Source organism: Gobius niger, assembly GCF_951799975.1.
Source record: "Gobius niger genome assembly, chromosome: 4".
NCBI classification, from domain to species: domain Eukaryota; kingdom Metazoa; phylum Chordata; class Actinopteri; order Gobiiformes; family Gobiidae; genus Gobius; species Gobius niger.
The window spans coordinates 9,123,753-9,195,841 of NC_136855.1; the positions used below are offsets into that span (position 1 = coordinate 9,123,753).

A 72,089-nucleotide genomic window follows, 5' to 3' on the forward strand; every position below is an offset into this window, starting at 1 on the left:
TTTAGGGAATTATTCAGAGATGCCAAGGCAAATACTAGAAGAGGAAAGCAGCAGCTAAAAGACTTGTACCTGGTCTGTCTGGATTGGTCAGCTCCGGTTTGCATCTGTACTCTGTCCTCTTTCACAAACACTATATTGAATCGGATTGATTTTGATCTACCCATATATATAGATATAACAAAATAACAGTGTGGTATTGTTAAAAAATACCAAATCTAGTATCGGTATCAGTCTCAGAACAACTCCTTTGCTAACCACGGCTGAGGAAAGTTGCAAAGTTCCCCCTGAATGATTAGGATTTTGAGAGCCTTCCGCATTTGAGTAGACACATTACAAATTTGCATCTGATTGGAGTGATGGAAAAACATAAAAGTAGCTGACTGGTCCGGCTACGGTAAAACAGGTCATAACATCACCAAAGAATTCCTGAACTATTGGCTCGATGGTGTCCAATGAAGGCGATTGATCTCTTTCTGACAGCCTTACAAATGTCACCAACGTACACCAGAGTGTCCATCGCAACCTCCTTTCTAAACCTCGGCTACTCGGACAAAAGCAAAGTGGGTGAAGAGTCGCTCAGATTTCGTATTGAAACGGATTTGTATGATTTTCCTTTCCTCTCATTCTTCTGAGCGGCCGCACTGTAACCAGGAAGTGAAACTGAGCTGAGGTTGGTTGTTACGGAAACACGCTCGCCGAGGTCAATGAACTTGAACGACTGTCAGAAAAAGCGTACTCAACATTGAAAACTCATAAAGAGGCCATTCTCCCTTTTATGCAGCAGCAACATTGACATATATCTGACAAGCTCGCACTGCGGTAGTTTTCGCCTCACAGGGAAACCACACTGTGCAACGATTGTGTTGTTCTATTCACATGAATTGAATTTTATTCATCTATATCTGCTGGTGGTTAAAGGTTGACTACTTTATACAGCAGCATGCCCAAACACGCTTTCCCATTCTGACAGGACAATGACCAGTGTAGGCTTCAAAACAAAACGGAAATTGTCGTTGGTAAGTTAGTTAGACTTTGTCAGACATTTTTCATCTTGTTTTGGCTTTTTTTTTCACCTGCTGTTGGCTCCAAACATAATCAGTCAAAGATAGATTTTAGCATTTGAGCAATATTTTCACATATATGAACTATCATTTCTTATTGATTTTTGGCTTGTATGCTTTGTTAGACTTTTTTTATTAGGCAAAAAAGGGGTTAAGAGCAAGGAAAGGCATTTGGCTAATTATTAAATGTATTTTTAGCAATCCTTCAATTGAATAGATTTCCTTCTCAAAAGGCCCAAACACTCACCTCTATGTGTGGGAGTCTCACGATTCGATACAATACATGCCTTACGATTATCTCACGATACGCCGATACTGCGATAATCGATATATTGCACAAAAATGACCAACGATACATCACGATAAAAAAACAACTTACAACTTTTAACCTTAATTTTAACATACCACATATTATTCATAATTTATATTTCTTTTCATGTGCTTCGTACCCCTTTTTTCTGTCTATAAATGATCCCTGACTTACACACAGAAAATGGGTGTATGGATCTGTCAGTGACTTCATTTACATCTAAATAAACAAGAAACCACAGTCCTATTTAAAAAGGAATAAATCAACCCCAAATTAATCTTATAAATATAAAAACTATCATTAAAAGTAATTTATTTGTGTGACAGTGTTTGGTCCAAGTCGTTAAAACTGTAGTGCTGCCCCCTACTGTCCTGTCTGAATTCTTGATTATTGTTGGCCTCTATTGAATGTGAAATCAGATCATTTTGGTGCTTCAACTGCTTACACAAAGTCATTTCTTGCTCATCGCTGATTGCTTTTGTGTTTAACTTGATCTTCTGGGTGAAAGTCCTTAACCGACCAAAATCATGCCAATTCTGGACATCATTTTGAGGGGAAAAGCGTCAAAGAAAGTTCAGGTAAAGAAAAAGACCTTCAATCCTTCCCCCAATCCTACATTTCCATCAGTGTCCCTTCGCTTGTACGCAATGTTAGTTTTGATCTCCTGTTGTTTATTGAGTAAAGTTCAGCCCAGCTCTCGGTGACATTTACTGCAGCCGCATCGGGAACGAGTCCGACACAATAATAAATGTCAAACAAATACCACGGGCCTGACGCACAAACGTTTATGGACACTCCAACTCCCCGAAATCAAACTCGTTCCTGCGCATCTGATAATTTGCGGTGCATTGCGCAACCATTTGAGACGGCAGACAAGTCCGACGCCAACACCCCTTTGACTTCTTCTCTGCACCTTTGTGGCCCAATCGACTGGTGTGTTAACGTGACAGCATTATTATGGGCCTGCAGCCTGTATTGGAGACGGTTCATAGTTTTCAGGTGACATCATGCCGGGCCGCTCACTGGAGGCAATGCGTTATCTCATGCTCGTGTTTACTTGAGCTGGGAAATTTGGGGGGAAATCTGTGTAATTGCAAGAAAACTGAATTATGAACTGCTGTGCATTTCATAATATGTTAGTAATTTGAGTTAGCTGGTTTAGTAAATGAGACCGGACATGCATGAACCGACTGCAATTTTAGACTTTATTCATTTCAACAAGAAATATAATTTACGTTTTAGTATCTATTCAAGAGCATTAAAGATTAGTGTTTTTGATCTGGTTTGCTCATAATTTAGCCCAATTTGGGGCTCGGTTATACCCTTTTAAGGCCTGGTTTGGTCCTGATTTGATCTTGATCTACACTTTGCGGTCAAATAAGGGATGGTCGGGTCAGTCACAATCAAACCGTTTTGTGTTTGTGCAAGTAACTTTCATTGGTCTCTCTTGTACTAAATTTTCGCAACTTGACCAACATTGTCAAGATTTGTGGATTTTTGTATACCATCACGAAAACCATAAAATCATAATTGAGTAAGGATTGAATTTATTTATTTATCTATTTGATGGGGACAAGTGCGAACAATCAACATGTACCACACACTACATTTATAGCCAAGGCTAATTCTGAATGTTTGTCAGTGCTTTTCAAACAAACAATTTTCATTTATGGTAAAGGTATTTTTTTTTTGACCCGGGTGTGAAAAGTTTGAAAAGCACCAGAACAGCCAATGGAGACTGGATATTGTTATTTATGGAGTAGGACATAACCTCAATATTTGCAGCAAGGCTCTGGTTTTAGAAAAATCCTAAAAATGCAGGTGACACATCAGACACAATTTTTGCTAAAACATTTAACACAATTATATTTAAGATTGTGTTAAAGATTGTGACCAGATTTCTTTAGTTTGGCCATTTTTGTGATGTTTATAGTTCCTCTTCCTTATTGGACATCGACAGGAAGTGACATAGATCAAGGCGTTTTAAACTGTTGCCGTGCCAACCATGTTAAGTCAATGGGAACTGAGCGAGTAAAAAACTGCAATGGAACTTTACCTCTATATATACAGACGGCATCTCTGGAATCACCCATATAATGTCAAAAAAATATATTGTCATGTTTGAAAACAGTTAAGGGGGAAAACAATTGAGAAAAATCTAAACTTTCTCTAATTATAAAAAAAAAAAACACCAACAAATGCTGAATTATGAACATAGTTTTCTACTAAATAAAGATACAAAGACATGGGGAGGAGCAAACAGCCCATAAATACATAAACAACATATGCTAATGCTAACGGCTAGCTAGCACTTGCTACGACTGCCTTTTTTTTTCCACTTCTACTGAACAATCTGCTGTGGAAAAATATCCATATGGGCCCCATTCACACTTGACTTTATTTATGTGTGATAAATAAGTTCACATTCCACCAGAAAATGGCTAAAAAGAGTGGAAAAGTTGTGTTTCCCAAAAGATTCTATTTTCCCCCTCGGCGAAGCCACGCCCCCTTCTATGATGCAATGCCGTCTGTATCTATGTTACTTCTTGTCTATAGCTTCAAAAAATAACTATATTTTTATTTAATGTTTGAAGCTACAGGCATTTCTTCATTAAAACTGCTGCTTCAAGCAAATAAAAAATATGATTATGCAACTGATGAACTTGCAACTGATAAAAAAACCTGTCATGAACTTTCACAGCATGTGTTTTCCCTGAAAAGTACAGGAAGTACAATTAGATTTGCGAATCATGTTTGAAATCAAGATTCAGTTTGAACTGCTATAAGTTTGTAACAAAACCTTGTACTTATTTTCCATCTAATTGCAACCACTGGCACTGCAATTACTTTTGGATCAATCTTGCAGGCTGCATGCTCAGACTAAGATGCTTTGTAACTGTCAGTGAAAGCCAACATGGTGCAACCTGAAATCTAAGCACTGCCTATTGTCTTGCCATAGGACAAATGGCTGTACATTGTCTGTACGAATTTCCTGAATGCATGACACTTAGATCGGGCACTTCCCTGTTCCTTCAGTGTGACAGAGGTCAGCTGACACCCACGAGTCCGGACACAGAGCGGCCACTGTCCACACGCCACAAAGCATCATGGGAAATACTTTACTATGCTCCAAAACAACTGGAAACGATGGTCAAACAGACGGAGCAAGACTGAGCCACTCAGTAGAAACTCTGATTAGTAACTCGTTGCAGGTCCAAGTGATGACAGCAATGATCGCTGACATGGGACGTTTTTCAGAGTTTGGGGAATATTTGGGAACCAAATATGGGTTTAACATCCTACTTATTTGATGATGGTTAACTAACATTTCTGAAATAAGGTCTTGTTTAGATACAATGTATAGAACAATGAGACATGGTTCATTGACCATCGTGATGTTATAACAAAAAACAACAACAAAAAGTGCATCCTAGGACCAAATACTCTTAATTTCTTTATTTGTGTTACTGGAGAACACTCAGACCCCATGATTAAAGAATATTACAACACTAGTATTTTGTACAAAACAATCGGAGTTTTAACCACCGTGGAGAAGCTCAGTCCCCCATCTTTTGACTGGGAAATGATACACTGCAAATCTTACTACACATTGCTTAAATTCAATCAACACTAGAGCTGTCCAATTTAATATGTTGTATTCTTATTGTATCTATTGTATCTGATAGGGAGCGGCAAATTCATGTCATACATTGCACATGAACCGGTCAAATAAACGTATTAAAGAAAAACTAAAGGCCCTTTGGAATCTTGAAATCCCGGACGATGATTCTGGCTAAAGCTCTCGGGGTGGCTGAAATGCAGATGATAAAACTACAGGGCCAAAAAAAAGATGTCTACAAATGCAAAAAAAAACCTTACATGCATGATTCTTTTTTATTTTTCTGTACACTGAACAATTGCTTTCTATCTGGAAGTAAATTATGCCTATAATGGAATTATTTTTTATGTCTTTCTTTGCAAATCAACTTGTGACTTGATACTTCTGATAGAGCAGACATTATTGCGGTAAAGCAGGTGAGACTGGAGTGTTTCCTGTCAGAGACTCTTCCTCAGGAAACAGGAAGTGGCTTTATGCTCTGCTGTCACTGATGAGACATACGTCAGGAGGACTTCGACTCTAGTTGGTTTTGCATATGACTTATAAGTTCATCTGGGAAGTAAAAGCCAGTGAACGTAATATAATGTGTCAGAGTAATACAATTAGCATCCGTAGGCTCATTGGTTCGGACGCATCTATTTTTCTTTTATTACTGAGATGAAAAATGATAATCTGTCAGATGGATTTGCGCTCCAGTGCTTTTTTATCACAATATGCCAAAATAGAAAATGTAGTCTGCTTTTAAATTGTGTATTAAGGCAGTGTTTCCAAAACCAGGGCAACGGAAACCCCTATAGAAAACACATTTAAGGGTGAAAGCAAAAAAGGTGCAAGATGGTGGGGGAAATGCGTAATACTTGACTATATGTAGGCTATTTGGAGCATGCATGATATTGCTGGCAACAGTATAATCCAAAATGTCCTGTACCTGTAGACTAAAACTTATTTTTAACATTTAGCATTCTTCAAATTAGAAAGTATTGCAATGATACATAACTGTCTGTCACGGTATTAAATATATTTTTTAGGTTGGCTACTTTCTAGACAAAAATGGTTTTGGGGGAAGTCGAGACAAAGGAGGATGGGAACAACTTTTAAAAGCACCCTCGTCACCTCTAATTTTGGACAGCCCGGTCTGGAGAAACGCTCTCCAATTACCCCCGTCCAGACCTGGCTCTTCAAAACGCCGCACTGTGACTTTAATAAACACCTTACTTATTTCTTATTAATGCCTGTGTCCACTTCATCTGTGTGTCTAAGCGCAAAACATTCACTCTTTTACCACTACTTCATTTGTAAAGACAGAAGTTGGTTGAACACCCGGAGTGGGGGAGTCTTTCGCCATCACTTTTTTTTTTTTATGGCCGATTCCTTTTTTAAACATTTTATATTTCTGGTAAAAAAATATATGTTCCCTCCCTCTAACACATTCCTAAATTCAGCCCCACTATGCAACCTTTACAAGATTTGAGTGTCTCTCCTTAAAAGGCTGTATGCACCATAGAGATTACAGAGTATTTGATTTACACTCACATTACCCAGACTGAACCAGGTCTCATCTAGGACTAAATCAGGTCTGACCCAGGACATAAACAGGCTACACAGGCCTTCAGAAGAGCTAAACAGGGGCTGACTTACGGAACCAAGACTTTAGGAAAACTGCACGGGATTTGGACTTTTGATGTCCAGCATAAGGACTAAACCAGGACTAAAGAGAGATTTGACCAGGCACAACCGAAGACAAAACCAAAACACATCATGACAAGGGATGCCATATGTTTCACCTTACCTAAATGGTTATTAACGGTGAACTACCGACTCATTGTACATTATATTCTATATAAATAAGAGCCTTTTTCCAGAAATAGTAATAAACCAAATTCAAATTCAAAACAAATGGCGGGTATGCACATTTTAAATCTACATTGACATGCCACAGAATGTGCATGTCAGGCTCCCTTTCTAAGGATAACACTGCAGACTTGCCACTCAATTTGCTGCTGTTCTGTGGTGGAATGCTGACTGCTTTGTTGTTGTGACATCACATGCATAACCTCTACTTACAGACTTGCAACATATTTATTTATTTCCCCCCTAATTCAATTGGATCTCAGATGATACTTTTATTCTCTTTCTTCCATACAGTTTAACGATTCATTTTTAATCTTTTAATCGCTTTCGCTGATGACGGCGATTAATCGATTGACCGGTTAATCACGAACACCACCCCTTCTCATGACAAAACCAAACCAGGGCTAAATCTGGCTTTAACCAAGTCAAGCCCAAGACAAACCCAGACCAAAACAGGTCAAAAGCAGGACTAAACTCAAACATAGTGAAAGTTTGAAGTCTTTTCTCACCGATAGTGGAGATGAAGGTTGTGTTGAAGGCGTCCTCGCTGAATCGGAACAGCAGGCACGTTTTGCCGACGCCGCTGTCTCCGATCAGCAGCAGCTTGAACAGATAGTCGTAGGTTTTGGCCATGGCTCTGTTTGCGGCTCCGCGGCCTCTGGGACACTCCTCTCCCCGTGCGACACGCTCTGTGCCCGGTCAGTCCCCGCCGCTGTCGCCCCTTCTTCAGTCCGTGGCGGTGGAGGGAGGGAGGGTGCACACACTGGGATCACGGGTGCAGGGTTACACCTCTCTGGGTTTTCCCGAAACAGGACCGACCGACGGAGGCGAGCAGGAAACGCATCAACGTGAAGCCACAATCAGGCAACGGCGATAAACGTCCGCTACTAAATTTACAAAATAAAATGTGGATAAAGAACAAGAAACGGCACCACATCGGGCTTGGCTAAATCGTAGAAGTAACGTTTTTTATTTAGGAGAGATTAGCAATCATTTTCTTCAGTGGCAGATCGTTGCCATAGAAATCCACCATTTACGCCGGAGGAAAATGTCCTCGTGGGTAGTTTGCACTCTATATGACTGGAATAAGCGGAAAAACAATTAAAATTATAAGTAGATCTGGTTTAAACACATAAATTGTACCGATTTTTTTTTTTTTTTATTAGGCAATGTATAGTACAGTAGTACAGTAGTGTAAAAAACATTGAAACAATAATAATACACAACATTTTACAGTAGTTGCACATGGAAATCATCTTTAGAGATTAAAACAATGCTTTGCTGGACCAGTGCAGGATCATAAAAAACAAACAGTAAGAAGAAAGAGAGGACAGGAAAGCAAAGGGAAAAAAAGGGAAATAAATAAATAATGATGAAAAAAATTCTAACGCTAGGGGGTTTCAGTATTTAAATGAAGACATTCAAAGCTGTACAGCACTCAACAGTCTTAATTGCCTTCTGTTTTTCAGAAAAATTAATTGAGAGAATGTATTGTTTGAAGCCGTTATAAAAGGCAGAGAAACATGGCCTTTTCCCGGAAAATTTACAAGAGTGAATATGATGCTTTGACATCAATAATAAGAGATTAATTAAGTAAATAGAGTTACTGTTTTGTAAACTAGATTCAAACAGACCAAACAATACACTCTTCCAATGTAGAACAAAATGCTTTTCAATGTTTTCATGAATGAAGGCACAGAATTTTTGCCAAAATAATACAACACTTGGACAGTACCAGAAAAGATGCACAATGGTTTCAGGATATACTTTACAAAAGCTACAATCAATATCAATTTCTTTCTTAAATCTGTTTTTAATGTAACATTTAGAAGGATAAAATCTGTGAATAAGTTTAAAGGATACTTCCTTTACTTTGTTTGTAACTAAATATCTATTGGACAAAAGCCAGACCTTCTTCCATGGTATATCATCCACAAACACATTCCAGTGAGAAATGGCACTGGGTATTGTTGTTATTTCTCTTTGGAACATGGTTCTTATAGCACGATTGTTATTGGTAGGGTTATTAGCTAGGCAAACCCTTCCTGCAAGTGTATCCTTAGGTAATAGAAGAGATAGTTTTTGAGAGTCAATCCTGTACTGACTCTTAAATAGCATGCATACACCGGTAGGGATGGCTCCAAAAACCTTTGCATAATCACCTGGGGATACAGGGATAGTGTATTTTCTAAGAAATTCATCATATGTAAGCAATAACCCCTCCTCATTAAAAAGTTGATCAACCCAGTTGATGTTGTTTTGAAACCAGTATTCCAAAAAGAGAGATTTACGTTTGTATAAAATGTCTTTGTTGTTCCATATTAAGTAGTTGTGAGGAGAAAAATTGTGTTTGTAGATGAGAGACCATGAAAGAAAAGCCTGACGATGGAAAGCCGACATCTTCACAGGAATTTTATCAATATCGAAATTACAAGTAAGAAAAAAGTTAATGCCACCTAGTTTGGATAATAAATGGTAGGGAATAATATTCCATACTGAAGTTGGGTTTTTAAAGATTTGTTTTATCCAATTAATTTTAAATGTGTTATTTAGAGTTTGAAAATCCAAGAAGTTCAGCCCGCCACTTTCATAAGGATTCATAACAACTGCTTTTCTCATATAGTGGGTTTTACCTTTCCATACAAAGTCAAATAGAATTTTATCAATTTCCTTGAGGGTCTTGTCACTAAGATGAAGAGCTAAGGCTGCATATGTTAGACGCGAGATTCCCTCTGCCTTAGTGAGGAGGACTCTCCCTCTTAACGACAAATCCCTCAAGAGCCACTGATTCAATTTTCTCTGTGTTTTTTGTATGATTGGGTTAAAATTAGAAGTGCTTCTTTTGCTTTGGTCCTTACTGATTAAAATACCCAAATACTGTACTTCACGTTTAACTGGGATGTTAAAGATTTCAGATTTTTTGCATTCTTTAATTGCCATAATTTCACATTTTTTTAAATTCAGGCACAAACCGGACGCCTCTGAAAACTCCTGAATTACATTGATGGCTACAGAAATTTGACTCTCGTTTTTCAAGAATAATGTAGTGTCATCTGCTAATTGTGTTATGAGTATTTCTTTACCTATGAGAGAGATTCCCTCTACAGCCTTGGCTCGGATGTGATATGCCAAAAGCTGTGCCACAATTAAGAAGAGGTAAGGGCTCGTTGGGCACCCTTGTCTTATACCACGAGCTATATTGAATCTTGGGGATGTGCCACCAGAGAGTTTGATGGAACTGTTGCCATTCGTGTACAGGGTTTTTATGGCAGATACAAAATAATTACCAAAACCAAATTTGCCCATCGCTTGTAAAATAAACTGATGCTCCACTGTGTCGAACGCCTTGTAGAAGTCAAGGAACAAAATAAAACCATTGTCATCCAACATTTCAGAATAATCAAGAAAATCCATAACCAGCCTAATATTATTTGTTATATGTCTTTTTGTCATAAATCCTGACTGAGTTTCTTCAATGATTGAGTTTAATACCTTCTTCAGCCTTTTAGCAACAATTGAGGCAAAAATCTTGTAATCATTATTAAGTAAGGATATTGGGCGCCAATTATCGATCAGAGTGGTGTCTTTGTTAGATTTTGGGATCAAAGTTGTCAAACCTTGAGTCATAGTAGTTGGGAGTTGTTCCTTATAGAGACTTTCTACAAAGACTTCATATAAGAATGGAGCAAGATCAGTGGAGAATAACTTGTAAAATTCTGAGCTCAGACCATCTGTACCAGGTGACTTGTTAGTTTTTAGTGAATTGATGGCATCTTTAACCTCTTCGATTCTAACAGCACAATCACACGTCAACATTTCATCTTCAGTAATGGTTTTAACCACTAAGGAGTTCAAAAATGTCTCAGCTGATGCTTGACAAAAACCTGAACTGTACAGTTTAGTATAAAAATGACTACAGTAGTTAGATATTAAGGAAAAATCATCTGTAAGTACCCCATCAATATTCAATTTACTGATATCATTAACAGAAGAGTGATATTTTTCAAGATTAAAAAAGTAGTGAGAGTTTTGCTCCCCTTCTTCAAGCCATCGGGCTCGAGATCTGATAAAGGCACCTTTGGCTTTGTGATTATATATGTCATCTAATTCAATTTGCAGTTTAATCAGCTCTAATTTCTCCTCTTCTGATAACATATCAGGGGTTTTCGAGGATAGATGGGTTATATTTGACACAATGTTTAATTCTTTGACTTTTTTTGACTTGGCCAAGTCACTACTAAATTTTCTAAAAAATTTCCCAAGCTCAAACTTTAGAAGTTCCCAATTGATGCAGAATTGTGTTTCTTCTTTGGCTTTAGACCAAAAATGAGCTATCAGATCTGTAACCTTATTCTTAACTGCTTCATTTGATAGCAGAGAGCTATTAAGCTTCCAGTATACAGACCGAGGAAGATTTGTTTGAGAGGTTGCTAAATTAATCTTTATATTAATAGCCTTGTGATCAGTAAGGGGGGTGGGGCATATGTCGACATCAATATTACCTACGTTAAAACTCTTAGACACCAACCAAAAATCAATTCTAGATTGGCAAGACCCTGTCTTATTGCTCCAGGTAAAAGACCTGCTTTTAGGGTTTTTAAGTCGCCACACATCTTGAAGACTAAATTTATTCATAAATGTTGTAAAATTGCTATTTGTTCTGTTTGTTATGCCAGGAGGCCATCTATCCATAGCACTATCGATAGCTATGTTGAAATCACCTCCCAGTAGTAATGTTGCATTGGGAAATTTTGTTAACCAGGTAATAAAAATATTCTCAATAGACATTATAAGATCATCATTCTCCTGTTTTGCGTTGTATCCATAAATGTTGCATGTTAAGAATATCCTATCAACAATTTTAATTACTTGAAATACATAGTGACCATCCGGATCACATTTGGTAGATAACACTTCTCCGTTGAATTTGGCTTTTAATGTAGCAACTCCAGCTGAATGTTCAGTACCATGTGACAACCATATAGTGTTGCCCCACTGACACTTCCAAAAATTGTTGTCATTAGCAACAGAGTGAGATTCTTGAACAAAAACAAAGTCTAATTTAAATTGTTTGGCAAAAAGAAATATAGCTTTGCGCTTAATGTTGTTGCGCAAACCCCTAGCATTAATAGATAAGAAAGATAGAGAAGACAGATTCAACAAAAGTAAAATAAAATAAAATAACAAACAATTGCAAACGACAATAAACCTCTAAGAAAACCTTAGACTAGATAAACCACATGCTGTCAAGATCAGCAACAATATGTAAATTTGTTTTACTTGAACAAAAACAGATTTTTTTTTATTTTTTTTTTCCTTGTCTTTTAAATGCGTAAACACAAGTTAGTGCAACAAAAAGACATTCATTGACACTATTAGAGCTTAAGAACTTGCAAACTGAGCACCAACTACGCTTCCATAGCCAAAGAGCTTATTCTGCTTATGGAAATAGTTCAACTCCATTGGCGAATCCTCTTCCACCCACGAAATAGGCCGTCTTGCCCTCCTCTCGCGCCTTCTTGATTTTGGGCCACAGTTTCCCGCGGTTTTCCTTGTCCTCCTTTGAAAGATCCAGACTGAAGCGCAGGCCATTTGCTTGGAGAAAAGCGCAGGTCTTGGCAGCCTTCCACAGATCCTCCTTGTGATGTCTCCATACGAACTTTATGATGATACTGCGAGGCCTCTGGTCATCGGCGCCTTTTTTCCCCACTCGATGAGCAACATCAATTATCTCGTGCATCTTGTCCTTCATGGTTGGAAGCACTTCTTGACACACAGCAATGACCTTCTCACGAACATTTTCATCCCTGGTTTCAGTTACCCCGTGCAGCCTCAGGTTCCACCGTCTCCCGTAACTCTCCACCTCAGCTGCTCGGGCCCAGCTTTTCTGAGTAGCATCCTCACATTTGCCAACACGGGTGTCAATGGCGGCGATCTTTACATTCACTACTTTCATCTCAGTGCGAATGGCGCCAATCATTTCTTCAAGCGCATCACTTCTTGAATTGATCAAATCGGCAAGCATGCGGGCGGTCGTGTTAGAAAGGCTATCATTAGCATCATGGAATCTGGTGAGAGTAGGCTTCTTGGCAAGAGGAGGCTTAGTCGGTGTAACGGGCAGTGGGGGGAATTCCAACTCATTTGCCATTGCTGGTACCGAGCACTCCATCCCGCAGGCGCCGTTGTTGTAGTCGTGTTCGTTAGCGGAGGAGCTAGCACCGTCCTCGCCCGGGAAACGTCTTCTTTCCGTCTTGTTGGGCATCTTCAGCGTTGTAAAGTTACAAACCTTGTCCAAGTGTGCTTAGGAAAATGGTATCTGGTGTAAGCTTCAAAATTTACTTTGTCATGAACGGTAAAACTAGTATTTTTAAATGTTGTGCTGAGAGCTTGACAAAAGTCCGCCTTAAAGCACCGCCATCTTGGCCGACCCCTCTCATAAAAATATAACAGAAGTACTAAATATATTGTGCTGAGTTAAAACAAACTTCTTTCAAAACAGTACTTTTGATTTTTATTAAAATGATGTTATATAAAGCATTATGTCTGTGTCAAGACTCCAACATATTAATCACTGTCTTCTAACAGTCGTAAACATAAATTGGCCATGCGAAGCTTGCAAGTTTATAGAGTTCGGGAATGTCCACAGTTACCATGGAAATCCGCCATCTTTGCAGCTGTTAGCATACATTTCCATAGACTAACATTAGCTAAAAACAGTATAAAAAGTGGAGAAAAAAAGCTGTGTAACGACTCCGTTAGCTGCTGAGTAACTGGTAAATACATCTAACTCACTGTGGTCTCTAAGTGTTTTAATGTGAACAATAACTCCAGTATTTTAACTTTTAAAATCTCCATTAGTTTACATTCCCGAACTTTATTGTTGACGACTGATCCGCGAAAATGTTTGTTTATTATTTATATTATTATTATTATTTATATTATTTATTGTATTGTGAACAAAAAAAAATGCTATAGTAGCCTCTGCTTTTCAGATACCTCTATGTTGAGGCCAGTTCCAGTATTTTACATTTTAAAATCTTAGCCACTCCATCGAACCCAGTCAGTCATAACTTTATTTTGAAGGCGCATGTCCCGTCTCAAAGGTTGCGTTTTGTGCTACTTGACGCTGGAGAGGCGTAACATCAGACCAGTGCTTGGGGAGAGAGGGCGAGGGGCACGTCCTTTCACTAGGTTGCCAGGTTTGGACAAAATACAGCCTGTATGTAGTCTTTGTGGCCTATAACAACCCGCACATCTGGATAACTTTTTATTCAATTTGGTTTATTTCACAAAAGGTTTAGCCTCAAGCACTCATTATGTAATCGGGCGTAGCTTGTGAAAACAATCTGGAAATTGCAGGTAGCTACTAGATAATTATAGTTATTAAATCTTTATAGCTTTATATAATTTAAAGGCTTTGACGTGCTTACTCACAGATCAACCCTAAATGAAGGCTAACGCGTAATTAAATTTGACGGAATAGCAGTAGCAGATGTAGGATTGCAAGTTCAAGTAATCCAGTGTAGTAGTAAAACAGTACTACAGAAAGCTACAGTAGTATACGCAAAGTAATGAATACACAACCTGGCCGTAATGTTTTTTTTGTTTTTTCCTGATGGCACAGGCATTTTCCAAGATGACAATGCAACAATTCATGAGGCTCCAGACCTTAACACCATGCAGAATCTTTCTTATGTGCAACTGACAACACAAGATCTCAAATGATTAAGCTGAGATAAATACCAGATTTATTTTGCATTCTCTTTCACCAAACATTAAAATCCTGTTTACTGCAGTCACAGTGACATTTGCTCAGGAGTGTGTACAGTCAGTGGTGGCACTTGCAGGCCAAGCGGAACAGTGAAAACATAAGAGATACAACATAGTTTGCCTTGCTTAATTCACCTTTCATTCTGTGTATTTGTAGAAAGCAGCATGTGACAGTAACATGGAGTAGAAACAATAAATAAGACGGTTACAGCAGTTTACCGTTAAAAAAAAAATAGTGAGCTTTTTACGGAAAAAAAACAGACAAAAAAAAAACATGCAAAAAAAGGGCGATATGAAAAATTATTTTTGGTTAAGATTGAAATGATCTCAGTTGCATTTGGTCGTGTGGTGGGAAATTGTGCGTATGCGTATTTAAGTGAATGTTTCAATCTCACAAGCTGCAATCGACAACGCAAAGCTGCCATGGAGACAGGCAGCAATGGTACAAGTTGAAGTGAAGAGACGAGCCCAAGTCCCAAGGGTTGGTTAAGCGCATTGAAAACCGTCAGAGACACAGAACAACATTAGAGCTGCACGATAAACAGTCCGATCTGACAGATAAAAAAAAAAACGTGTGAACACAGCCTATAAGAGACGCAAAAGTTTAGATTTATTCACAATTTTCCTAATTCAGCTCAATTTTTTGCCGTATTTTAGTCATGGTTTAATATCAATTTATCATTTTCATTCCCAATTTTATAGTATTGTTGAAATGGTTTAGTAAAATATTGCAATATCAATTTCTCTCATGCTGCCCGAGTAGAGATGCTGTCACGTTGATACTTTGTCAGCATTAAAAGACTTTCAAACCATCTGTCACCATTGTCTAACGAACGCTGCCTCAAAAATACCCGCAAACCTGTGATTTTTATGCTCCACATTCTCTCAAGACAATGTAAGGCAATGAATAAGTTGCTCGGGTTGATGTTGTGAAAATGAGGTATGTGACAAAAGTTGGCAAGTTGTTTTCAAAGGCAGCTCGGTGTCCAGGCATCAGAAATCCTCAAGTCTTTTAAATCAATGTAAACTGTAAATATGAAATGCCACTGAAAATATGAAAACATGTGTGAATGTGAAATCACTGTAGGAGCGCGCTTCCCCAAACAATGACGGGGACTTGGGCTCTTGATAACGGACAAATGTTGCAGAAAAACAATCCAGTTCATGGCAGCACTGATCTCTCTAAAGTCGACCCTCATTTCCCCTCTGCTCTTCAGAGGAGTAAACATTTAAGGGTCGGGTTCCGAGAGAAGTGGAGTTGCAGCTCCTCTTGCAGGTGAAACGAGCGAGCTGCGTCAGTCTGTGTGAGAGATTCACTCCATGTCCTGAACTCTGCGGCAGATTTCCCCTGTAAACTCCGAGCACTTCGACTTCCCTCCCAGATCACCGGTCAAAACCTGGACAAGGAATGAACAAAAGTATTAGTGTAGATCTGATATTGAACTGGCATTTTGCAACTTCCTCACAAAGTATAAAAGGATATAACTATAATTAGAAGAGAAACAGAACTTGAAGCCACAGTGCAGAACATTCCTGTTTGTAAGTGCGCAAGAGTGATTAAATTATGTTTAAACTGAAGACCTAAACATGCTAGCAATAACAAACATACTCCTCACAAGCAGCACACCAACAATGACAATTCAGGACAGGTTTATCAAAAAGTAAATCATTTGTATGGGGACCAATATAATATATGTATGTATACCTCAGAGCCTTCGCTGTAGCTGGCCTTAAGTTGTGGAATTCTCTCCCTTTACATATTAGAACTGCAACATCTTTGGAGAGTTTCAAGTGCTCGCTGAAGACTCACTTTTTTTGCACTGGCCTTCGACACGAGCTGAGCTGAGCATTTTCTCGTGTTGATTTTATTTTCTATTTGTATTAAATGTTGATTGTTTTATTTTATGAATCTGTACAGCACTTTGGGGCAGTGCCTGCTGTTTGTAAATGTGCTCTATAAATAAATTTGACCTTGACCTCAGTTGGTCAATCCAAAGCAGCATTATCATATATATATATATATATTAAGTCGCACGGATGTGTCACAACATACAGATACAGACGGCAAAGCATCATACAAGGGGGCGTGACCTAGCCGAGGGGGAAGAAAGCCTCGCAGGGAAATCCCAATTTATTTCTTTTTTCCTTCTGGTGGAATATAAACTTATCTATCGCACAAAAATAAAGTCAAGCCAAAGTCAGGTCCACATGAACTGTTTATCACAGCCAATTGTTCAGTAGAAGCAAACAACGGCACTTGTTACTAACATTAGCATATGCATATGCAGCATGAAGCTAATATTAGCTTCCTGGCTAGCACTGTCAATTTTTTAAGCGTTTATGGGTACTTATAAACCACTTTGCTCAACTCCACTTCTCTGTATCTTTAATTAGAAGTAAAATATATTCATAATTCAGCATTTGTGTACGTAATGGTGGATACAGTTCTTTTTTCCCCCTCTAGCTTTGAACATAATCATAGATTGGCAAGTCCAAAAATGCCGCCTGTATCTATTTTTTTTAAATTGAGTTGGTGTAGCCAAGTATTCCATTGTGGCAACTATGGTAACTGTTGAAATGCTGAATTTTCAAGTTCGAAAATGGTTAATCACTATCTCTACAATGGCTGGACCCATCTACATGAATCATAAAATCTAACGTCTTCTCTCTCGGTGCATATGAACTTTTGATGCCTGACCTTCTTGTCCTTGATGGTGTCGAAGCAGGCGGTCTGGATCTTGTCGGCGTAGGGGTGGAGGCCCATGTGCCGCAGCATCATGACGGCGCTGAGCAGCAGAGCCGTGGGGTTCGCCATGTCCAGGCCCGCGATGTCCGGGGCTGTGCCGTGGACCTAAACACACAGACTCACTATTATACATAGCACAGTATATTAGTGGTTTGAATGGCACAGGGTAAACAGGCAAAAGCAACTCAACTTTAACCTCTTTTCTCCAGTTCAGCTTTACCCAAATCTAAAAGCTAAACTGGAGTTTACAGACTATAGGCCAGCATAACGTCTCATTTAAAAGGTAAGACCTACAAAACTCATGTAAGATTTTTCCCCGTGTTGTTGACGTGTTTTCACTTTTTTTTGTTGCATTTGTGTCACATTTTTGTCATGGTTTTGTTGCGCTTTCATCCTTGTTTATGTCTCGTTTTTGGCGCAAATCTTTTAGACATGGCTAACACCGAATGGGAGAAAATGTGCTCGGTGCAAGTGGGGGTTAAGAGGTTAATGCTTAAAATGCCCGATACGATATTTTAATGCCACAAACGCAGAAAAGAAGATCTGCAAACATTCGATTTTGGCCAAATTCATATTAAAATTGAATTGGTGCTTGCAATACACACAAGACCAATTTCAACAGTTGTTTAGCATCTGAACAATATAGTAAGCCAAACAAAGATACACGGTATGTAATGTATTTTTGTTGACTTGCTCCCTATAAAATGACAAAGGATTACAAACCGATTCAAAGATGGCGACTCCGTTTGCTCCGATGTTTCCGCTGGGCGTGACTCCAAGTCCTCCGATCAGACCAGCACACAGGTCACTATGAAAGCACAACTGTATTTTAGACATTTACACGCTCACTGTGAGTCAAATGTTGGATTTGCTGAGGTCTGACCTGAGGATGTCTCCGTACAGGTTGGGCATGACCAGCACATCGAACTGAGTGGGGTCCTGCACCATCTACACAGACAGACAGAGGGTTTTAAAGAATGCACTAAGGCGTTAAGAGGGGACAGTTCAGAACAATCGACTGACATTGAGGCACACTGTGTCCAGGTACATCTCTGTGAATTTGACGTCTTTGTAGTTTTCCGCCACTTCACGACACTTCCTGAGAAACAGACCGTCTGACATTCGCCTGGACGGGAAAAGGAAAGCAGGTTAAGATGATGTTCACAAATAGAACATTATAAACAACATAATATCACAAAACACAAAACAACACATCGCCAAAGTGTTGTTGGAACAAAATGTGATGCAATATCCACATCAGTTCCAAAATGTAGCCTCGTTTTGGTCTTTTTTTTGACACAATTTTTTGACTGAATTCACACCTCTAGTTAAAATGTGTAGAAATGTAGGTATTTAAGGAAATTACAATGACACAAAACCTCCAGAACTCGCCTAACAAAAGTAAGTGATCCAATACTGTCTCATACTCACATGATGTTTGCTTTGTGAACCGCCGTGACGCTGGTTCTTTGGTTGTTTCGTGCGTATTCGAAGGCGTACTCCGCAATGCGTCTGCTGGCGTCTTCTGTGATCAGTTTGATGCTTTGAACCACACCGTCCACAATCTGAAAACAACAAACAGGCTCAGACAGAGACGATTCAAAGCAAGTCGTCTTTATGTCTTGACAGATTCCAACAGCACATCTGCACAAGATCAGCAACGTCAGTAATTCACAATTTTTTACTGACTTTTTCCAGGAAATGACAGACGGATCATACACTCAATGATGACAACAATCCTGTACTTCTACTTTTGATGAGGTTTGTTTGTGCTTTGCTTTAGCGACAAAAGCCGTTTCTTATCGCGCGCTACGTCGTACGACACCAACGTCACAGGTCTGAAACAGCAGTGCCTTAGTCTTTTAATCCATTCACTCTGATGCAGCCTTGTGCTTCCAAACTTTGCACCAAATGCATCCAAACCTTCCCCAGTGCCTCTGTGTTGCTTCGTTTGTCTAACATTGCCACTATAATAAGGTCAGGTTTCCTCTTTTATAATTCTTAAATGGAAAAAAACATCAGGTCTGAGTGATTTTATTGGGTAACATTATTAATTAATTAATAAATAAATACTCCTTCAGCCTCGGACATGTCGATTTGTACAGGGCTAGAATTACCCAAGGTAAAAGTTGGGGGGATTTTTGCCTTTCAAACTGATGATGACGACAGTCATGTTTACTTTTTACCTTAGGTCCCTGGGTCATTCTAATCCTGTGCGAATAGTGCTTTTTTAGCTGTAGTTATTATCAAACTATTATTAAGAACTATTTATTTTCCAATAAAAATATGCCTCAAACACATTAATATGGCCTACAAGTGCTGGTGAATACTCTTTCTTTCAGACCAATCTTGGTGATGTTTGGCTGAGAAAGATTACTGGTCACATGGGATGCACGATGATATCGGCCGCCGATAATTATCTGCAATACTCGGCCTTTTTGGCGTCATCAAAATAATTAGGCCTGATAATTACAGACTCTAACTGCATTGAATCTGCAGCTCCAGCTCGATGCTGCCGCCCCGCTCCTACTGCTGCAGATTCATGACCGCAAAGTTACACCAGCAGATACATGCGACTTCTGCTCTGTTTCAGCTGAAAAATACAAAGAGTATTCCAGCGAAACAACGTTTTGCAGGCACTCTCCGTGAAGGAAGAGCTTTTTAACTTTTCACATCAAGTCACTTCAACATTTTCACTGTAACAAAAAGGGAAAAAAAAAACGAGGAAATGCGAAACCAGCAAGTTTAACACTCGAACAGAGCGGGTCTTGAACTGATGTGTTATCTTTGTATTTCTGAGAAAATAAAGATGGATATCCCCGCGGTCAAATCGCTGTGAACGAGAGAAGTTTTACACTGATGAAATGAGCCACGCATCTCTTCAATCTGTCACAGGCACAGATTTGGCATAATTTCTCTCTCATGTCAGCACAGGGTACAACAGTGGGGGAGAAAAAAAGACATTCCACCAGCTATATAAATATCGTGCGTTATCGGTATCAGTTATCTGAAAATGATTGATTATCGGTATCGGTTCAAATTTCCATTATCGTACATCCCTAGTGGCGACTATGCAAAACTAACATCAGCATGGTATGTCTGTTTGGAGTCCATGGAGACTACAAACATTCAGTTCTAGTAGTGGATAACACATGATCTGAAATGCTGAAGCCTTTGCTGTTTGAATGCGATGATCTTGTAAATAACACTCACGATGTGCTCGATGCCGCTGTACTCGCCCTCCGTGTTCTCCCTGATGGTGACCAGGTCCACGTCGGTGTACGGCGTCTTGTAGCCCTCGATGGAGATGCAAGGCCTCACGTTAGCGTAAAGGTCGAACGTCTTCCTCAGCAGCAAGTTCATGGAGGGGTGGCCCGCGGCGATGGGCGTCTTCAGGGGTCCTACAACAGCAATGTCAACAAAATCAGTGTTTACCTTTTGGAAGTACATGTTGCATCCCGGATTACATTTAGGACTTTTGCATAGTGCTTATGGCAATTCAAATTGTGAATTTCATCTTAATTAAAAGTAGGGTGTGAGGATTTTTTAGTAAACGTGACCCACCTACGTTCCAACATAAGTGTCTCAAGTCGTAAACTGGACTGGGTTGTTGATAGACGGGCCTATTTACCCGGGAACATGATCCAGTCTCTGGTTCAGACACATGAATCAACCAGGTTCAGTTGACAACTTAAGAAACTAATGATGAAACTTATTGAGCCCATTTGGTTGCTTTGGAAAATCAGCTTTAAAATCAGAAAGTAGAACGGTTGCAGATATTATAGCTAAAGTTTGCAAAAGTTTAAGGACTCTGACTCCAGCAGCTACAAGCTCAGTGAGCTGTTTTAAGGACAATGTACAATTACATTAAGCTCATGAGCAAAAATGTTTGCACCAGACTGTAACTTTTTCAAGATGGTGGAAACCAGCAGGAGATGAATTACTGTTTACCTTTAAGCCCCATTTTATTCTTGTCCATCGACTCCTTGGCGTCGGGGGGGATCATCCATTTCCCTCCTGGTCCCTGTATGGCCGTGACGTTCCTCTCCTCCCATCGGATCGGAGCCTATGGTCACACGCACAAAACCATTACAGTTACAAATCGCACAGACAGAATAGCGTTTTGTTTCATTTATTTAGTTCTTGACCTGGGCGGCCTCGAAGATCTTCATGACCGCGGTGGAGATCTCAGGTCCGATCCCGTCTCCGGGGATCAGGGTGACCGTCTGCATCTGAAGAGGTCACACACACACACAGAAGGATTAGGCTTCGCTCTCTCTCACCGTCGGGATTATAAGGACTCAACAGTGTCCGGACAAGACGGCGACCACCAAAACGGTGGCCTCTGAGGGAGTGACCAACCGGCTGGTTTAACCAATCACAGTGAGGTGACTCAAAATTTGAAATGAATTTGATTTGAAAGGATTACCAAATGAGACCACAGTGATGTAAACTGTACAATGTCCATTTAAAAAAAAAAAAAAGATCCTGTATCTGGTCTTTTGTACATCTGCCTATATCCTAGTAACTTAGACCACTACAAACATGTTAGTTTGATACTTATCTCAAATGTTAAAGCACCCGGATATAAAGCTATCTCAATACTTGCAATGAGATATTTTCCCAATTGTGTGTAGCCATAGTGCGGGGATCACCAACCTGTTAGAGCTGAAGGCTACCTGGGTGAGTTGGTGACCCCGCGTCTTAGTGCAATCACTCAAAAGCAACAGACAGAGCCTTTTGAGGAAACTAATGCCGAGGCAATGCCCACAAATCTTCATAAATTACATATGACCATATGTGTTTTAGGCATGACTGACACCTGTAAGTGAATGCTTTATGGGAGTGTACGAGGGTGCAAAACCTTCACAACAATAAGTGCAAATGATCAACATACTCGATCAGGAGGAAGGAACGGAGTAATAGAAGGAAACAGTGTTGTTGTTGTTCCCTTTGTCCTCCTCTGTCCAGTGTGAGTTATTTACAGTTACAGCCTTTTAGTCAGCGAGGTCCACAGTCGGTGTCAGGTTAAGTCAGGTCCAGAGCTTGGACTCACCCCTCTGGAGAAGGAAGACAGAGCGGGCTTCCTGACCACCCCCACGGCCTGGGACAGCTGCAGCAGACGGGACAAGGTCAACACAGGGATAATAACCAACTCGACTCAGAGCTACATTTGTACTCTTGCTCGATTTATACAATAGCCCTAAAAAACATCATTGAATGTGCAAAGAAATTTAAGAATGGAATCACATTTCTTTCCTATCTAGCATTTCATTTGGTAAAGTGTTCCTTTAATATACCACACATAAAATGATTTCATATGAAGTTATTGAAGTTTTTTGCCATTTGTTTCTTTATACACATTTTGAGGGAAAAATCAAGTCAATATTGTGGCCAGAGTGAATCATTGTTATGAATACATGACATAAAAATCAAATATTAAACAAACTGCTGAGCAGAAAGAATGTTTTTAACTTAGGAATAGGACATACTTAGAGGGCTTTATAGTCAGATCATTTCTATGTTGTTGATTTAAGCCAAAACAAAACACATTCAATTTACACATTAGCAACATTTCTATACCAGCAGTAAAAGAAACTACAACAAAGAAATGTTTAGGAAGATCTACACGCATTTCGAATACAAATTGAAGACTACAAGGACAAATTCAGGGTAAAATAATTTTGATTTTTTTCCCCCCCCAGGTAATTAGTCATTAAAAAAGGAACTTAGGAAGAAAGCAAATAAATGATGTAAAAGCCTACTTTTTAACTTTTTCTATACATGTCGAATAACTATATTTATAATTAAAAGGGGAGAATATGAACACAAAAACATACATTTACTAAAGTTAACTTTGAGGATGAGGGAGCAAAGCTGTCATCCCACTGAAGGACACAGGCAACGGCTAACATAAGCTACATGCTAAAGGCTGCGTAGGTCACACAAAATGAGTAAAAAGCGAAAGAATGAAACGTCAGATGTGCAGCTCAAACATGCCCAAAGATGAATAAAGTCTTTTTCAATAATTATGCAGAGCTGTAATAGCTCAACTAATGCAATTTACTCACCATTGACCTCCACACGTTGCCTGCCATGCTACTGAAGGGAAGATTTGCTGCTGAGGACAAGCCGGGACCGAGATCGTGTCTGGACAAATAGGGCTCACTCGTGAGAGGCGTGTCAAAATCAAGAATTCAGCTGCTACAAACCGTATTTAATCTACGTTGACTGGTTAATAAATACAATCACTGTGAATATGCTAATGCTAGTTTGTCGTTATTTTGCGGGTAAGCTGAGAAAAATGATGCAATCTAATTCATCTTTGAAGTGGTTACAGTAGCAATAGACGATCTTTGATGGAGTAGCGCTCTAGATGCGGAAACACGTACGTAATTCATGACGTAACCGCGGGGTGTCGTTTGTGGTCGGTTGCCAGATTTGTGAAATTGTCTCGCAAATATGCATTCTGTACTACTTATTTCAGTGAAAACATCGTGAAAACTACACCAATAAATAGTAAATGTTAGATTCTCCCACGTTTATGCTAATATTTAGTGAAAAGGTGTAACTTGGCCATTTACATTTTACATAGACATCTCAAGGTGTTAACACAATGAGTCTAGTGACACTTATCCCGTTTGGTGAATGTTGAATTTTCTAGCTGTAAAATAAAAATAATAAAATAATAACAACAACAAAAAGAATCGAAGAATTCTTGCTTGCAAATATATGGGAAATACCGCCCTCTTGTGACTGAACTTGGAACTACTTAGGAAAATACAATAATATTAACATATATTTATTTTTGTTTTGTGATATAGACATTTTTTTTTTTCATTATTTAGATGATCGACACTGTTTCGAATGTTTGAAAGTGGATAATAACAAGAGAGTAAAAACACATGTAAAAAAAAAAATACAGCGACCACTCTATTAAGTAGGCATGAAAAAACATATAAAACATAAATTAAACTTTGCTTTACACTTACTGATTCTGTTTCTGGCTATCATAGATTCCTCAAATCTTCACACCGATAATATAATACATAATAGATCCATACATACAGTACGCCCCCGCTGACATTTTTGACGCACGTCGCTTTTCCCACCCTCCATCCTGCTCCTGAACGCCCCTTCTCGCTCTCCTCTTCTCCACCTCCACCTCCTCCGCATCTGCGCGAAACCCGCCGCCTCTTTCCCCCCTGCGCTGGTTCGGACTAAAAAATCAAAACAAGATCGCAATGGATTTAGAGCTGGTTTCGTCACTTTTACGCGTGTTTTCCTTGGATTAAAGCGGATATTTTGTTGCTAGTGGTTTTCGAAGGGACCTCCAGTGTGATGCATCTGCGTGGGGCCGGGGCCAGTCGACGAGGATGGGCAACAAGCAGACAACCTTCACCGATGAGCAGCTGGAGGCTTTCCAGGTACCAAACAGATGCCAAACAAATATGAAGCATTTATTGTTTTCGTGGCTAAACGGGATTGCACACAACACGGGCAGTGAAGTCTTTGAAGAATAATTTAGTTGTCAGGCTGTGTAGGAGTTGGACAGGGCAAGAAGATCAGCCAGTTACATAATCCCATATAACAAGATGTCGCTTTTACTGCCATGACATGACATCAGTTGGCATTTAGCATTCATATCTAATAGGAAATGCAATCAACAATCAGTAGTAAAAACTAGAGGTGGCCTATACGATACGAGGGGGATTAAAGCGATATTGCGATATCGATATTATTGCAACATTTTTACTCGTTCAACCACATCAACATCGTCGAAATGTAAACAAAAATAATTTGCGGTTTTCTTTGTTCATCAAACTGTGTCAAACAAGACTTTAGAAAATACAAATTTAAAGCAGTACTAAGCAACTCTTCCCCCTAGAGGCCATAAGCCCAACTGCAGGTGTAGTAGCAAGTTACGATTTTTTAACTTATCAATGGTCTTGGAGAGTAAATACTACGCTGACAGGAAAGGCGAAGGAAGAGAGGGTTACTGTACATCCAATTATACAATAGATTTTTTTTTTTCACACAAACCTGGCTGTAAATACTGTTTAAAGTGACGTTAGCCCGCAGTTAGCTTTGCCCATTAGCATGTTAGCTTCTTCTTCGTGATTCCATTAGTGTGTATTGGTGGCTCCGGTCTGGTGGCAGTCAAGTTGCAAACATGGTTTTCTGGCCAGAGACACCAGGGGGAGATGAAAGACCCTCCAGTCATCCCATAAACACTTGTATTACCCCCACAGGGACTACGGGGAGGATTTATTAAGGTAAACACGTTACTTAGTACTGCTTTAAATCAGGACCAAAACGAGCCAAGTGGATTTGAATTAGGGAAATCATTACTACGATTTGTGCACATTTATAAAATAATTATGATGTATTATTGCGGCTTCTTGCGGTATGGATATTACGTCACCTAATATTGCAATAACAAGATTTCAGTTATTCTTCTCATATTTTATTGTTATGGGCTTTGGCGTCTCAGTAAACTATAACCTTCTCATATACTCTTCTCGTACTCGGTCAAGAGTGAAAGTCAGTCTTCATCAAGTCGATATTTGACAGAGAAATGTAAAGGACACATTTACACTACGCACTGATTGAAACTGTTGTTTGTCGTTTTGTCCAGGACTGTACCTTCTTCACCCGGAAAGAGATCCAACGGTGAGTTTCATTCACTCTCGTACAGTCGTTCATTTACAGGGGCATCCTGGCTCTACTACAGTTCATTGGCTTAAAGCTGCAAACATGTGGAAGAACAAATAATAAGAATTCTATGATCGGCAAAAACAATGTTCATAAACAGGGCATTGCTTCTGTCTGCGCTGGAACAGATCGATCATTTTATAAAAGCGAGTTAGAGGCCTGGACGCAGCTGTTGCCGACAATTCACCAAAGCATCCGGCGAAAATGGCAGAAGTAAACAATAACAGCCATCGCTCGTATTCGATCCCAATTCTTGGGTCCCTGATTCAAAAATTCAATGTTACTGATTAGGCGATTTGTTGAACAATCCTGGACGTTGTGAGGAAACTTTGCCCATCATACAAAATTGCTAGTTTTTATCTATTTATAAATGTATTCATGGGCGTAAAATGTGCCCCCCCAATATTCAAACCTAACTAATATAACTAATTCGACCCCCTGGAAAAAAAATTGCCTCTCGACCCCCCCAATATTTTACCATACATATTATAGGCGTAAGATCAGGCAACCCAAACATGGGCATTCATGAGCTTCCTGGTTGGATATTGGCCAGTAGTTTATAAATCAGTGGGAATTACTTCTGGAGTAAAAGATTGTGGAAACAAACCAAAACGATTGGCAGAACATTAGGGCAGGGCAATATGGCCTAAAATCTCAATCCCGATATAAAAAAGAAATATCACGATAACGATATATTATTAGACAATATAATGGACAACAGACAAACTACTTCAAAATCCCAGCCTTATGCCTATTTGGAAGATTAATGCAAGGATATTTGTGTTGGTGCCATACTCATTTCTATGAATATGATCTAATTAAGCAGTTTACATCCTTTATTCCATTTTACTTTCAAGCACCTGCCCGTGTGTCCTCCACAGTCACGTAACATAAATTATATTGTGTCCACAACAACATCAAAAATTACAATGATATCAAAAAAGTATATCGATATGCGATACGATGTGGCCCAACCCTACAGAACACATACAGTCCACACTACTATCATGTCAAATCTTAGCTGTGAAATAACCCTGTGTCAACTTAAGTATTAAACATTTACACACAAACAACTACATTTTTTCTTATTAACTGAAAAAAAGGTTACATACTCTAATATTTCGTTGGGCCGCCTTCGATTACAACACATTCACTGGGGCATTGTTTCAATAAGCCTCTGAAAAGATCCAGTGTTGCATTCATTTTTCACCAAGATGTATTGTATTGATGATGGGAGAGTGCGACCACTGCGCAAAGCCTTTCTCCAGCACAACCCGAAGATTCTCAATGGGGTTAAGATCTGGACTCTGTGTTGGCCGATCCATGTGTGAAAAGGATGTCTCATGCTCCCTGAGCCACTCTTTCACAATCAGCGGCACTGTCATCTTGGAATATGCCCGTGCCATCAGGGAAGAAGGAATCCAGTCATTCAGGATGTTCAGCTCGTCAGCTGATCTCATTCTTTGGGCGCAATTAACAAACGCTGAAATATGAATATAGTTTCTACTGAATAAAAATACAAAGACATGGAGAGGAGCAAAGTGGTTCAACAGCCCATAAATACATAAATAACAGAGAATGCTAACATGATGCTTCATATTAGCATTGGGCTAACGGTTAGCTAGCGCTTGCTACAACTGCCGTTTTTTTCAATTCCACTGAACAATCTGTGAGAAAATATCCATATGGGCCTGATTTACACTTGACTTTATTTATGTGTGATAAATAAGTTAATATTCCAGCAGAAAATGGCTGAAAAAAGTGGAAAATTGTGTTTTTCTAAAGATTCTATTTCCCCCCTCGGCAAAGCCACGCCCCCTTCTATGAGATGTATCTATAGTGCGGCTGAACTTGGGCTGTCACGATAATTACTATATCGACTTATCGTTCAATACATAACAGATAACCGATACATTTTTGGGCTCAATATTTATCGTCTGTACATTTATTCGCAGTTTTAGCCTTTTTTTTTTCTCTGTAAAACTTGATTTTTAAATGAAGCAAATTGGGCTTACATTAAATTTCATGTTTATTGCCGCCCGTGTGGTATGATTAAGGTAAGATGAGATAAGTTAAGATATGATTAAGCACTTTCAGAGCAAAGGTTTACTGTCATTTATGCTTTAGAGTTGACCGTGTTTAGTATCGTTAGAGTCAATAATATCGTTTATCGCGATATTTCCCTGCAGCAATATATCGATATTCAAATTTGTTATCGTGACAGGCCTGCCCTACGCTGATAACAGCTAATTTAACAGTTCATTCCAGGGGGGTCATGCAGTGTAGTTTTCATAATGAAGTACAAATACCCTTTCCCTTCACCTGCTCCCTTTACGATATCCTTTTTGCCCTGTTATTTCTCACTTTACTCTCCCCCCGATGCCCCCTGTTCCTGTAAATTACGACCAGCTCCGTTTAAACTCCCCGTAAACCCCTCCTCCCCGGCGCGACCTGGCATTTGTTTAGCCGCAGAGTACAGTAGGCCACGGCTCTATGAGGGCTGTGGATTTATGCACATTATTAGCGCTTACGGCCCGATAATGAGCACTTGCTGCACGCGCTCAGTGTTGCCGCTTCAGGTAATTCTTACATTTCCCCCGTGTAAATCAGCGCCCTGGGCTTTTTTCTCCCCCCGCTCTCTTTTGGCCAAACGTTTGTGCAGGTCGATTAGCTAATTCATCCACTCCGCTGCACACCGGCCCCCAATGAGGCTAATGGACGATTTAGGCTTGTAGCAACTGTCTCGAGGAATGTATGAGTGATCAATAGTACTATGATTGGTTATGGCCATTATGCAAACAGAACGCTTGAGTTCGCTGAAGTTATTAAGCTGAGACTCGGCGTTTACCACCAAATATGATGGCAATAAACGCTTGATATATTGTAACATTGTAGGACTACACAATATATCGGCAATAATCGTTATCGCAGTGTTACGCAGAGATTTACACATTTTTTTTGAGCCTATAACAAAAACTTACAGTACCCAATAATGACCAAAAGTTCAGTTACAGTCATGTTTTTCCTAGTTTAGTTAAATTTTACATTTGTGTTTTTTAAAGAGAATAGGGAGATTCTTCCATTTGGAGATTGAAACTCACATAAAAATTACTGACACGACTATGAGGACAAAATGTTTTGCAAGTTTCCTTTCTTTTAATGTTTTCTGTGAAGACGTATTTCTAGAAAAGGGTCTTTTCTATGGGCATCCCGCCTATTTTTATTGTGGAAATTAGACAACTTATCTTGTCTTATCTTATTTGTGTCCAAATGAAGGTTTACGTATTTGTTAAGAAAGAAAACTGCACTTTTGCCTGTAGTGTCTCCCCTTCAAGGTCCTACACCAGATTTTTTTTTTTTGGGAACCACTGTCCAGCTGATTATACAAAGCATTTGTATCAATTTCATGATCAAGTTTTCAAGCATTTCTGTGACGGTGACCCTGAAAAATGATCGTGCAGGTTGTGAAGAATCGGGATGTTACAAATATGTTAGAAAAGGACCACAACTAACTTTAGTGCCTTCCTCTGTCATTGTTTGTAAAAAGAAAATCTGGTATATGACCTTTAGTTTAAAGGGACTAGTTTAAAAAAAAAAAAAGTGTTTTCCTCCCCCTACATGTTCCAGCAACGTAATGTGTAGAATGAGCCCAGACCTATTCACCTATTCACCAACTGCCTCTAAAATCCTGCACTGTCACTCAAAAAGGTGTTAATTTGGGTCAGAAGCGCCGTCAAGCATGAGCTTAATATAGAAGCTGCAGTTACGCGTAAGACCTGAGGTGGCAGTAGTGAGTATTAAAATGACCAACTTGCATCTGGTCCCTTTAAGTCTTTTTTTTGACACAACTGTGTGAACGATATTGGACGATATTGAATTAATGTGTGATATGGCTGTGCAATATCGTGATAACGATATTATTGCGATATTTCATTAAACCATTTCAACACGATATGTTCCATTCTAATTAAACACATATTGTAAGGAACTAGTTTTTCAGCAAATTGTGTCAAAAATAGACAGGGAAAACAGGACTTACATTGAACTAAATGAGGACATGTTTAGCTGCTGTAGAGGAAATGCAGGAACACCCACAGCTCTAAGCCAGTGTGCTGGATCAAAAAACAGCGCAGTGAAAAAATTATTGATCCACACAACTGTTATGCTCACCAATCATTTATAGCTCTCTCCGGCAGCAGTGACATTTCAGGCCTTATTCCTTCATCAGACATGTTAAACTACAACTGAACTTTTACACATTTATAAGTTCAATACATTGTTTTTGGCTGAGTTTGCAACAACAAAAAGGTCGATCTCAGTCCGATGAAGGCTTTAGGGATGTTGTGATACGGATATTGCACCACCTAATATCGCTATACGATATTTTTTGTGATTTATGGTGCAGCCCTAGTTTGTGATTTAAAAAAAAATCTAGCGTTAATAATGTTATTGCTAGACCAAAGGCATTTTCCCCTCATAATGTGCGGTCCCTTTGCCCTTTAGTGCGTGAATGTCAGTGAATGCCAATATGCATAAAGCTTGTGTTGCATTTTTTTTTCCTTTGTGAAACATGGAACCTATCAAAGAAATATGTCATTCATGGCATGTGTTGCAGGTTACACGGCAGATACCGAGAGCTGGCTCCACATTTAGTGCCGCTGGATTACACCAATAGCCCAGACATCAGAATCCCCCTGGCTCTGATCGTCACTATGCCTGAACTCAAGGTACAAACTCACAAAACTAGACTATCCTATTCCTGCATCTATTGTTTTTTCTGTTGTTATTCGCTGAGGTTGAAGGAAATATATACATTTGGACATGCTGTGTTGTTTGCTCACAGGAGAACCCTTTTCGAGACCGTATCGTGGAGACGTTCTCGGAGGATGGACAGGGAAACCTCAGTTTTAATGACTTCGTCGACATGTTTTCAGTTCTGTGCGAGGCCTCGCCCCGAGAGCTGAAGACCATCTACGCTTTCAAGATCTACGGTAATGATAATAATTGAAACTATGAACATATTCTTTATCTCCAGTCCATAGTAACTGGTTGGTTGTTGATGCTTGATACAGATTGGTGCTGCTGTGATTCTGTCAGTCCATTCAAGTGGCAGTGCTTTAACAATGAAAGAAGAGCAAAATGCAATAGAGTAAAAAAACAACATGATATTGTGACACTGTGACTACAGTCTATTGGCTCTGAAAAGCAAAAAAAAAAGTCTTGAGCTGTGCAGAACCGCTTTTAAGGATCTGTCTCCTTGGGTTTTGAGGAACCATCACACTTCACACTCCGAATAATCAGTTTAAATGTCTCAAATATTTTAGATTTAAGTTATTTTGACTAGTTTTGACTAGAATTGCATGGTAACTCTTTATATTAACTACACCTTATTTAGCCATAATAAATGATGAATAATTCTTTAGTTAAGTGTGACTAACACTTAATTACTACTTAACTACTAATGCCTAACTCATAATGAATAGTCCTTCACATACTGCACTTACTCATTTAAGTAGTTATTAAGTTTTATACACACTTAAAGCAGAACAAGTAACTCATGCCCCAGAGGCCATAAGCGCCGCTGCAGGTGTCGTAGCATGTGTTTTCTTTCTCATTAATTGTCCGTGAGAGTAAATACTACCCTGACAGAAAAGACAAAGGGAGAGAGGGATATTTACTTAACCTTGGTTATAAATACTGTTTGAGTGGCGCTAGCCCGCAGTTAGCTTTGCCCGTTAGCCTGTTAGCTTCTTCTTCGTGATTCCATTAGTGTGTATTGCGCCTCCAACCCGGTGCCGGGAAAGTTGCAATGGTGGTTTTCTGGCCAGAGACACCGGGGGGAGATGAAAGACCCCCCAATCATCCCATTAACACTTGTATTACCCCCAGAGGGACTACGAAAAGGATTTATTTAAGTTGCTGGATGCAAGTTAGTCATTTTATGCTCACTACTGCCACCTCAGGTCATACGCGTAACTGCAGCTTCTATATTAAGCTCGTGCATGACGGCACTTCAGACCCGAATTAACACCTTTCTGAGTGACAGTGCAGGATTTTAGAGGCAGTTGTGGTGAACAGGTCTGGGCTCATTCTACACATTAGGACATTGTTGGAACATGTAGGGGGAGGTTTTAACATTTTTAAACTCCATATAGTCCCTTTAAGGTAAACAAGTTACTTAATTCTTCTTTAGCTAATGAAGTGTTCATGATGAATTAAAGCAGTACTAAGTAACGTGTTTACCTTAATAAATCCTTTTCGTAGTCCCTGTGGGGGTAATACAAGTGTTTATGGGATGATTGGAGGGTCTTTCATCTCCCCCTGGTGTCTCTGGCCAGAAAACCACCCTTGCAACTTTCCCAGCACCGGGTTAGAGGCGCAATACGCACTAATGGAGTCACGAAGAAGAAGCTAACTGCGGGCTAAGTTTGAGTGAAAAAAAATATTTCCATTGTATAATTGGATGCACAGTAACCCTCTCTCCCTTCGCCTTTCCTGTCAGCGTAGTATTTACTCTCCAAGACAATTAATAAGTTAAAAAATCGTAACTTGCTGCGACACCTGCAGTTGCGCTTATGGCCTCTAGGGGGAAGAGTTACTTAGTACTGGTTTAAAGGGGCTGGAAGCAAGTTCGCCATTTTATACTCACTACTGCCACCTCCGGCCATATGTGTAACTGCACCTTCTATATTAAGCTCGTGCATGACGGCAATTCGGGCTGAAGTGACACATTTCTGAGTGACAGTGCAGGATTTTAGAGGCAGTTGTGGTGAACAGGTCTGAGCTCATTCTACACATTAGGACATGGCTGGAACATGTAGGGGGAGGAAAATACTTAATTTTAACATTTTTAAACTCCTTATAGTCCCTTTATGTGTAAACTCATCATCCAAGGCAGCAGTGTCGAACTTGTTTGGGTCCGAAATTCTGCCCCCACGGCGGGTCACGGGCCACATATATTATAAGTAATGGCTTACACTTATTACGCTTTATCAGCCTGTGTCACATGTTTGTCAAAGTTCTACATGAAGTCATTATTCATTCACTCCACACTCGATAGCAGTAAGTTGCTATTGTAGCCACAGCCGCCCTGGGGCAGACTGACCATTTTCCACATGGCTATAATATGCTGTTTATATCCCGATCTCTTATTATGTCAGTGCCCTCTGCTGGACACACGTGGAATTCTTTCTTCTTTTTTTTAAATTTAAGCTGCCCCCTAGTGGCTGAAATGAGCATTCTGGCTACTTCTTTAAAAATCCATTACTCCGCACAGGAATGGGCTAGAGACTTACTTTTTTGGACAAAATTCGTGCTCTGCAAAGGGCCACAATAAATCACCTCGCGGGCCGCATGTGTAATTATTATAAAGTGTTACCAATTGCACTTGTCCCATTGGCATTGGTTTTACTTTCTTTTTTCATGCGAGATTACCTGACAACCAGTCTGAAAGGTCCTCAAACAAGCAAAGCATTCCTGATCCGATCAGGAAAAAAGTCTATATTAGTGAAAGCAGCTCGAAACAAGATCCATATTCTCAAATGAAGTCATTTAAACCACCACTTGATATTTAGTTTTTGTAATGTATGGTTCTGACCTTCAGGAGCCTGTCAGTGAAGAGTTCTTTCATTTTAAACTGAACCTGACAAGGAGCCAAAGTCGGAGTAGTATGTGCTATGGCTCAAAGTCAGAACAAAACCATAACGGACTCTCCAACTCTCCAGCTCTTTCTGCCATAACCCCTCCACCGGCTCCTGTTTCACAGACTATAACCGGGATAACTTCATCTGTAAGGAGGACCTGCAGCAGACGGTGGTGAAGCTGACCAAAGGGGAGCTGAGCGGGGAGGAGGTGACGCTGGTCTGTGACAAGGTCATGGAGGAGGCCGATCTGGACGGAGACCAGAAACTCGCCTTCGCCGACTTCGAAAACATGATCTCCAAAGCTCCAGACTTCCTCAGGTGAGTTAATAGTTGTGAAGTGTTGATTTGAAGCAAGATATAGTTGTTGTCATTTGTAATCTCATCGTGGCTATAGGACTTCATATGGGATGATCTTCTTCCACTGATCACTCTTTGCACATTTTAAAGCGAGGCAGCATTTTAACAGCATTTCATAAACGAAAATAAAACACTTGACCACTCCAGCAGTGGATATTTTATTTTGTTAGGTGATACAATCGTCATGCACTGCAAAAAGTAATTAACTAGATCAGCATAAACATCTCAATTTGAGCATAATAATCCACATTTTACTTGTTTTGACTAGTTAAGTTGTTCTTGGGCATTTGTCCGAGATTATTTCACTTGTTCTGAGATGTTTCTGACTCGTTTCGATACATTTCGTCCTTATTTCAGGTCATTTTCTTTGCCAATGGGGTAAGAAAATTGGTCTTATCTCATTGGCAATTTTACTTTCTTATTCCAAGCGAGATTTACCTTAGAACCAGTTTGAAATGTCCTCAAACAAGCAAAGTAAACTAGCTCCGATCAGGAAAAATGTCTAAATTAGCGAAAAAAGCTCAAAACAAGATACATTTCCTCAATTCAAATCATTTAAGACAATGCTTGATATTTACTTTTTGCAGTGTGTCTGTCCAAGCTTTGATTAGTTGACGTTAGCATTAAATTAAAGCTTTGTTTTTAAAACATTGAGAGCCAAAATAGGTGATTCAGTATTGGATATTTGCAGCCGATGCCTGATATAATATTTTTTCCACTATCGGCTCTTGGTGTATCCCTACTTTGAACCAGAGTTTTGACATTTTTTTTCACTTATAACAAGATCCAAAATCCCCTTTGAAATATATTTGCTACTACTATTCCGACAAATATTGAATACAATTTAAACCTATTTGGCATTTTTTATGCACAAAAAAATATGAAATGACAGCCAGCTTGCATTTCATTTCATTAATCCATAGCAAACTTTTTCAAATTCTATCTACATTTTAATATTTTTTCCTCCTATTCATCTGCAGTGTCTGGCCTTAATGGCTAAAATGGTCTCTCTTTGTGCCAGTGATTTAGTGAACTCCATTACCTCCGCTCACGCACAGGGGGCCAGTGGGACTTCGCTCTCTCATTTTACTGAAGCTGCTCTGCATAAAGCTGCTCCTTCACAGATAAACCCGGACCGCGCCGCGCCATCTAACTCTTTTACTCCCCCCATTCATCACGTCCACCCCCGGGCCGTAAAGTCCCTCTGCCCGCACACCTGCACGGATCGAGAGGGCCTGTCTGCGGGACAGAACGTGGAAATGTTTGATAAAGTGACCCTGTAAGAACCCGCTCCGCACTGCTCTGTGGCTGTAAAGGTTGTAAATGTGACCTGTGCGGAGGAGACCGAGCGGCGAGGGGCAGATATGGGCTTTAGTCATTTGTGCTGAGGCCGATAGAGCAGCGCTGCAGTCAAATAATATAAAATGATGAGTCACAGCAGGAGGAGGTTACTGGAACAGCACATGTACAACAATAGGATGTATATAGATAAGAGCCCGAGAGCAAGAGTGAATATGAATGTAATGAAGGGGGTGCTCACCATGTTATTAGATTCCCTGCAGAAACCACTGTTCACTTTTCAGCCCTACTACAGAGTATAATACGATTTAAAGACACTCGGGCTGGGACGATACACGTTTGTCACGATCCGATACATATCACGATACTCAAGGGCCATTCCGATACGTATTACTATAGTAATAGGTAGTAATTATGATAAGTGAAATGTTTACCTTAAAAAGAAATGTGTCCAAAGTTTATAAATCAAATGCCATTTGTTGAAGTGTTAAAACTGAAAAGTGCATTAACGCAAAATGTAACAAAGTGCTGTGTAACTGTTGCTGGAAAACAAAGGAGTGTATGATAAAAATGCATCCAAGCACAAGTATTGAAAGCAATACTTTTTCTTTTTTTTATCGAAATGAATACTTGGTGAAGTATTGATACTTGGTATCGCAGCCACAGAATTGAGATCCGATATTTTGTTCCAGCTGTAGAATACACATACAAAAATATTCAAATAACAAAGTTAACTGTTTTATTTATTTATTGACCTTTATTTAACCAGGATAGTCCCACTGAGATTAATAATCTCTTTTTCAGGGGAGTCCTGGCCCCAGAGGGGAATCTATTGTACATGTTTTTAGTGGTAGGGGAAACCGGTGTACCCGGAGGAAACCTATGCAAACTCCACACAGAAAGGCCCCGTCCAGGTGGGAATTGAACCCGGGACCTTCTTGCTGTGCCGTAACTGTCTGGTCTCTCTCTCTTTCTTAGTGTTAAACATTGAAACAAGATCTGTAACAGTAAACTAACCTTGCCTGCAGGCCAGATTGAAAACCGAACCAGAAATGCTTAGAGTCAGTTTGGCCAATCACGTGGCAGTATTGCTGTATGTGGGCGGGTGTAGCATTTGCTGACAACAAGAAAAACACAAGGTGCTGCTACAGACTTACAAACACAAGTAACATTTTTCAAAGCCAAAGATTTACATAGGGGTGTGAATACAACGATTTTGCGATATATCATGATATTTTGCATGGTGATGCGATATTCCGATATTGATACTTTTGATGACGCCCTGCATATTAATGAACAATGTCATGCATAAGCCTCTTAACGGAGCACATTTTCTCCAAATTGGCTTCACCCAAATCTAAAGGCTTTTTACAGCCTACAGGCCAGTGTTGCGCCTTATTTGAAAGCTTTTTCGTTGTTGTGCTTCTATGCGCTGTTATAATAATGATGCATTAGTCTTAGGCACATCAGCCACCACCACCAACCTCTCACTCACACACTTCATTCCCAAACGGTCTCCCATCCAAGTCCTGCCAGGCCCTTCCCCGCTTAGCTTCCGAGGTCTGATGGGATCGGGCATTCGGGGCTGTTATCACATTGTAACTTTTTTGTCATGTTTTTGTCGCTTTTTATTTCCAGGTTTTGTTGCTTTTTCATCACTTTTTTGTGGTCTTTTTTGTTGCCTTTTAGTAACATTTTTGTTGCTTTTTCCAACTTTTTGGTAATATTTTTTGTTGCTGATTTGGCTTATTCTAAATTACATCAATTTGTGGTTGATTTATTCCATTTATTCACTTATTTCTTTAAGAAAAAGGGAACAATGCACAAGAAAACAAATAATAAATTATGTGTAGTATTTATTTTAAAATCGTGATTGTGAAGTTGTGCTGTTTTTATCCTGTGCCATATATCGATTATCGCAGTATCAGCGTATCGTGGGGTTATCGTTATCACGAGCCATGTATCGCGTATCATATCGTTGCCACCCCTAGATTTACATTACATTTACATCACTTCAACAATAAAACAGCTCAATTTCAGCTCAATTTAGTTTTTAGTTTTTTTTTTTACTACTCCCAATGGTTCACGAAATTATGAAAACTCCATCTTTTGCCCGATTGGCATCATCAGCGTTACTGGCTCCAAAGTGTGCAGAGAATCTTGGCTCACACATTAGTCCGGCTTTGATCAGGTGCGGTCACATAAGATTTCCTCATTGAATGAAACCGTCCAACTCTTTCTTTGCCTTTTGCGTTCGCAGTAACTTCCACATACGAATATGAGACGGGACGGGACTCTTCTTTGGATGGAACGTTCCTCTGCTCCACCGTTACCCAGTGCCTGTCTTTGAACCCGCACATCTGCTGAGAGCCTCCCACAAGAAGCACACCTGACCCGGAGAAGAGACACGGACATTTGTGCATGGAAAAGTTCTCTTCGAAAACACAAGTCACCAAATTCACATACTGACATTTCGACCAAACTCCATGGGGCTAACCTGCTGAAGTCTGAGGACGTTTTTACAGAAACACAGCGGATATTCAGAGGACGAGACCGCGGCGAAATGGACTTAGATTGGCTTTTCTGAGTTTTGTGCTTGACGGAAAAGCCCCAATACCGCGACTTATTATACTTTACAAAGCACAAAAAGGGCAACACAGTTAAGAGCTATGCAAACCTCTGGGAGCAGTGCATGGTCGACGGCAGTGTAAATGAGCTTCTTTCGTTTTCCTTCTATAAACACGTGGTTTGTTGTTGTGACCGGTGCCTAAGACAATCATAGTCTCCTGTAGTTCAAGGGCTCAAGTCGTCTGTAAAGTCAGCTTTGATAAACACTTTTCCTGCCTCTCTAACGTGTTTAGACGTTTAGCAAAAATGTCCCACGGCAAACGAATGAAATAAATACTTTTCTCTCGATACTCGATTTGCAAAGCTTCTTATTTTCTGACATGTTAGTGTAAGAAGATTTGTTCTGAAAGGGTTTTTTTTTTTGCTTAATGTGATAGTCTGTAAGTTTGCAAAGTGAGGAGATATAGAGTGACATTTAAAAGTAAACAATCAAATTCCTCCCATCTTTAAAGGATAGATACAGACGGCATCTCGTCATAGAAGGGGGCGTGGCTTCGCCGAGGGGGAAAATAGAATCTTTGACAAACACAATTTTTCACTCTTTTTTGCCATTTTCTGGTGGAATATGAACTTATTTATCACATAAAAATAAAGTCAAGTGTAAATCGGGCCCATTTGGATATTTTCTCACAGCAGATTGTGCAGTAGAAGTGAAAAAAACGGCAGTTGTAGCTAGCTCTAGCTAACTGTTAGCAGTAGCCCGATGCTAACATGTAGCATCAAGTTAGCATTCTCCGTTATTCATGTATTTATGGGCTGTTGAACCACTTTGCTCCTCCCCATGTCTTTGTATCATTATTTAGTAGAAAATATATTCATAATTCAGCATTTGTTACAGTAGTTTTTGAATAATTAGGGAAAATATACATTTTTTCAAAATTGTTTTCCCCCTTAACTGTTTTAAAAAATGACCATATATGGGAGATTCCAGAGACGCCGTCTGTATCTATCGAGCTATTTTAGCCACTAAAGTATAGGCATTTATATGTCATCGTACCACTACCACTATGGGGCACTATTTTTGAGATAAATATAAGGGTTTTCAGGAGGTATTTTTCAAACCCGGAAGACACAACGCTTCAGTTAACTCCGCCCCCTCTCTCCGCTCATACAACTTTTGCAGTAGTTGAAATATAAATACCACAGCAAAAAGATGAAGAAGTTACTTCACAATCCATCTGGTGTTTACATTTTAGTGCTCACGTTGGTTATAAAAGTTAATCCACTTTGATTCTGGCCCAGGTTCAGCAAACATCCATCAGAGACAGTCACAGAAAAACACTATTTTGGCTGATAGTCGCCGAATCCCGGAGATAAATTCCAACTTCTGGCAAGTGGCCTCTTCTTTAGGAAGGTCGAATAAAGTCCTGTACCTCTCTTAGCCAAACAAGAACCAAACCCCCCCCAAAAAGAACAGATGTCCAGAGTAGGTTAGAAAGAGCTCCTTCTTCACAACTTTCAGTGCAAACACGACATCTGTTCAGGCGCTCTTTCTTTCTTTCTTTCTTTCTTTCTTTCTTTCTTTCTTTCTTTCTTTCTTTCTTTCTTTCTTTCTTTCTTTCTTTCTTTCTTTCTTTCTTTCTTTCTTTCTTTCTTTCTTCCTTTCTTACAACAGACTGTGTTTCCAGGATTCAGGAGGATTTCTTGGATCACCTTTACCTTTGATTGCAGCACACACTCGCTGTAGTGTTGTAAGAAAGCTTCTGCAATATCAAAAGATCCAGTGTTGCATTCATTTTCTCACCAAGATCTTGGATTGATAATGGGAGAGTGTAACCACTACGCAAAGCCTTCTCCAGCACATCCCAAAGAGTCTCAATGTCTCACGCTCCTTGAACCACTCTTAACCACTGTTAAGCCCATGCCATCAGGGAAGAAGAAATCCATCGATGGTGTGTGTGTGTGTGTGCGTGCGTGTGTGTGTGTGTGTGTGTGTGCGTGTGTGTGTGCGTGTGTCAGATCTATCTGTGGAGAATTGTTGAATCCCTGCAGTAATTAAACACCTAAACACAAAGATAAAGTAAATTATTTGTTTCCTGTTGAAAGTGCATTTGTTAGAATAAACTTGCCCAAATGTGAAAATGTACACTTTTATCACTCATTTTGCCTGTCTGCCTCATGATGAAAGTAGCAAAGTGGACATGTAGGTATCTAAGCCCAGAAGCAGCAGTAGCAGTAGCAGTAGCAGTAGCAGTAGTGCTCAGTAGCAGTAGCGTCCCAGTAGCAGTGAGGCTGGTGCGAGCTCTGGGATAAGGCTTTCTGCAGAGCTGAAGTCCACAGACATTCATTGTGATTAAAGTGAGCAGCGGAGCAGAGATAACACTGTCCCTGCTGCTTCAGCACTCAGAGAGAGCAGAGATACTGCCCTCGCTATGCAACGTGTGTACTGTAAAAGGTACAACAAAACGTCTATCCTTGTACATTCAGTGCAGTACAATGTGCACTTAGTCAGAAGCATAAACAAATGACACTCACTGCCTGGCCAAACAAAAGAGTCCACTTGGACTTAGCTCACTGTTCTGGTCTGGTCAGGTCTATGGTTCAGCAACATGGCCATACCGCCTTTGATCTGCCCGATCCCATCAGACCTCAGAAGCTAAGCAGGCAGAGCCTTGTTGGTTCTTGGATGGGCGTTTAAGAACAAGAGGAAGCCTGGGTGAATGTAGTGAGTGGTTGATGGTGGTCAGAGGGGCCGATGGCGCAGATTGACAGCCTCGCTTCCATTAGTCTATCCCAGGTTCAGGGAGCATGAGGCATCATTGTCACACATGGATTGGCCAGATCTTAACCCCAGTTAGAATCTAAGTTATCACACAGTTTTCATGTGCCAACCCAGAGGTAAAAGTGAAGATTGACATTACAGTTTTTTACTATTGCTTTCACATTTTCTAAAACATCTACGTGGCATCACTTTTGCCTCATTTTCAAAGCTATAGTTTTGAAAAATAATCACTGACACAAAACATTTCAGTGTTGAATGTTTGAAATACCAACACTTAAAAGAGTCCTGTGATTCCTGTGTGTTGTGTAATTGGACATTGATAATAGTGAGCGTTTAATGGCAGACCGTGGTTAACAGTCATTCTCCAAGTCCAGAGCGATGCCTCCTCTTATTGTTATGAATATCCCACAGAGATAACTGCGCAAAACTGCAAAAACACGCAGAAACTGCATAAAAGTGCGTAAAACAGCAAAAGCACAAAACTGAGCATTAGTCCAAATGTGCACAACTACACAAATGCACAAAACTGCGTGAAACTGACAACACGCAAAAACATTCCACAAACACGATGAGGAGCTTGAGCACTGATTCATTTATTCAGAAGGAAACTTCCAAAATGAAAACACTGCACATTCGTCGGTTCCCTTGGCCTCTGAGAGAGAAGTTTCACAAAAGCCTGATGTGTAAATGCCAAAATCCAAGTGGCTTTCTCTGACATAAGACGTTGATGTAAGGCAGAGCTACAAAAATCATTGAATATTTAGAGAGTAAACTTGTAAAAAAAAAAAGAAATGACAGTTTGTTGATGTGACAGTGATATGAGGGTATATAGAGAGTATATTTGTTTCTTAATGATAATGATCATAAATAAACCATTGCACTGAAGTGTGTGAACCCTGACAATAGCAATACAATCTATTCTGATTCTGAACTAGAAAACTTCATTGTCATTGAGTGAATAACCAGCTACTCAGAAAACCTTTTGAAGGCTAACTGTAGTGATCAGTAGTTTTATCACAGTACTTTTAGTGTGATTGAAAAGGCTCAGCCAATTATTTTGAAGCAGGAGGGTTTTGTGAAGCCTTAAACACTTGGTTATTTTTTCCACAGAGAGCAAACCTGTAGTAACTCTGAAGTTGTTTGAAATTTAAATCTTAATATTATTTCTTGATATTTATGCTGTTATCTTATTGCGTATTCTTGGCTATTTGAATGTCCATGCTATTGTATCCAATAGTGTGAGTCAACAACCCTAAGAATGATATTCTCAGAAAAAGGGCAGTATTTGATGGAACAGCGGCCTCTGCCGGTGATTCCAATTCATTACAACTTGTTAATGGTGGAGTTTACGTTAGAATTTGAGCTCTTCAGAGAAATATACACATTGTATAAGCTATAATCAAGTGACTGAATACAACTGGTGGCAGATTCAGATTATACCAAATAAATAAATCAAAGCAACTTCATTTATAGACAAGTTTAAAACTGCCACTATAAAATATAAAAACAATACAATGATCTCATTGTGTCAAAGCTGTGACAACAACCTGTAAAGTCCTAAAAGTAAAAATCTGGGACCTTCAGAGAAAGATGTACTGTGTGTCACAATACAAAACCCCTCGTTTAAAGGCAGTGTCTACTGAAGATGGGCTGCTGCTTTACGTATTTCTTTATTTCTGTTCTGTTTAGAATTCAAAAACCCCTGCCCATGTTTTATATCACCTAGGCGTGATGAAATCCATTATCCACTTTGCCACAGAGAAAGGCGTCTAAAAGCCTCCAAAAACAGAACATTTCTCATGTTTCAGACTTCACAGTGTAATGTCATTACTATCGTGATTTTCTGTCGTCATCTTCCCGCTCAAACACTCGGGGTTTGGGCTACACTTACGCCAAACACTGGTCAATGCTGATGTTTTGTATGAAACAACAAATGATAATGTTTGCTATTCATCCTCTCACATTTCAGAATTCAGAGCCCACAAGTCTGACAGAAAATGTAGCTGTTACTGGAGAAATGAATTACACAATAGTGTGTGACAATAAATAATAAATCACAAATCCGCCCCTCAGATGATTTTGACCAGAATAATTGCCCAGGGCACTCTTGTGTCTTGGGAGTAGGCCTTGTGGAAGACCCAGGACACGCTGGTGGGACTATAGTCCAAGCTGGTGTCGGATCGGGGTCCCCTCAGAACAGCTGGTGAAGGTGTGTGTGGATCGGGAAGTCTGGGCATCTCTGCTGACACTGCTGCCCCCGCGACCCGGGAACAAAATGGATGGATGGACTCTTGTAAAAGACGTTTTTGATCTCAATGACATTTTTCCTGGTTAAATAAATGTTTGTTTGAATGAAAGAATGAATTGCACTCAACCAAGTTGAATCACTAATATCCTGAAAATTGAGCTAGACTTACAGCAAGTATATTTCTGGAGAAGCTTGGCACCCCATACTTTGAGAAGGGAAATCTCTTCAAGCAAACTTGTCCAGAAAGTTGTTAAAAGCTGAAAGCTTCATAAGAATACATCAAATGTATATTTTTTAATACTGAATAGGCCTACATACGGAAAAACAGGATTAAGGTAAAGCAAAGAAAATGTTAAGGTTGTGTTGGTTAAAGGGGGGGTATTATGCAAAATCGACTTTTTCAAGCTTTACATCATGTTATTATGTCATTCCCTCATTAAAAACATGCCTGAAGTGTTGCCTTGGCACATTCACGTTTTTTTGAGTAATCTGTAAAAACTCTGATGGCGGCCATTTTAGGGATAGGTTTGCCTGAGTCCTCCTAGGAACGCCCCCACCTCCTGGAGACGCCTCCGAGCTTTCGTCACCAGCCGAGTAACCAACCACTGCTCCTCAGCAGAACCCCCTCCCCACTGATGCCACAGACAGCGTGTGGAGGGGGCGTGTCGGAAAGGCTCAGAGGTTCTTAAAGAGACAGAGGCCTATTTCAAGACATTCACTACAGCCATTTTGAGAGAGACATTTTATACAAGGCAGTTATTCTAATTTACTGCATTTACAGACCAACAGAAGGTTTGTCATCATTGTAGTGTGATATAGACTGGTGTTATGTGATTGAAAAAAGCATAATACCCCCTCTTTAATGTGTTTCATGCGCCTCAAAAAAGTTCTATAAAAAAGAAGAGAGAGACGTCTGATGTTTTGGGGTTAAAACATTGATGTACAGTGACATCTGGTGGCCAGCAAGGAGAACTGCAGTTTGCTTCATTGACCTCAGCAGCTGAAAAGACAGCGGAAAAGAAACACATTTCCTTCTATTGAGCGATTATCAGAGGTAGTGTAGCGCACAAGCACCACATAGTGATGTGTGATGAATACAATCGCTTTATGTAGATTCTTCCCTCACAGCTGTGGCTACAGTGATTCGGTTTTATGTGTGACCGAAACGCAAATACTGCTACAGTGATACATCAGAGATTTCAATGTCAAAAGGCTTATTTTACGAACACGTGCAACAAATGCGACACTTTCTTTGACTTTTACGCATGATCAAATTCTCGACGTCGCGCGTGTGGTGTCACGCGGTTCCATGGTGTAATGGTTAGCACTCTGGACTCTGAATCCAGCGATCCGAGTTCAAATCTCGGTGGAACCTGACTTTTTTCAACCCTAAACCAAAGCAGCGCAGGTTTTATTAATATTATTGTGAGTAGTAAATTACCCCTGAAGTACTCTTACCTCACGCATGGCTTATTGCTGTCACCTCACTCCGACAGTGATAATGTAAAACTAGCCAAATGCATGTGTTAGGCTGCTTACATATTATTCTGTTGAGATATTTTAGGAGGCAAAAGCTCTCTAGGCACATTTTGAATGATAAATCTGGAACCTAAACGTGATGAAAGTAAAGGGAAACCTCAATAACAATGTTTTTCTCCTGCTGATCTTTATTGTCTTTACCATTAGTGACCTGCAGGAGTCAGTGAACTCACATAAACATGACCAAACTGAGTAAAGGTTCTTCAAGTGTTTCCGAAAAAATCATAAATGGCTTAATAGGCTATAATTACCAAATTGATAACAAAATGTGTGACAAAGTGCAGCATATTATTGCACAATGGGGTGAACATTTGTTGCAACTGAATTAGGCCTGTGTATTTATTCAGTCATTGAGACGTGCAGCAGGTGTGAATGAACATCCAGACCCTGGGGCAGGAACAGGGTGTTATTATCGTAAGTGTCTTTGTAATGCTTGGATTGGCAGTAGGTCTTCTGACTCAAAGGCGTGAAATCTTGCCCTCCCCACGTTCTGCTCACCTCGTGAACACATCGCGACTTGTTTTTCGCCTCCCGATTTATCAATGGATCTGTGCACGCGCAGAAAATTAAAAAGTCTTCCACACTGTCATTGAAAAAAAAACAGGATGTGAATAAGAAAGCAGGTTTGACTACATTACAACTGTTTACTGGATTTCATTTCAAAACTGATCTGGTGCAGATTACTAGTCACATTGGTGTCAATAAAAAGGAAAATGGATAAAGTAACTGTAAACTTGCTGCCCAAATCTCAGCAGTTGTAGAAACAAACTGTACTTCCTCCAAAGCAGACTGTGAATTTGCCTCGATCGTTCCATATTCTGTCTCCACATACAGTCTCAATCAAACGTTTAAGACCAGTTGAAAAATGGCAAAAATTCACATTTCTCATGATTGGATCGTAACGAAGTTCCAAGTAGAACTTCAATACTTAAAGGGATATTTCAGGATTTTTGTCATAGGGCCTCATTTCCTAGTTATCCAGAGTGTTGCTGGTACCTGGAGATATTTTTTTTTGTAATTCAAGCAGTTCTTATGTTTGAAGAGTTTCGTGGCGCTAGGCTAGCACATTTCTATGGTATCAGCTAGCCTGCATTAAAAACAGTCTGACCCGCTCCAAAGTGCACCTGAGGCAAATCACTTATAACGCCAGACTAACCATATAAATGTCTGTGTCGATAGAATAGTTTTAACCATTTTGAATTTAAAATAACTTATATTTGAGCAGCGTCAGCTTCGTGTTTGTATAAGCTACGCAGCAGCGGAGTGATCTGCTAGAAAATAGTCCCTCAAAATGCGATCATTCATGTGATGCAGGTCAGTTATATTCCAAAAATTATTCTATCGGCACAGACATTTATATGGTTAGTCTGGCGTTATAAGTGATTTGCCTCAGGTGCTCGGTGGAGCGGGTCAGACTGTTTTTAATGCAGGCTAGCTGATACCATAGAAATACGCTAGCCTTGCATTAGCCTAGCGCCACAAAACTCTTCAAATATAAGGACTGCATGAATTACAAAAAAAATATCTCGAGGTACCAGCAACACTCTGGATAACTAGGAAATGAGGCCCTATGTCAAAAATCCTGAAATATCCCTTAAACAAAGAAGAAAACAAATGAGTGAGACAACCAATGTTTTGAGTAAAGCTTTTATTGAAAACAACAGTGAATTAATCTGTTTAGCTGCTCATCTTTTAAGAAATTCTAAATTCCTGCGTCCCGTCCCTGCTTATGCAGCTCAACAACCCGAACACGTTCAAAAGGAGAATGTTTTTTTACTTGTGCCATCAGGACGTCATGACGTATTTCCAATTTACAAAATGCTGTCTGTTCTCCTCCTGTAATTGTTTGGATTTTGCTGTTTTGTTTTTGTCAATTTCTGATATTTTCTGAAACATTTTTTTTTTCAATTGTCAAAATATAACGGAAAAGTGACACAATTGTTCCTTGATAAAGTAATCTTATTACCAGTTTTACAATTGTAATCCTGTTACATTATGCGGTTAATTAATAAGTAATGTAATTACAGTAATCCTTTAATCCTTCAGACATCAAGCTGAACAACAACAGTTAAGGTCTGACACATCAGACAGTGCGAGAGGGAGAGTCACCTCATGTAATGGGATTATGCCCTGTCATCGGCCCAGAGAGGAACAAGTGCCACCAATGGATCAGAGAAGCCATAGGCATCGATTCTGTGGGTGCTGTGGGGCTCGAGCACCCATCCAAATCTTTGGGCACCCAGGTGAATTTGATACAATAGATGTAACAGCCGTGGTATAATCCCTCCCTGTTTAGCTCCACAGGCAGAGCAAAAAAAGTCAGTTTGAACACCTATTTTATATATTTTTTTTATGTTGTAGACTTCTGTGTATAATTTTGGAACCTTTTACTTTGAAATCTGCTGAATTTTGTTTTTCAACAAGCTCCCTCTGAAGTACCTATTGAACATGAATGTCCTGAATAAATCAGACCTATGCCCCTCATAGAGCGCCCCCTGCTGGCACTGACACGTTTACAAGCATCATACACAGGTTTATTGGCAAGACATTTGGAAAAATGTCCAAATGGGCATCCGCTTTAGAAAAACCCACATCAGTCAACCTCTATAAGATGTATTTCAATGAGTGAGACCTTTATTATAATAATACATGTTTACCTGTAGGCATTTGAGAGATTGAAAATGTTTTACATCAAATTAAATCACTTCAAATATTGGCCTATATATTGACTATCTGCCATGCCAACCCCCGTCACATCGGTATCGGACCCCCAAAAATCGGTCAGGCCCTATTCACCTTATTCTGCCCCGCCCGCTTTTGCCACTTTTTGCTTTGTCCCGGCACTTCCGTTGTCCAGACACTTCTGGTCGAGCGCGAAACCCGTTCATTTACACGGACAACGAGGGAAAATATTCTCCCCTCAAATCTGATGTTTAGTCGATTGATTTGTGTAAAATGTCCAATGTTCAATTGCACCGACATGTCAACACTGCACCGTTTCTCAGCGTGGCCAAAAAACGGCTTTTTTTTCGTGTAGTAACTGATTATATGTGGACTTCTCCGGCCCCATGTTAACAGTAGGAGAAAAGGGGCGGGCACAATTCATGGCGGCGCCCACGCGAACTAGCAGAATAAGGTGAATAGGAAAACTCAGAGGAGCACAACACAGACTTGAACAGTTCTGCCTGCACAGCACAATGGTTTCAGCTGTGTTGATAAACTTCTCTGAAGGAGAAACAGGTTACAGATGTCCTCTGGTTGGATGAGATGACACACCAATGTCATCGGCACAGAACAATAAGTGACTCGACTGGATCAGAGAATTTGCCCCAGTTACAAAATGACTTTAACTTGTAAATCATCATCGTGCCTGACTTAAACATAAACCAATGGTACCGTCTTGAAATTTTACTCACAACTAATGGACCTCATTGTATTAAAGCATTATGCAGTTTTGATACAAGAGTGAAGTTTCTAGAATAGCTTCAATTCAATTCTTTCATGTTAAACTTGAATGAAACTAAAATCACTGCCCTGAAATTAAAGTTAAAACTGGTGTGATGAAGTTCTCTCAAACTTCTTAATATTCCACTCACCGTGTGTCAAACGTGTCAGGTCACATCCTTTGTTCTGACGCTGTTCTGTACTTCTCCAAGAACGAGACATTTTGACCCGAACACAGCGGATCAAGGTTTGTATTTTTTTCTTTTTTGCATGTGCTCAGCAGGATCCGTCTCTTCTTAGCGCCGCATAATCCTGACGTAATGTGCAAACTGTTCCAAAACTGGCAGTGGTCGACCCAAAACCTGGTCCTCTCAGTGGGCCAGGACAAACTGTGCTCAGAAAACCAGAGGTGGGTAGAGTAGACAAAATATTTACCAAAGTCAGAGTTAGAACAAAGGATGCGGCACAGAGGGATATCAGCACAGGGCGCTCTGGGAAAATGATTCAGCTTTAACTCTCGACCAACGAGACAAACACTGGGACATTTCATTTTTGGTTTGAAACTCTTTTCTCAGACTTTTTGGAAAGACGAGTTTATTCATTCCTACATGTGATTGTGAAGTCAGTTAGAAGACCTATTTATTCCGAGTTTTTGTTGATTTTAACCAATCGTCGACTCAACAAAAACAGAAAGAAAAGCCACAATTGTTGGTAAGGCCGTTCGAATCATGACTTGCGGGCGCAGACTGTAGCTGTGTCCTTGAGTGAGACACTTGGACACTGAGTGAGAATTGGTTTGGCTGCCTGCCAGTGTACCTCAGGACATCAGTGGCTACAATGGCAGCTAACCACCATAGAGTTGTATGGGATCAATTAGTAGTGACAGTAAAAACAAGTCATTTTAATAAAAAAAAAGAAAAAAAATTCAGGGAACGTCTCGGAGACATCTCTGTGACCAGGGGCAACTCGAGACTCCAACTAGTCTCCAACTAGTTTTTCAACTCGAGGCTCCAACTAAGGAAGCGCCATCTAACCCCTGAAGTGGCTGCAACTTTCATCGATGTTTTAGACAAACACCCTCCCTTGGTTTTACCTGCACCCTGTGATTTTATTGTTGATGATTTTAACAGTAGGCTTCAATCCGCTCTTGACCTGGTTGCGCCTCTAAAACTAAAACAAATACAAGTGAAACCCACACCTCTGTGGAGAAATGAGGAACTCAAAAAACAAAAAAGAAATTGCAGGGTGCCAGAAAGAAAATGGAGAAAAAAACAAATTTACGCCGAACAGTTGAAAATATACAATAAAACAGTTAGAAACTCAAGAAATTCATACTTCACCAAAATCATATCGGACAATAAAAATAATACAAAAGTTATTTTTTCTACCATTGACAACCTTCTTCACCATGATCCTAAAGCTTTCCGTGAAACTCCCTCAGATTCCCTTTGTGAGGAGTTTGCAGACCACTTCAGGGGGAAGACACTATCAGATGTAATATTTTATCTACACAAAGTAACACGGTTTTGAATACATCTGACTGTCTATTGGTTCCAGAAGAAAACACAGTTTTGTCCTGGTTAATACAAGCGATCGCGATGTCGTCACATCCATTGGCGGTGGTGATTTTACGTTTTCATATTTGATAAACATTTTATTTAAATCCTATGATCGGCAAAAACAATGTCCATAAACAGGGCATTGCTTCTCTTGCGCTGTAACAGATCTATCATTTTATAAAACCGAGTTAGAGACCTGGATGCATCAGCTGTTGCCTACCATTCACCAAAACATCCCGGGAAAATTGCGGAAGTAAACAATAACAGCGATCGCTCGTATGCTGAGATGCTTGATAAAGTTTTCTCCTCAGCCCACCACATTTCTTTTAGACCCGGTCCCAACCCCGTTTTTAAAAAAAATGTATGGATCTTTTAGAGACGAGCTTTTAACCATCATGAATTGCTCTCTTCAGACGGGGGTCTTCCCTGCTGCCATTAAAGCGGTGGTGGTGAGGCCCCTGTTGAAGAAGAGCAATTTGGATTTTAATGATTTGAACAATTTTAAACCAATATACTTACCATTTCTAAGCAAAATTTTAGAAAAACTTAATGATTTTATATCTGCACATATCCTTGAAAAATTCCAGTCCGGCTTTAGGGTAAACCACAGCACCGAGACCGGCCTCTTAAAGATTTTAAACAATTTTAGATTCAATTATGATTCTAAAAAGTTTTGTTTTTCCTGCATCTGAGCGCTGCCTTTGATACAGTCGACCACACTATTCTTTGAACTCGTTTAAAACATATCGGCCTCTCTGGTGCTGTACACAAATGGTTTACTTCCTACCTCACAGACAGGACGTTCATGGTAAGTATGGATACCTGCTCCTCTAAGTTCCATAGAATTACATGTGGCCTGCCCCAGGGTTCAATTTTAGGCCCAGTGCTTTTTTACCTGTATGCAGGAGAAATGGAATTGGTCCTTCTTATCTTTCAGAACTGCTTTAACCTTATGAACCTTCATGGCCCCTTCGCTCCTCCGGCAGGGGTCTCCTAGTTATTCCTAAAGTCAACAAAAAGACTCATGGCCATGCGTCTTTCCAATATTACGGCCCTCGCCTCTGGAACCACCTGAGGAGGAGCTCAGGGCTGCAGAGAACGAAAATGTTTTTAAGAGCAGGTTCAAGACCCACCTTTTGGGTTTAGCTTTTAAATGATATTTATTTTTGGGAGGCCTATTTATTTATCTCAGCACCTTATCATTTATTTAATTGTTATTTAATTGTCATTAATATTTATTTAGCATTTTACCTCTGGGCCTTATTATAGCGATCTTTTTATTCAATTTTACTTTTTATTTAATTTAACAATTTTCATGCTCTTCCAGTTTCCTCTGGAGAAGCCCTCTGCCTCGGGAGCGGTGATTGGCTGTGGCTGCTGGAGTGCTGTCCTGGGGGTGTCTGGATGGAGGTGTGGTGTTTCTATCACACCTTGTCCAGTCAACCTGTGTTGGCGCCCTGTGGCTGCAGCCGAGGTGCCGCTCCCGATGCCGACGGCTCCTTGGATGGTGTTTCCTTACCTGGTTTATCTGTACCTCAGTCTTACCTCAGCCTTATGTCCATTGTTTTACCTTGAGTGTGTGTGGTGCTTGTGTGGTGTGTCTCTGGGGTGTGGTTGCCACAATGTGTTTGTGGGAGGACGTGGGTGTGAGAGAATGTTTTTAAATCTGTAAAGCACTTTGTGCTGCATGAAATGTATGAAAAGTGCCATATAAATAAAGATTGATTGATTGATTGATATTCTCCAACTAGTTTCCAACTCGAGGCTCCAACTAGTTTCCAACTCGAGGCTCCAACTACTTTCCAACTCGAGGCTCCAACTATTTTCCAACTTGAGGCTCCAACTAGTTTTCAACTTGAGGCTCCAACTTGTCTCCAACTAGTTTCCACCTGGAGTCTCCAACTAGTCTCCAGGCCAGTAAGATAGTCCCTTAAGGAAACTCGCACACGTTCAGCTAAGAGCAACTGTTTACTTCCCACCTCTGCCGAGAATATTTCAGCAGCATCTGGGAATTTGACAGAAAAACAAGTAGGAAAGTCATGATTGTTTGAAATTTGAAGAAGCAGGAAATGAGTGGGTGGTAGAGGCCAAAGGTCAAACATTCAGCGAGAAGAAACAGGTAATTCAAGTGATGTCAAGAAAGATTCATAACATATTTAACCTCGAGGTCAAGTGACTGCAGCTGAAGCCCCACAACCAATCAGTGTCATCTCACCTCTGTTCTTACCCTCAACATTTGCCATTTTCAACATTTAGAATGGACTGCTCTGTTACATTGGCGTCGCGGGATTGACCAATCGCTGTTGTGAAGTTATGGACTACATGGACTACTCCCTCTTTCATTGGTGAGAAAAAACAAAGTAAAATGCCTATTGATTGATCATGGAATTAAACCCCAGGACTTCAAATACAACAGTACATATATTGTAACTCAGCAGAAAGCCAAACTAGGTCACCATCTTCACTGCTGTCCCTGTTTGACTTGTTTCTCCGTGTCCTGCTCCACCTGGGCCCGCTACATCCAGATTAAACAGACTTTAATGGACTGTTTAATTTAATTGGACCGTAGCCCAGTTGTTTACTTCGAACAGTCCTGTTTCTATTGACCGTAACCTAATTTTCTGACCTTATGAGGTGCTCCTTGTGCTGGCTGGACAACAGACCCCAAGAAAGTCCGTCTGGTCTCTTCACCCTCTCCATCTGCTGCAGAAGCTCAATGTCACGTTCAGTAAGGGAGACAAGTGAAAAAGCCAACATTTACCCACCGATCCACATGCAAATCAAAAATATTGAAAATGTAATTGTTTCTAAACTAAAGTTTTGACTTTTCTTTCTTATCAAGAACAAATTACCTTTTTCTTTTTTTTAAATTCATTCCACAACCTTAACTCAAATAAAGTTCTCCCTCTCAGCATGGAGGTCGCCACTTCTTTCCTCGGGCGACGTAGATCAACACTGGTGATTGGACACACTTAAATCTAATCCCCCTCATCCATCATCGGACCGCCTTTGCTCTGCCCGATCCCGTCAGACCTAAGTTAAGCAGTGAGTGAGTGAGTGAGTGAGTGAGTGAGTGAGTGAGTGAGTGAGTGAGTGAGTGAGTGAGTGAGTGAGTGAGTGAGTGAGTGGTTGGTGGTGGTGTTTTGCTAATGAATGATTTTTATTTCCTGTACATGTGACCACACAGGGGCGCCGCACAAATAGGGTTTTTTCATTAATATAGCACAGATGTTCCAGCACTTTAGGCACCCTTATCATATAGTCTGGGAGCCACACCCCCTCCCCAGGCACATTTTTGCTACCTTTTCCAAGTATTTTCCATTAGAGTAAACCTTGGGTCATTACCAGTGGGGACCCCCCCATTGCAACTCGGCCCTGTTTGGCTGTGGGACCCCAAAAAACACTTTAACGGGACAGGCTTCAGACGAAGCTTTGTGATTCTATCCAAAGTCGCGCTGTGGTCACATACAGAGTCACAGATGAATGAAAACTGACGTGATTGCGGAACAAAGTAATATGACAGTTTTGGGCTTTAGCTCTGTCTTTTTCCATATATTAAACTAAACTATATATGTACAAAAATGCTAAATAAACGTCATGCAGATAAGAAAAGCAATTCACAAATGAGTGCATTATTGTCTCTTGTACTTTTATTTACCATTTCAAATGTGAATAGAAAACTTCCCCAACTCATTAGCTTCATTAAGCCAAAAAGGCTGGCTCCTGGACTAATAAATTTAGCCACCGGTGATTGAAGTTCTTTTTACCATTGAAATGACAGAGATATGGATTAGGAAAATAGCTTGTATTAATTAATCTTTAAAAGTTTAAAATATTTTGGCCACAAAAAACATTCACATTACGGGTAGGAAGGGTCATGATTTTCAGTCCAAAATACCCAAGGTTCCAATGAAGCCTGAAGCCGCTCCAAAGCCCCTCACAGACCACAGCGGAGTTAGCAGACTCTGATTCACATCAGGGATAAACAAAAGGGGAGACTCAAAAATCTAGTCTCAACGCTAACGTTACCTTAAGTGAATTAAAGTTTCATTGAACATCATTTTGGTGGCCTAAAGTAAACGTTTATTTGTTTGTATATGGATTCCATTTGTAAGGATTAAACAATGAGGGGTCGTGCATTGGACGGTTATAATGCACCTTATTCAAGAACACTGTTCCTCCGTGAAGTGCATTATAACCGTCTAATGCACGACTCCTCATTGTTTAATCCGCTTATATCACGGGCCCACAAACTTCCCCATCTAACAAATGGTATTTTCATCTACGAAACTGGTTAGATTATTATTATTTTATGTGGGTTTTTAGCCAGTCTTACACTGTCTGAAGGCTCGTCTCTGCTGCAAGGATCACTGTCAAAACATCATAAGCACACGCTGCATCGCCAGAATCACAACACAACAGGACTAACCCGGCACTTTTCCCTGGAAGTAAATGTCACAGGTTTGACTTTGACTGGAGAATCTGTGGTGTGGTGTAGCCAATGATAAAACCAGTTTAAGAACATAAAATACAATTTAATGTAGTTAATTAAAAGCACGGTTAAAACATACATTAAAAGGGGGGCTAAAACATATGTAAAACGGACTAAAAATGGGGAGGGTGTGCTTTAAGGTGCTTGGTCAGTCTCCTGTAAGGAGGTCCGGCCGTGGAGGCGCTGCAGGGGTCCACCTCAGGGAACGCATGCCTGGAAAGCTCGTTGCTGCCGCTGCTCCTGTCCGGGGGACACTCCCGGCCTCGACAAACGCCCCCTCGCCGCCATCACTCAACCCGACCCGGCGCGTCTCGTCAGGCTCCGTGGGTGTGTCGACTCGTCCACCGCGCCTCATCCTTTGCGTGCCAGTCTATAAAATCCAACGTCCCGTGTCGTGCCATGCCGCTGTCAGGGCAACAAACTTGCTTAGTATAAAATCAACTTTAAAAACATGCACCATAAAACACACTAAAAACTTAACCAGTCCATTGGTGCCCGTGACATAAACTCTGCTAGTATACGACACTATTATTTCACTTTTACGCTGTTTAACCTGAAGTTTACTAGCTAGCTACATGAAGCTCAATTGTTTATGGAAACAGCTGTGGTGGAGTCGCTTATACCTTGGTCCCACGAACTGAAACTTTTATATTTGACTTTACTAATCCAGACAAAAATGCTTAAATGCAGGATCATTTAATGTAGGTCTGAAAATAATGAATAGTGCCTTTAGTTTTCAAAAGAAATGGAAAGCTAATATTTTATTAACAGTAGCTAACCTAGCTGCTCACTCTCCTCTACCTCCCATTTATCAAACATTTTGTTTTGGCCCAAAACGTTGAAATTAAACAAAATCCATCTCATACGTTCCTGTCAGTCACTAATTACGTGTTTATCTGATTCAGCTGTGTCATGCGTTGCTATGGCGATGCCACAGCGGAGTGATATCCCGGTAATTTAACTACCGGACTAGGGATGGGCGGATCGATACCACATTATCGATATATCGATACCAAACGGCTACTTTTTAAGTATCGATATTGGGCAAAAAGTATCAATACTAATTTGCATATGTAAAATATAGGCGTGGCAGCAATTTTAAACATAAAAGGACAATTTACATCTTTGTTCTGAGCCAAAACAGTCCACAGGAGCAGGGGATTGAATTAAGCCAGCCATTACATTCTGGTTTAGATTCTGTTTGTCATTAAAGTATTACTTTTAAACTTTGCTTATGTATTTAATTTCACATTAACATTGTATAATTAACCAGTTAAAGTAATATCATTTAAATCTACCTATTAAATATATAAAATAACCAGTTTTAGAAATGTATGTTGATTGAAATACATTCACCCGTATAAAAATGACCAGTATCGGTATCGGTATCGAGAAAATAGACCCCAAAAGTATCGGTATTGTATCGATTCCAAAAAATGTGGTATCGCCCATCCCTATACCGGACTACGTGTGCGGTTATACCAAAATAATGCACACCTGTTATCACCCACCAGCCAATCAGAATTCAGTATTCACCCAGACCATGGAATTAACCTTATTCCGGACGTTCGCGTGGGCGCCGCCATGAATTATGCCCGCCCCTTTTCTCCCATCTGTTAACATGGGGCTGGAGGAGTCCACATAAAATCAGTCACTACACGAAAACAAAGCCGTTTTTCTGCCGCGCTGAGAAACGGTGCAGTATTCTGGTGAAAATACACTTGCAAATGTGGATGTAGTCGGACATATTTACAGTGGGTGTGATGCTGACCACTGCAGGGCTCAAGATCAAACTTTACATTTCAAACAATGGGCCTTTTGTCAGCAGCTATGATGAAGACAGAGTCCGCGTCGCCCGCTTCACCTGTGAGTGCAAAACGCCGTGCACTGCCTTTGTTGTTTATGCAGTATTTCTCCATAAAGCAGGTCTCCGCGTGGGATAAAGCTGGTTGTAATTTGTGAAGTGGTGCAGAACGCTGTGAAACGAGTTATTAAACCTCTCCGTGACTTTATGAAGCTTCTAATAAAGTCCCCCGCCCCCCCCCCCCCCGAAGGCGTAGTGTTCCCAGTTAAAAATGAAATATGAGTTGATGCAGCGGAGACCTGTCATTTACACCGACCCCAAAACACGACCTGCGGCTCTCGGCGGGATCCTGGGAATATCAGGGCTTGTAGTTCTGCGTCTGTGTAATGGGGCGGGAACCAGGCCCACCTTAATGTACCCATAGGCCCCGGGGCTTAGACAGAATTGTAGGCCTCACCCCCCCCCCCCCCCCCCCCCTAAGAGCAAACCCTAACCTATAACCCGCACCCTAAATCCCACAAAAACCCTAGCCCTGCTACTCCTACATGGATCCCTCTGGGCCAGGTGGGGCGGGCCTACTCCCTGCCCCTGCCAGCCCGTTGGATAAGGTGGCTCTGTCAGCTGCACAGCGACAAAGTATTCCTCCGATGAAAGTGAAGTCAAAATTAAGCCAAGGAGGAAAAACTGTTGAAAGAGGAGGGAAATGACAAATGACAAGGGATTTCCACCTTTCACCACAAAGGAGTTTTTGTGAAACTACTTTAAGAAAGACAAGTGCATTTGCAAGGTATATTTTATTTATTATTGTTTTGAAAAGGGCAAATATGTTACATAAGCAACTTCCAAACCAGGGGTCACCAACCTTGTTTCAGCTGAGGGCTACTAAAAAATGATCAGCTGTTCAACAAACTTATTCCCATGACAACGAGCATCAACCTGTCAATGTGCCCACACCGACACGAGGCGCACTTCCCCGCTGTTACGCGCTGGTCACTCCTCTCCCTCGAGGTTAAATACAGTGAGGGTGATATATACGAGAAGCGTGGAGAAATTAATCAGCACATGCGCTCGTGTCGGTGTGGGCACTTTGACAGGTTGATGCTCGTTGTCATGGGAATAAGTTTGTTGAACAGCTGATCATTGTTACATGGCTGAGGTTGGACTTTACTAACTTTGGAGTAAATGCAGTTGGAGCGAAGGCGGTCTCAAAGCGACCTGCAAGGTGCTCCAACATGTATGAAGACAGCCTTAGAGCCTCAGCTACTACAACACAACAACACAACAACACAACACAAGACAACAAGAACACAACAACACAACCTGTCAGAACATTTACGTTCTGACATGTTGATCTAGTGCTCCTTTAAGAGCCTCAGCTGCAAGACAACACAAAAACAAACAACACAAGACAACAAGAACAGAAGAACACAACCTGTCAGAACATTTACGTTCTGACATGTTGATCTAGTGCTCCTTTAAGAGCCTCAGCTGCAAGACAACACAAAAACAAACAACACAAGACAACAAGAACAGAAGAACACAACCTGTCAGAACATTTACGTTCTGACATGTTGATCTAGTGCTCCTTTAAGAGCCTCAGCTGCAAGACAACACAAAAACAAACAACACAAGAACACAACAACACAACCTGTCAGAACATTTACGTTCTGACATGTTGATCTAGTGCTCCTTTAAGAGCCTCAGCTGCAAGACAACACAAAAACAAACAACACAAGAACAGAAGAACACAACCTGTCAGAACATTTAGGTTCTGACATGTTGATCTAGTGTTCCTTTAAGAGCCTCAGCTGCAAGACAACACAAAAACAAACACCACAAGACAACAAGAACACAAGAACACAACCTGTCAGAACATTTAGGTTCTGACATGTTGATCTAGTGCTCCTTTAAGAGCCTCAGCTGCAAGACAACACAAAAACAAACAACACAAGACAACAAGAACACAAGAACACAACCTGTCAGAACATTAAGGTTCTGACATGTTGATCTAGTGCTCCTTTAAGAGCCTCTGCTACTTCCACAACAACCAAACTCCTCTCTTAGCCTTTCCAAACTCCAGATTAGAAGCTCTCATCTGAACTGAACGAGTCCGTCCTCTTCAGTTCAGCAGGCGATGAGCTTTTGTCCGTGTTTTCCATTTCTTCTTCGCTTCCAAGCTCTCCCTCCACTGTTTGAGCTCCTGCGTCTTCCACCGCTGTGGTCATGTCTTCAGTTTTCCTCAAAGCAGCCTGTTTTAGACCGTCCGGCATTTCCAAAGTGACCACAGTTGTCTGAGTCCCAACCTCAGGTCTTAGCCCTCTCTGAATCTCGCTCAGCTCATGAAGACGCAGATCTGAGGTGAGGCCCAGCTCCAAGACGCTTTTGTTCTGCAGAGAGCCGTACATATTGACCAGCTGCTGGCTTAGCGCGGTGTTTGAATCCTTAATCAGGTCCGCGCATCCTCTTGCCTGGAGGATCTTGAATTCGATGTGCTGTTGGTTCTTCTTTTTCTTAATTATGTTTTCAATTTCTTGCTCCAGTGCCTTGTTGCATTCTAGATAAGCTTTCTCTTCATTTTTTATCATTTTCAGATCAATGTCACCATTCTCGTCATAGACATTTTTCTGGTTTTGATTTAATCTCCCGATTTCATTGATGAGATCCACGTGTTCCTCCTTCAGCTTGATGAGATGGCTGGAGACCTCGTTCCTTGCTTGCTCATTTTCGGTATCTCTTCGGATCTCCTTAATCCTTTCTAAAAGATTCTCATTCTGTTCAATTATTACATTAGCCTCTCTTTCCCTCATTTGATACTTGAAGCTTTTTAATTTGATATTGGCATACTTTTTGAGGACCTTCTCCTTCTCCTTTTTAAGGACTTTGTTCTTTTTATTTAACTCTTTCACTGAGTCGGCCAATTGAGACTGCAGTTTCTGGTAGTTCTTCTCTTCACGGATTCCCTTTCTCACGTTTACAACGCAGTCTTCAAGCTCATTGTTATTCTCAGTAACATCGAGCACCTCCTGTTGCAACGCTTTGAAGGTTTCAACAGTATCCAGACACTTTATGTGACCTGGGTGTTTTAATTTGTACTCTTTTTGCAGCTGAGCCTGGATGAGGTGTTGCTTTTTTAGTTCAGCCCGCAGAGTTTGGAGACTGTCGAAGCTTGTGAGGAGATACTCATTTTCCTCGTCACGGCCAGAGACGGAGTTCTGTGCAATTTGTTTGAGCAGCTGGAAGAACTCGAGGTCCACGCTTCCGTCAAACTTAATCACGATTGGGTCTTTCATTTTTCCAACGATGGATGACACGTCGCCCGATAAACAACAGGATTTGAGTCACAGGGCCAGACGAAACCACAATGCCCACGCAAATGTCACTCGGACCCTAATAAACAGGGTCTAAGAATGGTCCAAAGACCTCTATTCTTAGACCTTCCTTCAAAGCAAGCAAAACCTCAGAAAACCATTGAGAAAACCACAGAAATTACAAAACACCGTCCACACAGGACAGACGTCTGTGAAGATCTGAAGTATGTGTGCCTTTGAAGTGAAGTGTCCAAGCTGAGTGTGGGGGAGGGGCCTGTTAGCATGACCAAATACAGACGAGAACATATTGTTGTCGCGGCAACTGTTCTATTCTTGAATTCCATAGACCCTTTAACTGCTGACATCATCAGTGACATCATCTGGAGGCAGGAAGTGATCAAGAGAAATAAGATTAAACTAAAACTAGCCATTATAAGCGTAAAACTACAACTAAATAATGTGGTCCTGTTGTGGCTTAAGGTGCCAGACCAAGAGGAACGACATTTCAGACGATAAAATAAGGTTTAATTGATATTACCAAAAAAAGTTAAACATTTGTTTATTGTTACCATGACAACAGCTCCAATGGAAATAGATACAGACGGCATCTCTGGAATTGCCCATATATGGCCATTTTTGAAAACAGTTAAGGGGGAAAACAATTTTGAAAAAATCTAAACTTTGTCTAATTATTCAAAAACTACCGTAACAAACGCTGAATTATGAATATAATTTTCTACTAAATAATGATACAAAGACATGGGGAGGAGCAAAGTGGTTCAACAGCCCATAAATACATGAATAACGGAGAATGCTAACAGGATGCTACATGTTAGCATCGGGCTAATGCTAACGGTTAGCTAGTGCTAGCTACAACTGCCGTTTTTTCACTTCTACTGCACAATCTGCTGTGAGAAAATATCCATATGGGCCCGATTTACACTTGACTTTATTTGTATGTGATAAATAAGTTTATATTTCACCAGAAAATGGCTGAAAAGAGTGAAAAATTGTGTTTCTCTAAAGATTCTATTTTCCCCCTTGGCGAGGCCACGCCCCCTTCTATGACGAGATGCCGTCTGTATCTATAGATAGGACTCTCATTTCCTGCCTCTAGCTAAGCCTGGAATGTTTACAAACAATTAAGGTCAATCAGAGCCATTTTATGATTTTTATTGTTTTCATGCTCACTTATACTCACAGAGGTGGAGAAAAAAAATGTATGCTAAAAATTATTATTATCATTTTAATTTTGAATTTTTTAACATTTGTATGTGAGGAAAGGAGGCCCCAGAGAAGAGAACATTATAGATTTGCCACACGGGGTGAGATTGTTGGTCAGGTGTGACGAATGCGTTATTATTAGAAACATTTCATCCTTTGCCAGGAAAATACTGGAATCTGCTTGTTTGTTGATAAAATGAACATATCGGATACAAAAACGACCAAAACAACAATGTGATGAATACACAGGATGGATTTGTTTTTTTTTTTAAATTATATTGAGGCAAAACTAAATGTTTTCAATGTTCAAGTTTTGACCAGATTGTTCTCTTAACACCTTGAGTGCCGCACTGTTTTGGGGATTTAGCTGTAGAGCGTCAACAATCCAGACCATTTTTCATGACATTTGTAGCACCACAGTGTATTCTATGTTATAGCTATGGACACATGCTATGGCTCGTTTGAAAGGTGAAACTCTAAGCTCTCTGTAGGTGAATACTGTTTGCTTCTGTGTGCCTTCTTGAGAAATCCTAAGCTAAACAGAGGCTAGTTTTGATCAAAATCACTGTTTTTTTTCTTTCTAGAAACAGAGATATCGCATGTTTTATGAAACATGCGCCATTTGAGACTTTTAGATTTGGGTAAAGCCAAACTGGAGAAAATGTGCTGGGTTCAGGTGGAGGTAAGTGTGAACCAAACAGAAAAATGAATCTGATACATTACATTTACACATTTGTTGTCATTTTACAGCAATAGAGGATTTGGGGAATATGAAAAAACTCAAATAGGAGTTAGTCTATGTAAGCCAGGGAAATAAATGCTTAGATAGTTGCTAGATATCTGTCTCAACACAACCTATTTCAAATACAGAGGGGTGTTCTACCGCCAAGTGAATGGGTGTGCAATGGGGTCACCAGTTTCCCCCATTGTCGCGTCATCTGACATCTTACGGGGGGGGGGAAACTCCCAGCCACTGGTTTAGGTATGTGGATGACACATGGGTAAAGATAAAATCAGGGGACGTTTCCTCCTTTTTTGACCATATGAATGCGGTGAACAAGAACATCCAGTTCACAATGGAAGTGGCTAAGGGGAGCCTATGTCCACACTCCGACAGCAGTTGGTTCATCCCAAAGACAGCACTCCAAAACGCCTCCGCAGTAATGTTGTGTACGCAGTCCAGTGCAGTGAGGAGTGTAGAGACTTGTACATAGGTGAGACCAAGCAGCTTCTACACAAGCGCATGTATCAACATCGACGCCCGAGCTCCTCTGGACAGGACAGTGTTTTTACATTAACAGAAACATCAGCACAGCTTTCAAGACCAGGATGTCCATATATTGGACAGGGAGGAGAGGTGGTTTGAGAGGGGCATAAAGGAGGCCATCTATGTTAATCTGGAGAAGCCCTCTCTGAACGGGGGGGTGGGCTAAAGCACAATTTGTCTACTACTTATAGTGCTGTGCAAGACAATACCTCAGAAGTTTGAGAGTTAATATCTTTTCCCCCTTAAACTAAAGGGGGATTGCCTCAAAGGGAGGTTTACCATCTAATCTGGCAACACAGACTGTCACAGGTGTGGCCTTGGGTCATCACCTACAGCTGTATATAAGACCAGTGCTCAGTGTCAAAGACCTAACTGATGATGACAGTTGAAATGTTGAAACATTTTAGTTGATACAACAACAAATCAAAATAAAGTCCAGTTAAAATAAAGTCCAGTTAATTTTTTTTAAGCGCTCAAACAGGAGTTAAACAAATCTGTGCGTATCTTCTGTCTCCGCTCAGCATGGAAAAGTGGGCGGAGCAGACATGCGGGCCCAGCGGACAGGTGCTGTAGTTCAGCGCACCGGTATTTACGGACATTATGCAACAATTTCAAATCTTTTTTTTTCATTTTTTTTTCATTCATATAAACCTTTCACTTCAACATAACTTAGGATGTATAAAAACATAAAACTTACCAGATACTAGCTAGTTTCCCACTCTACATTTAAAATAAAAATTATACAGCGATTACTAATATCTAATATATATTTATTTTAAGGTGTTTTTACATCAACTCATTAACGACTTCTTTTTTTTCACAGGGACGGACGAAATTACCTTCAACTTTATTTAGTTTAAGTCTGAAAATAACGTAAGCCACACTGTCCCAATTCTGCAATTTTTGCACCCTTGTGACCTGCACACTCAAACCCCTGCTTCAAACAAGTGCACACTTCATAGAGGAGCGTAGGGCGCAGTGTGGGGATTGGGACAGGGCCTTAGGCTACACAACCCGGGGTTGAGTGGAGGCGCTGGGAGGACGTCAGTAGCACCTACACACTCCAGATTTTCCAGCTGTGAACTTAAAGAGGGGGTATTATGCTTTTTTCAGTCACATAGCACCAGTCTATATCACACTACAATGATGACCAAACCTTCTGTTGGTCTGTAAATGCAGTAAATTAGAATAACTGCCTTGTATAAAATTGCTCTCTCAAAATGGCTGCAGCGAATGTCTTGAAATAGGCCTCTGTCTCTTTAAGAACCTCTGACCCTTTCCGACACGCCCCCTCCACACGCTGTCTGTGGCATCAGGGGGTTCTGCTGAGGAGGGAATGACATAATCACATGATGTAAAGCTTGAAAAAGTCGATTTTGCATAATACCCCCCTTTAACAATATTTTGAATATTTTTTTTATATCTAATTTCTGCCTAGCCTGACTTTATTGAGCCTTGAATTTCAAAAAGCAAGGCAAAATGTATATGTTTACAGATTTTCCCACTAAAAAACGGCTTACACTTAAAGGGATATTTCAGGATTTTTGACATAGAGCCTCATCCAGAGTGTTGCTGATTTCTGGAGATATTTTTTTTGTAAATCAAGCAGTTCTTGTATTTGAAGAGTTTCGTGGCGCTAGGCTTGTGCTAGGCTAGTGCATATAAATAAAAAGACACCATATAAATGTCTGTGTTGATAGAGTCATTTGAACCATTTTGCATTTAAAATACCTTATATTTGAGCAGCACCAGCTTCGTGGTTGTATAAGCTACGCAGCAGCGGAGTGATCTGCTAGAAAATAGTCCCTCAAAATGCGATCATTCATGTGATGCAAGGTCAGTTATATTCCAAAAAGGATTCTATCGACACAGACATTTATATGGTTAGTCTGGTGTTATAAGTGATTTGCCTCAGGTGCTCTGTGGAGCGGGTCAGACTGTTTTTAACGCAGGCTAGTTGATACCATAGAAATGCGCTAGCCTTGCACTAGCCTAGCGCCACGAAACTCTTCAAATATAAGAACTGCATGAATTACAAAAAAAAATATCTCCAGAAATCAGCAACACTCTGGATCACTAGGAAATGAGGCCTTATGTCAAAAATCCTGAAATATCCCTTTAAGATATCCGAAATCCCCTCTTTTGTTACGAATATAACAACAAAACAAAAACACAACTTTAAACCTGTATGATGTTGTCGCCAAAAATATAGAACATTGTCATAATTATGTCAGTAATCTACAGTAAACGTTTCAAATTGATATCTCTAATTGAAAATAAAGCTTTCCTATTCACCTGCAGTGTCCCGCCTTAAAGTCAGAAATTCAGGAATTACAGGTGGGAGCAGTTGTTAGAAGTACAAGTTGTTACCTTGTCATCTTTAACACACCTGCTGTCTCACGCTCCCTGAACCACTCTTTCACAATGTGAGCCTGGTGAGTCCTGGCATGTGTCAACTTGGAATATGCCCGTGCCATCAGGGAGGAAGAAATCCACTGATGGAATAACCTGGTCATTCAGCTGATCTCATTCTTTGGGCACACAGTGTTTCTGCACCTAGACCTGAGCAGCTGCAGTGACCCCAAGAGAACAGTTAGTTAAATCCAGGTGGGGACTTTTTTTTTAGGTCAGGCGGTGTAACACAGTGTTAATTTTGACAACATATTTTATTTTAGTTTTAATCTTAGTCTTTTGACTAAAATGTAACTTCATTTTAGTCGAGATTTAGTAAAACAAAACTTCAATTTTAGTCCAGTTTTAGTCGACTAAAATTGCATGTCAATTTAGTCGACTAAATTTAAAGCAGTACTAAGTAACGTGTTTACCTTAATAAATCCTTTCATACATCCTTTAATACAAGTGTTTATGGGATGATTGGAGGGTCTTTCATCTCCCCCTGGTGTCTCTGGACAGAAAACCATGTTTGCAACTTGACTGCCACCGGTCCGGAGAAAGCAATACACAATAAAGGAATCACAAAGAAGAAGCTAACATGCTAACGGGCAAAGCTAACTGCGGGCCAACGTCACTTTAAACAGTATTTACAGCCAAGTTTGAGTGAAAAAAAATATTTCCATTGTATAATTGGATGCACAGTAACCCTCTCCCCCTTCACCTTTCCTGTCAGCGCAGTATTTACTCTCCAAGACAATTAATAAGTTACAAAATCGTAACTTGCTACTACACCTGAAGTTGCGCTTATGGCCTCTAGGGGGAAGAGTTACTTAGTACTGCTTTAAGTCTAATTTAGTCGACTTTGCATTTATAATATTCATTCTAATCATATTTAATCAAGGTCCTCGACTTCATGGAGCTTCTCCTCATGAACAAAGCTCAGAGCTGATCCTTTGGTAGAGGATTTACATGATCTGAGGCTCTTTCAGACGGTTAATAGAAGTTTGGATGATTTTAGTCTCTCCTTTTCATTTTTATTTAGTCTTATTTTAGTCGACTAAAATATCTGGACATTTTAGTCATAGTTTTAGTCTCATGAGAAACTTTTAATTTAGTTTTAGTCCAATTTTAGTCGTCAAAAATAACACTGGTGTGACATGGGACTTTATTGAGCTCACAACGGCATGTTTTTGTCGCTTGTTGTTTTGTTATTGTTGCTTTTCCGGAACATTTTTCTATTTTTTTGGGGGTCACATTTCCATCCTCGTTTTTTGTCGCTATTTTGAAGCTTTTTTTTCCAATAAGCTTTTAGATTTGGATGATGCCAAACTGGAGAAAATGGGTTTGGCTAAAGTGGGGGTTAGGACTTTAACTTCAGTGTAAACCCCGCAAATTGTAAGAAATGTGTTATGTTGATGGCTAATGTTTTTTCTTTTATTTGCCTTACCACAGTACCACTAGTATCTGCCGACCTACACATAATCCATTAGTGAAGGCAACTTGAGTGCTGAAGTCGGTGTCATGAGTTTGAACGTCTTCCATCAGGACACCCAGACTGAACAAGACTTTTCGTGGGGGGTGAAAGCGACTTATTTTACAAAGCGTGACTCGCGCAGATAGACAACCACTTACACATGTTCGGTATTTTTTTTATAGCGTCGAGTTTAAAGCGGGGGGGGGGGTGGACCTCCTCGGATGCACGGGGGAATCCCACCTGCCAACGCACAAGTCAGCAAGAGTTACAGCCAAATGTATACCTTAATGAAGCATGTGTGAACATTTAATCGTTTTGTTTGTGCCGAAACGATGGGAGATGTGTTTTACTGTCAATTCAAAACGGCCTCCGGGGCGCTGTTGGACTCCGCGCACTCTTCGCCAGACGTATGGACCGAGCGGTTTCCGTGGCGACGCAGCGTGTTTTGGTCCGCGGCTCGTCTGAAGTTTCCATCTTTTCGCTATTGTCAATTTACTTGCACGTGTGTTTGTTACAGATTGCCATTTGTGAATTCAGTTTCAGGGGATGCTGACACTAAATCTCACAATACTTGACTCTTTTCATTTCGACCACTGCCATTGACGTCAATTTAAATTCAGTCGGGATTAATCTTCCCAGAGTTTACCCCCCCCCCCCTCTGTGTCCTCTTGGTCCAGTGTGCCCGTTGCCCGCTGACCCACATCTATGAGCCTCTGTTATCCGGTCCCTGGGACGTCCTGAGCTTGTTGTCTGGGCGTAAACGTGACGCTGTTCCCTGTCTCTGTTTTGGCAGCCACAGCAGACAGGATTAGCCCCGGGGCGGTTTGGGAACACCCTGTACTTCTTGCTCACTTGGCACAGGGCGGCAGGAGGTCTGTGCCCCCTCCTTCTCCTCCTCGTCTAACCCAGACGTGAGCCAGCACCTCAGCCCCTCCAGGGCGTCACGTGTCTGGATGCAGGGGCCACTCGGGTGAACTCGAGCCTCAAGGACAGTCAGCTGAGGGAAGAGTTACAGGGACAGTGTTGGTACAAACCTCAAAGTGGTAGAGCAAGTCAAATGTAACAATTTCTGACGAAACTGCAGTTGACTGTAGTTTGAGTTAACTTTAAAGGCACAATACCTGATTTTGTTTAGAACAAAATTAGCTTTAGCATGTTGTAAAATCAGACATTTGAGAGAAAAAGGGAAGAAATAGGCTAATAATAAAAACTAATCTTTACTGTTGCTGTCTTGGCACTTTTTTTTCTGTTTTTAGAGGCTTCTGGATTGGGGTGAAGCCGAACGGGAGATGGTGCGCTTGTTTAAGGTGGGGGTTAAGGGGTTAAGAGGTTAATGTTCTGGTTTTGTTTTGTTTTGTTTTAGTGTGTGTGTGTGTGTTGTGTTCTTGTACTATTTTATATTATCTATTTCATCTATCTCTGTTTTTATTTTTGCAGCATCAATTCTAGTACACACATTGCCTTGCCTGTAATAGTGTGTACCAAGTGTATGAATGGGGGGAGGTATGTAGGTGTATGTCGTGTATGACTTCTGTGATGCCCTGATTGTCTTTTGACCTCACGGTCATATTGGTATAAAGATATATAAATATAGTGTGTGGTAAAAAAAAAGAAAGTGTGGATATAACGCTGCAGTACAGACTCTGGACCATGATCTGAACCAGCGAAAAGCAGTCAGCTCCGTGGACTCAGCACTGGAACCGGGGGCAGAACTAGGCCTAGGCTTACTCGATCATTCCCCTGACGAGAGGAGAGCTCGCGGTCAGCAGATCCTACGCACGCCGCTCAAACCCGGACTCAACGAACCCGTCTGGACCGACAAAAGCTGTGGCGCTGTAAAAGGATTTGTTTGACGCCCGGGTTACTCGCATCACAGAATTCGGCGCTCAATCCAGAACACGGAGCATGGCCTCGCACAGACCCAGGTGAGTCTCGGTGAGTCTCGGTGTCCCGGTACACGGCAGTGGCCGCGGTTGGGAGGCGAAGCCATCAACACAAAGTTTGCGCAGCAGCGGTCTTTTGTCGAAAACAAAACATAAACACAAAACACACCACAAGCGTCTCTGTGGCTTGCTATCCAGGTTCTTGAGTCTCTGGTCTCGGCTCAGCCCGTGGCGTGGAGGACCATGTCGATGCAGCGCAACATTGAATCAAGGGGTGCGTACCGGTGTTCCCCGGGTCCGATGTTCCCCCGTCAATACAAGTGCCAACGCTGCATGCGATCAGGGTAGACTTACGCACAGGCATAATGCAGCGCTCTTCATTCATCAGGCAAAACCTAAAACAATCATCAGCAAATATAAGTAGGCTACTCATGCCCCAACACTACGTTAGCCTGTAGTGTTCTCTGGAGCCGGTCATAGCGGAGGGTGCAAGCAGGGATGACATGTCGAGGCACAAGGAACTGGTACACGATGCAGCTATCTGCACAGAGACAGCCAGATGTGCGCGCAGACAAAGGTGCAGACCGCGCAGATGTCTCTGTCCTGGAGAGGCAGTGAACACTGAATGATCAGGACCGTGGGGTGGGCTTGAACAAAATTGGGTGTTCACAGGTCCACCCGCGGTGCCGCGTAATTGTGCCATAAGCCCCGATCACTTTTCCTTTGCTGCGCTTCCTCAGCGTTCTCATTTAATATAGGCTATGGATCGTTTTTATGTCAAAAAACAGCGGCGCAAATACAGTTCAACGTCATTCAGTGTCAGTGGCCTCAGTGGTGCCTCTCAGAGAGTCTGATGGCCAAAGCACAGTGCGTAATGCGCGCATGACAGGCGGCGGCACTGGGAGAGGAGTGAGGACGCAATGCATGTTGCCCCATTCGTAAAAATACCCCTAGTTCAATGTGCATAAGGCTGGAGTGCAGCCATCAGAAAAGACTTGCTGAGAGTTAGGAGCGGCTATGGCACGAGCCGCTGCACTTGGCTCTCCGCACGCCACATGATGGACTACGCTGGGGCTCACGGACAATCACAAGAAAAAAACATGGATTTACGCACGATCGAGCTACAACAACGAACCAATCAAGCAGGTTGCGAGGATAAACGGGGGAGATCTGTTTACAAAAAAGAAAAGCGGCTGTGGGTGAGTTTGGTGTTGCTAAACTGCGACACGTTCTTATTCTGAGGTTGTACAAAAATGTTGTAGGCTATTACAATGCGAGATCTACAAGACTTATAGTATGTTTTAAAGTAGCCTAATCAGTAGGCTAGTTATGAGCGAAACCAGGCCGCTTGTTGCTACATTATCCGCGCGTACAGGGCTGCTCTGTGCCAAGCGGTGAAGAGAGAGGTGGGGGTCGTGTTCACTGCTTGCATCGGTCGGGGAACACCGGGCCCTCCGGCGTTCGGAGGGTCCGATGTTCCCCCGACCCGGGGAACATCGGACCCGGGGAACATTGGGCTGACCCCGAATCGAGTCTTCCCATGAACAAGTTGTAAAACAAAGCTGTAGCCTTTTTTCATGTTCAAATCACCAATGTGGATTATATGCGATGTGGCAATACATGTCATGCTGTTAAAAACTGTTTTCCGGCGCTGTTTAGTATTAAAGGAATAGGCCACCGTTTTTGCATACTGAGATATGTTCTTACCTCACTTTAGACATGTTAATATATCCCCGTCTGGTCTTTGTCCGTGCGCTCTGCCAGGCAAACGGAGCACATACGCAGCCTCTCCCACTTGTCACATAGTTCCAAAAAAGCTCACGATAGAAGCTACCAAGCTCTTCCACGTGTTCCCTATTTAAATAAAGTTACGTGAAGTGTTGTCATGCGAAGTATGATACGAGGAGTAAAACGTCCGCGCAGTAACTCCTAAAGGTTATTGACGGAAGTGAGCGGGGGAAGTCTTTAGGAGTTACTGCGCGGACGTTTTGCTCCTCGTATCATTACGCCTCACAATATAGTCCCCCTTTTTATCTGCTTATAAAATCGACATGCAACATTTCTGTGTAAATATACTTCGCATGAAAACACTTCACGTAACTTTATTTAAATAGGGAACACGTGGAAGAGCTTGGTAGCTTCTATCGTGAGCTTTTTTGGAGCTATGTGACATGTGGGAGAGGCTGCGTATGTGCTCCGTTTGCCTGGCAGAGCGCATGGACAAAGACCAGACGGGGATATATTAACATGTCTAAAGGGAGGTAAGAACATATCTCAGTATGTAAAAACGGTGGCCTATTCCTTTAAGTGAAAATTGGTCTATCATGTGCACCACCTCCTGACTTGGTGTGGGATTTGAGCGCACCGTTGGCTACACCTGGTCAGATTGGTCAATGCCAAAACAGGCGGTGATTTTTCGTACACCCCACATACGCTCTGATTTCCCCGTACGCAAGTTTGATACCTAAATCAGGGCTAGTGATCCTAAAAGCTGTGAAATGTGCCTATAAACTTGTCCCTGGGATTTGGGATGCAACAAATATGTTTTAATTTAGTGGCTTGCATTGTTTGAAATAAAAAATATCAAGTATTCACCTTATTCCTCTCCGCCCACTTTTGCCTCTTTTTACTTTGTCTCGGCACTTCCGTTGGATACTTCCGGTAGAGCGCGAAGCCCGTTCATGAAGCGGAAAACGAGGGAAAATGTTTGCCGCTAAAATCTCATTGATTTGTGTAAAATGTCCAATGCTCATTTGCTTCAATATGTCAACACTGCACTGTTTCTCTGCACGGCTTAAGATCGGCTTTGTATTCATGTAGTAACTGATGTTCTCTGGACTTCTCCTGTTCTGTCTAATCTAATAGGAGAGAAGGGACAGGCACAATTGAATAGGGCCTTGAATGAAAAAAAAATCATAATAAATCCACTAGAGTGTGTTAAATGTTGGGAGAAAGTTAGTTGTTCATCAGATGTTGCAGTGTGGTCTTCCCTGTCGTCTCCCTGTCCGTCAGAGCTGCTGAAGCTTGATGTGAATTTCCATTGATGCTCGCTCATTAGAATACAGCCGCTGATTGGCCGGCTATTAATTGCTCTGAGGCTCGGCATCAAAGCAGAGGACGGGTTGTACCATCCACCAGCTGAATGCTGATTGGCTGCCTCCACAAAAAGTGGAAAAACAGCTCCTCCTCCTTCTGATGCTCCTCTTCGTCTGAGGCCCCAACCCAATGCCCACACTGCGCCACGCTCCTCTATGAAGAGTGCACTTGTTTAAAGTACATGTAAGGGTTACATTTTTTCGGCATAAAATCCATGGAGGCAGCCATTTTCCGTCTTTTGGGTCTATACCGCAAAGATTTATGGGCAATATCCTTCGCCGAAGTTCGCTTGGATGCAGGCTTTGGCAAAGTGAGAGAGAATTGGGACACCCTATGCACTTGCACTCATATTGGGACAGGGCCTGAGAGAGCAGCATTAGCATTAGCATTAGCAGCTGTCACTGTGCAGGTACAAGAGGAAACTGAAGTTGTTGAGGCCAAACATGACAGATATGGACATGTTTTATGGATGCTTTAAAATATGTGTATTTTTGTGTGATAAGAGACTTGTGTGGAGCGTAAAACATGTTTTCTGGAGTTAGCTCCTATTAGCCACATACTGCTACAACAGCTCAGAATTAACCCTAATGGTTACATGGTTTCTTTGTTAAGTCCTAATTTAGACCTGGTTTAGTTCTGGTTTAGTGTAATATTTTCTTTGGTTAGTCCAAGTTTTGTTTTGTTCCAGTTTAAACTCTGTTTTGACCTTGGTTTAGTCAGTGACGTAGGAATAGCCCACGTTCTCCGAGTCAGGAGGGTTGATATCTGTGCAAGTTTTGCGTTAAGTGTAAGAGGAAGGTTTTGAGATGGGCCATCTTGTTTTCAAGGGGGTCCAGGTAGTAAAACTATTCCACTGGCCCCAAATATAATCAAAGAATCAGGAAACAGTTTTCCATTCACAAGTTTGTGCTCAGGAACAGTGCATGGGAAAAATCTAGAAGTTTTCTCAGAATTGCACAACAGAAGTAGCTCCTCCTGAGTGAACACAAGTGACACAAGCGACACAACTGATTGCAACTGTTTCACACGTCCAAATAGGAGCGAGTAACGTGATTTGACATGTTAGCTGTGCACGGGGCTTAACTTTAATTTCTCTTGAATGCTTTTGTCCATGAAAACCCGCTCCGATGTTCAGTAAGCGGTTTGTCAAGAATGCGATAGGAGACAAGAACCTCTATGGAGTGATGACAGACTGTACTTTTCTGCAAAGTGCCAAAATAAGAAAAGCCTACAGGCCTCACATACCTGCAACACCTTCTAGAGATCGCATTGGCTACCGTTTGTTTACATGCTCGATCTGCTGAGAGACATCACGTGTGAAAGAACAGGTTTTCTCCTTTAATCCCTATTGTACAACTGGACTGGGACACAGCGGGTCGCGCTGACTGTTCGACTAAATAGTTTTGCGCTAATCTTGGCGGATTAGCCGCCAGAGAACATGCAGGTTACATAAATCCGTTTTGGTGGATTGTAAACATGGCGCTCCCGGTTGCTATTCCTAACCCGGTGGTCCTGATCGGAAGAGGGTGTTTCCAAAGCCTTTAATCAGATTGTGGGCAGTAGGACTCAGAGGGAACAGGCTCTGTCCATCGTCCATGACAGACCGACCTAAAGACAAGTGAACAGATGCTATTGT

The 72,089-nt window shown here is 40.9% G+C and overlaps 3 protein-coding genes across 3 annotated transcripts in view; 1 reads left to right on the forward strand and 2 right to left on the reverse strand.

Moving 5' to 3' along the window:
• The window catches only part of rab8b (RAB8B, member RAS oncogene family), a 14,316-nt gene extending 6,638 nt beyond the window's left edge, over window positions 1-7,678 (reverse strand). Inside the window, exon 1 of the mRNA XM_079554567.1 lies at window positions 7,351-7,678. Within this exon, the coding sequence (XP_079410693.1) occupies window positions 7,351-7,474 (124 nt within the window). The 5' untranslated portion in view covers window positions 7,475-7,678. The remainder of the gene's footprint in view (window positions 1-7,350) is intronic.
• A 7,644-nt stretch (window positions 7,679-15,322) lies between these two features.
• idh3a (isocitrate dehydrogenase (NAD(+)) 3 catalytic subunit alpha) lies at window positions 15,323-23,518 on the reverse strand. Its single transcript, XM_079555631.1, has 11 exons — window positions 23,429-23,518; window positions 22,414-22,470; window positions 21,506-21,589; window positions 21,309-21,423; window positions 20,571-20,758; window positions 18,789-18,922; window positions 18,381-18,483; window positions 18,241-18,305; window positions 18,081-18,165; window positions 17,310-17,462; window positions 15,323-16,008 (listed from the first exon to the last, which is right to left on the reverse strand). The coding sequence occupies exons 1-11, from the start codon at window positions 23,453-23,455 to the stop codon at window positions 15,925-15,927; spliced, it is 1,095 nt and encodes a 364-aa protein (XP_079411757.1). The 5' UTR covers window positions 23,456-23,518; the 3' UTR covers window positions 15,323-15,924.
• Window positions 23,519-24,508: 990 nt separating this feature from the next.
• Window positions 24,509-38,289, forward strand: LOC306962032 (calcium and integrin-binding family member 2-like). The gene is made up of 6 exons (XM_079555053.1): window positions 24,509-24,784; window positions 25,996-26,030; window positions 30,688-30,799; window positions 30,916-31,063; window positions 33,838-34,033; window positions 37,632-38,289. The coding sequence occupies exons 1-6, from the start codon at window positions 24,734-24,736 to the stop codon at window positions 37,651-37,653; spliced, it is 564 nt and encodes a 187-aa protein (XP_079411179.1). The 5' UTR covers window positions 24,509-24,733; the 3' UTR covers window positions 37,654-38,289.
• The last annotated feature ends 33,800 nt before the right edge of the window (window positions 38,290-72,089 follow it).

Excerpts from the sequence above, each read along its gene's own strand:
- idh3a (XM_079555631.1), bottom strand. The coding sequence starts at position 23,455 with ATGGCAGGCAACGTGTGGAGGTCAATG. Across the intron at positions 20,759-21,308 it reads GAATAAAATGGGGCTTAAAG|GACCCCTGAAGACGCCCATC; the intron begins GTAAACAGTAAT and ends TTGCTGTTGTAG. Across the intron at positions 18,484-18,788 it reads GTTCACAAAGCAAACATCAT|GCGAATGTCAGACGGTCTGT; the intron begins GTGAGTATGAGA and ends TTTCCCGTCCAG.
- LOC306962032 (XM_079555053.1), top strand. The coding sequence starts at position 24,734 with ATGGGCAACAAGCAGACAACCTTCACCGATGAGCAGCTGGAGGCTTTC. Across the intron at positions 26,031-30,687 it reads ACCCGGAAAGAGATCCAACG|GTTACACGGCAGATACCGAG; the intron begins GTGAGTTTCATT and ends CATGTGTTGCAG. Across the intron at positions 34,034-37,631 it reads AAAGCTCCAGACTTCCTCAG|TAACTTCCACATACGAATAT; the intron begins GTGAGTTAATAG and ends TTGCGTTCGCAG.